The 72,089-nt window shown below is 40.8% G+C and overlaps 4 protein-coding genes across 5 annotated transcripts in view; 1 reads left to right on the top strand and 3 right to left on the bottom strand.

Annotated features, from left to right (window-relative positions):
• The window catches only part of znf395b (zinc finger protein 395b), a 14,804-nt gene extending 12,355 nt beyond the window's left edge, over positions 1 to 2,449 (bottom strand). For both annotated transcript variants that reach the window (XM_084000149.1, XM_084000150.1), the window contains exon 1: positions 2,325 to 2,449. The gene's annotated coding sequence lies outside the window, so the exon portion shown is untranslated. The remainder of the gene's footprint in view (positions 1 to 2,324) is intronic.
• A 16,154-nt stretch (positions 2,450 to 18,603) lies between these two features.
• Positions 18,604 to 19,668, bottom strand: paqr8 (progestin and adipoQ receptor family member VIII; the record flags this gene model as incomplete). The annotated part of the gene is made up of 1 exon (XM_084000889.1): positions 18,604 to 19,668. The coding sequence occupies one exon, from the start codon at positions 19,666 to 19,668 to the stop codon at positions 18,604 to 18,606; it is 1,065 nt and encodes a 354-aa protein (XP_083857015.1).
• Positions 19,669 to 24,120: 4,452 nt separating this feature from the next.
• mcm3 (minichromosome maintenance complex component 3) lies at positions 24,121 to 36,716 on the top strand (the record flags this gene model as incomplete). Its single annotated transcript, XM_084001157.1, has 17 exons — positions 24,121 to 24,263; positions 24,567 to 24,679; positions 25,366 to 25,574; positions 25,809 to 25,939; positions 28,264 to 28,502; positions 29,322 to 29,430; positions 29,521 to 29,674; positions 29,799 to 29,930; positions 30,965 to 31,173; positions 31,799 to 31,973; positions 32,638 to 32,764; positions 32,848 to 32,998; positions 33,097 to 33,237; positions 34,047 to 34,156; positions 34,293 to 34,366; positions 35,217 to 35,316; positions 36,518 to 36,716. The coding sequence occupies exons 1-17, from the start codon at positions 24,189 to 24,191 to the stop codon at positions 36,714 to 36,716; spliced, it is 2,448 nt and encodes an 815-aa protein (XP_083857283.1). The 5' UTR covers positions 24,121 to 24,188.
• A 4,497-nt stretch (positions 36,717 to 41,213) lies between these two features.
• On the bottom strand, positions 41,214 to 56,855 carry stmn4 (stathmin-like 4; the record flags this gene model as incomplete). The annotated part of the gene is made up of 7 exons (XM_084000799.1): positions 41,214 to 41,245; positions 42,301 to 42,366; positions 52,815 to 52,863; positions 54,514 to 54,705; positions 55,747 to 55,952; positions 56,427 to 56,522; positions 56,843 to 56,855. 7 exons carry the CDS (start codon positions 56,853 to 56,855, stop codon positions 41,214 to 41,216), a joined length of 654 nt encoding a protein of 217 aa, XP_083856925.1.
• Between the last annotated feature and the right edge of the window lie 15,234 nt (positions 56,856 to 72,089).

Raw genomic sequence — 72,089 nt, 5'->3', positions numbered from 1 at the left:
AGGTACCCATCGTTAGGATAAAAAAAAAACCCAGATGACATCATCAGGGTTTTTTTTTTCAGACTTGATAAAGCTTCCCCAGAATGACAGGACAAGTATACAACTGTTTTCACTGTTTCCTCCTAATGATGAGTTCTGTGTTAAATTGATGGGGTGCCCCTTTAAACTGAGAGTTTGCTATAGTCTTATATAATATTCCCCAACTGTCCTACAGTAAGTTTCATTTTCATGTTTGCACAGCTTCCTTCCTAAAAGCATGAAGCTATGAAAGTAGAGGGTTACTTGAATGTCCCATGGCAGCAAATGATAAATATCAGGCTTCCAATGATGAATGAATGTGTCAATCTAAGGTGAAAGCAACTTGGCCAATGAGTAAGCGTTGACACACACACCATGCACTCACACTCCATCGTGCATCTGTGCCTGATAGTGCAGAGGAAACACATCACAGGGGATTTGAAATTATAGCTGGAATTTGAAGCTAACACACAGACTTGTGTGGATTTAGATTCTGTCCGAAACGAAATCTTGCTGTGGTTTTATTATCAACTCTGTTAACGCTGATAACACGTTCCGCAGACATAATCTGACGTTTGGGTGCATTCACTGTGGCCTGTAGCCCATAGAAGTAAAATGGGGGCAATGTTGCATTCATGACACACAGGAAAAACCCTGATTAAAAAGTCGAGCAGCTCAAAGCAGTGGCTTTTTAGTGTTAATCATCTTTAACTGACCGTATTTCAAGTTGTAATATAATCTTTTACTGTTTAACTACATGTTTGGTGTTTCCTGAAGAATCTTGTTGGCTCTGATCCGCTTTTGGATGGACTGCAAATAAGTCAGCTACTCACATGAGTGCATTTGAGGTACCACTGCAGAAAATATTAATTATTTAAATATATTCTATCAATTTAGTAAAACAAAAATACCAATTATATTGTATTTTTAGATTTTCAGATATGGGGATTTACTGCTTTTCCCATTTTAACGTTGTTGAGCACTGAATATCTTTACATTCTAGAGATAGGCTAGGTCTAGGGACAGTTTTCACTATTTTCTGAAAAACATGGTTGACCAAAACTTTATTTAACAGATTCATTGATAATGAAAATAACTGTTTGGTGCTGCCTATAATAATAATAATAATAATAATAATAATAATAATAATAATAATAATAATAATAATAATAATAATAATATTATTCAGAAAATGTATTAAAAAATAATGTATAAGGAAAATTGAATATACAAACTGTCAAAAGGTAGGCTGACAGTTACCAGGACTTAAACTGATTTACATTGTTTATAATAAGGCTATTTCAGGAAGAAAATTGGGCTTACCTTAGTGGCTGTAATTGTTACAATTATAATTCACCTTTATGACAGAAATGTAGCCTACTGTTAAAATGAATGAAGTGCGGGCCCAGTCCTTCAAATCCTTGAAAGCCTTCTTCACCTAACGTTATTTTCAACAACGAAGCTATAATCTCCCAACTCTCTCCCTTGGACACGAACGCAGCACAAAGCCCGATTTTCCCCACCTTTCCGCCAATCACCGCCGAGCTTCGGTAGTAAACAAGCGGCACAGTGTGGGCGGGTCGCCGCCGCTGATTGGCGGAGCTCTTATTTTCAGTCACACACCTCCTTTCTGACAACGTGTTGAGACACGAGTTTGTCCGGGAGGGTCTGAGCTCTGGTCGAGGGACTATCGCTGAAAATAACACCATTTTTTGGACACAGAGTGGAAGTAAAAAAGCACTTGAAAGTGAAATGACACACCGTGCAGGGATTAACAGGAAGATATGCCTGCAGTGTGAATGATCGGTAATAACAACACAAATGCCGACAATAATAATCACGTCATCCACCCACTGATGTAGTGGACGTAAATGCAGCTGAAATCATATTTATAAATGCGCATATGAGTCGCTGACGTGTAGGCTACCGAAAATCGCGCATTTCAATAGAGGCCAGTTAGTATAAAATATTGAGTGTTGTTGTTTCCTTGTGGATGGTTTAACTGCACAATTGATCCAAGTTACAGACGAAGACTGAGATTCACGGGAAGCGGGTCACACTTTCACTATTTCATACAATTTACAGTGTTTCTGGTGGCGGCTGTGGTGCGTTTGAGGATATGAACTGAGCAAGAAGTCACAGTTTATCCTGCCTCAACTACATCACTGATCTCCACCCGGCAACGGAGATTGAGATCGGGAGAAACCCCCCTCCTCTCCCTCTTTCCCTCCCCCCAGATAGCCTACCATCGCTGCAAAACAGACACATCGACCCTAACTAAAAGAAGATGTATTTAATGGACTCACTCGGTCGCTGGAGACTGGAGACCTCAGGTCCTGTCTGTCCCGTCGGAGCTGCTGCAGCGGGGCCGGGGCCGGGGTCGGGTCTAGCTGCCTGGCTGTCCCGCCGCTCGCCGGCTCTTCTCAGTCTGCCGGCCGGGGGGGAAAAAAGGGGGTTGGTCGGTCGGTCGGTTACGCGCCTACGTGTGTCTGCTTGGTGGACCAATGCCGGGGGTGACAGCTGGGCAGAGCGCAGAGATATCAGCCTGCAGCGCCGTGCACAAGAGGATGATCTAGGTGAGGGGTTACCAGAGCAGCAGCGGCAGCAGCAGCATCCTACTCTGTCTGTCTGACTGACTGTCTGTCTGACATACACACACACTAATCTGCACCATTATTGTGATGTATCACAGTCACATGAGCAGCAGAAATGGTGTCTATGTTTTGGTGTCTTCCCTTTGTAAATAAAGACATGACATAAACATGATTATTTAACAGTCATTTTACATATTTTATTTGGCATAAAATTATTAGTGCACACAAGCTATAATATGAAATATAGGCATGTTAAAGAGATAAAATATAGCTATTAAACTGTAGGCTGTTTAAATATTATGCAGACACTGATCTGTCTTGGTTTTTTTTTTTTTTTTAAGAAATAGCACAAACGCAGATCAGTGATTGGACACCTTCAAGCACCATTAATTGTTTTTAATCAAATGCAAATAGGTCAGGCCTAATAAAAACCGATGACTCCATGGTGGGCCTATAATACAGCATGTCAACCCCCAACTGCATATGATAAATTGCCCTCATGGAGATCAAACAGGACTTTTTATGGGTGTCTCTGTGCCCACGCCTCAGTGTGTGTGTTTGAGAGACCGGATTAGTGTTGGCTGTCTGCAACCTTCCCACCAGACATCTAGTCAGCAGGGATTTGGGGGTCTGAGCACTGACACAGTCTAGAGAGAGAGAGTAACCCAATCCTAGTCCCAATCTGATTCCTAGACCAGACTGAATTCCTTACCTTCATATTTCATTTCGTGATGACACCAACCTTGGCAGGCTTCTGGTAGTTGCTCTGACTGGTCGGACTGGTTGATGTTGATGATAATATCATTAACAGCCGAGCAGCCCTGAATGATTTTAACTAGACATTAACTGCTTTTGACCAGTGGGTACATGCTGGAGTTAGTTAATAGATTATAGTGTTTTTCTTACAGTTTGGGTGGAAAAATTGGAGTCACAATTTGGACAAATGAAGTTGAAAATTTAAATCATGTCAATTTTAAGTCACAAAATGAGTTATCCTCTATTTCAAACAATACCACCCTATCTTAAATGAGTAAAAAGGCTATAATGGAAAATGACCATGCTAAAATGCTGATGTTTTGTGGATCTAATACCTTATATTCATCATTTTACAGTAGCTTATAACACACTTACATTTGCCAATTCAATTAATTGTGTGTGATATGACTTTCTAAACCAAAGTTTATTATAGTTCACGCAATAGTTGTCAAGATATTTTATTCAAAACCACAAGTGTATGTGTCATAGTGGAACATGGGAAACGGTCAGGAGATCCCCAAATCACAGTTCACCATTACAGAACCATGGATGTTTAACCTGCAGGTGGGGCTACATGTAAAGGTTATGGATCACCCAACTCTGTATAGGATTCATCTTCTGTACCAAATTTCACAACGATCTGTTCAATTGTTTGTTCAAATGTTTATTCATCCATTCAGAAAAGGAACATGGAGGGATAGACACATTTATAGTCATCCAATAGTTGTTCAGTCTGGATCACAGTGGTGGCCCAGTTGAGAGAATCCATGAGGTTAGGGCAGAACAATTAACTGAAATAGCCTCAAGCTCAATATGGCTAAGTGCAAATATCCAAACTGCAGGAGTGTCAGGATATAAAAAATATTGTGGCGTTACAAAGATGATCCAGCGTACAGCCATATTCCCCAGATGCACCTGTGTACAGAGGGAGAGAGATGTAGTAAAGAGCCCTGCTGTAGTAAAGACTGAGCCTAAATGTTATGAGCTCTACCAGGTGAGGAATCATCATTCAATCATCTGATCCTGCCACATAAATTATGATTCATATAAAAAAAATCCCAATAATATTTGTATAATATTCAGCTCTGCTTAGAATGCCCTAAATACTAACTACTGACTGACTGACTGACTGACTGACTGACTGACTGACTGACTTAAGCATTTCTTTATAAAATCAAGTAGGATTTAATTAGTAGCTATTCACGTTGAAGGAGACATGGGGTTAAACAGGGTTTTATGGGTATTTATTCGGATTCATCTGCTCTATCAGGACTGTGTGGGTGCTGGTTTTGTCAGATTTGACTGACAGTGGCCAAACAGTCATGCAATTTATATTCAAGTGTTGATAAACTGGGAGTGGTGCCAGCCCAAGTACATAACATAACTTTCTCCTGCTGAGCCCCACCCAAGTCAGTGAGATTCAGAGAAAGACAAACACAGGAATCCCTCATGTAAAATAGTTCAAATGGTTGAATTTTAAGCAGGTACCTCATGGTCACAGCCGACAACATTAGTCATAGTCAGTGGGTTTTAGGGCCATAGTCATTATCACTGACATCATGTTGTCTCAGTTGGGTGTGTTTATTTGGACATTTTAGCAGATTAATACAACAACGCATGGCAGGAGAACTGGCATTACAAGAATGACAACCCCACCCTGTTTCGAGGTCTTACAACCTTTGCTCTGCTTTGGTCCCAGCAGACTGAGGTGCCACTCCCGTCTCATCACCACCTGCCTGGCCCTTTTAACTATCTTTGTTTCCAGAACAAACAGACCCACAAGTAGCATGAAATGTCATGCATGCATGTTTACAATTAAAGCAAGAGACTTTATCTATACCTGATGACCTGATCAGGAACTGTTCGGACTGATAAACTCTAGACCAAACAGAAAGAAACACAAAAGAACAAATAGGAAGTTGATCCCTTCATTGATAATGAAAATACAAAGGCTGGGAATATCCCCTCTCACCACCAATATCACACTGTCAATAAATGCAACACATAACCAGAAATCCCATCCAAGCTAATGGAAACATCATAGGTAAACAGTATGAGTAACTTTCTTAACCCTATAGATTCATAATTTAAACCATATAACAATGATATTGATTTAATTTAGACTCCCAGTGAGAGAGCCACTGAGCACATCACTAAATATGCCAAACAGAGAAGGAAGTAAACACAATCTGTTGTAAACCAGATGAAAGCTCACTGTTACAGTTCTTCGACTCTTATTTCCCACTGAGAGCTTTGTGAATATTACATAATTTAGTAGCTTTACAGTGAGAAAACAATGAGTGTTACAAATCAATATGACTTTGTGCTGATCAGTGGTAATAAAATAAAACCAAATAAGTCACAAATCAACACTTCAGTTGAGAGCAACACAGATGAAAGTGACAACTTGATTTACTCTTTTTCTTTTAACTGCTGCGTTTTTACAGTTAAAAACATCTAAGTTAAATTAAGTACAAAATAAAAACAGATTCCAAACTCTTCAAAAAATAGTTGAGTCGACGTGTAATGAACAGAGTCTATGGATGAAAAGTTCCTGTCGGGTGAATTCAGAATTGAGGAAGCAGATGATTTTTAAAAGGGTTTCCATCCAGATGAGTGAAGGCCTGATGTGATGAAGTCAAGGTGGAGATGATGGAAGAGGACACTGGCCATCTTTCCATTCTTCCTCTGTCTTTTTCTGTCCATCTGTTAATTTGCGATGACTTCAAGTGTGGAAAAAATTATGTGCTGTTGAGTATGATTTCCTCTTTCCTCCTGTAGAAATGAGCAACTCCTGTTTTCCGTACAGTGTTTGTTATGTGGCTGTGGGGTTAGTGCTCATGTGGTTGTTTCTCTCCAGTGTGCTGGGAGGCATGTCTCTGTGGTCTCTCCACGATGAGTAGGCTGTTTCCGGGTCTGGAAATTTAGATAAGAAAATGTAAGTGAAAGGTAAACATTAGATTGATTTCAATTTTCAATTTCCAACTCACCGTCCGTCCCTGCTGTCTTTGTGGCGACAGCTCCGTTGGCGACCCCCGCTCCCTCATTCTGTGATGGAGAAAGACAGAGAGGATTAGAAGGATGTAGCATGTTTGTAGTATGAAGCTGCAGCTAGCAGGTGATTAACCAGCTCAGCACTAACCATTAAAGGTACATTATGAAGGAATTACTCCCATCTAACGTTGCGGTTGTATATGGCAAGCAGCTCAGTCGTATTTTTCATGCTGCATTCACATGAAATTGGGCAGACGGCAGACGGACGACAGCCGCTGCACGTAACGGCATAAACAAGCCTCTATGTAAACAAGTGGTCCATCAGCACGAGGCAAAACAATACACGTGACAATATGTTGTCATGGCGATGTGGTATTGTTTACCTGACCCACGTTTTACCGGCTTTCTCTGGACTTCTGTGACTAAAATGACATCTGGTTTGTTAGCGACGGCCGTCTGCCCGACTGCAGGTGAATGCAGCATCAGTGTAACGCTCCATTCCTCCTCACTGCGTTACCGCGGTGACTTTTCACAGACGCCACCTCGACCTGAGCCGACAGCTCCGGTGTCTCCACTGAGTTTCCGTGGTTTCCTACCGTCACGCTGAACGTAAAAACATGGAGACACCACATGGCAGCCAGCACCGAGCTTACCCGCTCCATGGAGATATGAATGATATGAACGGCTCATTCAGAGCTGAAAGGAACACTTCACTTTGTTGATGGGGGTAATTATTGATGAATGAAAAGCGTACTTTAAAAAAAAAATCAATTTTCGTGAATAGATAATAGGAGAAGTTACACAATGTCCCTTTAAACCCACCCACCAGCATTGCACGAGGCAGTGGTTTATGGGCCAGAGTTTGTCCGACACTCTTTACTTCCAGATCCTGCTGAGATTTCTGTGTGTGCAGCACGATTGGTCCAGATGTGGCAATAGCATCTAGTCATTTTGCTGTGGGCCAGATTCAGACCATACACAGCACTGTAACTGGTTGTATAAAGGGCCAAAAGAAAATAAGTGTGGCTTTTTGTTGTCATGTCATGTTGTCAATAATTCATTATTGATTGATATCAATTATGCAACTTATGTAACAGCTCCAGTGATAGCTTTAGTTTTTGGTCCACTCCTCTGAGTTTTTGATTGACTAAAGATAAACAATTTCTGATTCTTTCATAGTACAAAGAAGTGTGTAACTGTTTAAGTACACAAGTATATGTATGAAGTGCCTGTAGTTCAATCAATCAATTGAAAATAATAGCAATTTTATCGCAATATTGAACGTACTACAGTTAGATATTTTCCTCAGATTGTTCTGCTTACAACTGAATATAACTAGTAAAATGAAAAAAACATCAGTTGTTTTACTGACTGAGCTCAACTTATTATTTCACATTAGGTTCATTCCGTGGTTTTGCACATTTTCTATATTTTTTAGACCCTCTGACTGAGAGCCTGAGTGAGGACCCTTAAGCTTAAAACAAAATGCCCATCAAATTGTTGAACAGTGTCAGACTCTGGATCCATCTTGTGTGTGAGTTTGGTTCAGGCTATGTCCAACAAGAAACTTTTCAATCAGACTCCCTGGTTTTGTATTGATCATAGTGACTTAAAGGTGCCATATGTAAGAATGTGGCCAAAAACGGTGCAGTCAAACTCAAAACACAGCGATCTCATTTTTTCTCCCAGTCGTAGCGGCGGCTCAGTGGACCAGACCGAAGGCTGAAATGCCACTGACGCCGCTGTGACTAGGAGAGAGGGCTAGGTGGCGCAACATGTAAACACGTAAATTCAAAACATAAACATGATTTGCAGACAGTCTGCAAAAAAAGATTTTTAATGCGAATACTCTGGCTGTACTATTGTTGTTGGTGAATTCATCATGTTATATGAACATTATTCCTGAGTCTCTGTGACATATTAGGAGGATTTTACGGCCAGTTGCTTTAGATTTCTTACATACTGTACCTTTAAGTCATCCATTGACTGTGATGACAATGTTATGATAAGATTCAGTTTCCTTAAAGCACAGTGAGGCCTTTGTCCTCTGTGTTGCTAATTGTATTGCGGATATGTAACATTTAAAAAAGCTTGTCAAGAATACCTAACTTGCTTTTTGCTTGGTACTGTATGCGGTAACACTGAGCAAACTGAAAACTGAAAAAACGGAGGTTCTTGACAGCCTAGAAGTCAAGGGGAACAAAACAGTTTTTCCCCACCAGTCTTTAACACATTGTCTTGGCTGTGATGACATGTTTCCTCATTCCACGCCTGTGTTTGTATCACACACCCTTGTTAACTTCAATGAGCACTGATTTGTTGATGATTTCCCTTGACTTCCCTTGCTTATGAGTCCTTCTGTACTCAACTACATCAACTCAGTCAGTTAATTCATAATCACGTATGAACCCCCACTTGCACTTAATCACTTCCTAATGGTTTTGGATAAGGGTCAGTTATAATCCACCAAGACCCCTGGAGAGCAATAGGGGTCAATACCAGGTCCTGTCCTCGTCTTACTGCTATTTCTTTTTGACAGCCATGCAGGCTTCTGTCTTGGCTGTCAAAATAACCGACAACCTTGTATGGAGTTCATGAGGGCAGTGTAGTTGTGTTAACTTTGTCCTTTACTGTTTCTTATTTATGTAAATGACCTACACATGACATCAACTAAAGCATATGTTATTCTGTTTGCAGACGACTCCAATATTTTTTTATCTGGTAAGAATGGACCTAAATTAATATCAGAAATGAACACAGAATTGTGTAAAGTTGACTTATGGTTTCAGGCAAACAAATTGTCACTTACGGTAGTATAAAGAAAAGCTTGTATAGCCTATGCTATTTACTCTGGGAAGTCAACAAAAACTCAAGTCAACAAACTCTCTTCCTAATGTTTATATTGACAACAACATCTTGGAAAGGGTCACTGTAACAAAATTCTTAGGTATTTTAATTGATGAAAATCTCACTTGGAAAAGTCATATTCTGTCTATTTCAAACTAGTTATCAGAAGAATACGTCATCTACTGCCTGGTAAAATCTTGATTAATTTATATTATACTATGATCTGTCCTTTCCTTTCATATTGTAATATTATTTGGGCAAGTACTTTCAAGAGCTCCTTCAACTGTATTCTCACTTTACAAAAACGATTCATCAAAATGACAACATTTTCTAACAGACTCACTAGATCCACACCCCTGTTTCAATCCCTGAGTATTCTTCCTATTTTTGCTGTTTTAAAATATTTCTGTTTATCAATCTATTCACAAGTTACTTCCAATCTGTTTCCAAACTGTATTTCAGTTCAATTCCCAGATTCATAATTTCAACACTAGGTCAGCAAATAATCTTCATCCCACTTTTTTCAAGTCTACTTTCTCTCAGTTCTCAATTAGATTCAGAGATCCGCACTTTTGGAATTCATTACCAATTCACCTTAGAAACTACACAAGCATAAAGGTTTCTCCTGCACATTTGCTTTATCTACTGTACTTTGTATGTTTTTTTGTTGTTGTTATTGTTCCACTTTTTAATATGCTGTTTTGTATATCTTTAATGTGCTAATAAAACACAATACAATATTTGAAATCCAATCACTTAATCTTTTGCTGATTTTTCAAGGTAATGTAGGCCTTTCACCAATTTTTAGGGCTGAGCTTGATATATATAATTTTTACCCACCCCAATTACCCACTGGTTGTGTTATATTTTATTTTTATTTCATATATTTTTTCCTTTACATATGTGATGGATCATGTAATATGTTAAAACATTTTTTTATTATTATGTGTTTTATTACGCATGATAATTATTAAATATCAACTCGTATTAATGACTTTGTACTTCATACCCAAAGGTTTGTCATTCCAGCTGCTATTAATCATATTAAAAAAACATAATGGCCATGATGCACTCATAATGTCCTGACAAATGATTCCTAAAACGTCACAAATTGAGACATTTTTATTGATGGCCTGATCTATTTTCATTTCTCTTGGGTTTTAATAGTTTGAATCTAATGAGGCCAGTAGCAGCTACAGAATCACAGCCTCGGCCGTCCTCCTGCTGATTGCTGATAATCAACTACTTATCTCTCCTAATTGGCAGCTAATGAACTGCAATAGATACCGCATGCTAGATTTGGATACTGAATGTTCTGCTAATGGAGAGAGGAAAGAGAGAAGTAGAAACAGAGAGAGGGAAAGAGGAAACACGGAGGCAGTTCATACCTTTGTCCCGTTCATCTCATATGAATTGCTTGACTTCCTGTGGATGACAACACATAAAGGTTATAAAGCGTTGATGGAATGGTGATGGTATGTCATATCTGTGTATGCTCAGGGTGTTGACAAGTCCTATTTACAAAGTTTGAATTATAGCCTAGTTCAAGATTTTTAGAACTCTCTCTGTCTGACACATGTGTTGTCTTTGGCTCTTTTCCAAGTTCATATCCGTGTTGCTTTTATCACGCTGGCTTGGTTTCAGGTGCACTAAGCTTTCTGGTCACAGTCCCCTGTCCTTTAAAATGGTCTTTGTGTCCAAAGAGGTCTTAATCCTACCCTCAGTGCTCTACATTGCTGCCTCACTCATTCAATAATCAATTAGTTAAACCTACATTTAGCTGGACTTGGTCACTTCTACTTGTCCTGAACTTGCTTCAGTAAGACTTAAGGTTTGCTTTGTCCAGACTGAGACATGACTTGGGACATGCTTTGATAAGATTGGAGACAATTAGTTAGACTAGCTATGACAAGATTTGAAACTACACATGGACCTGGATTTATGATGGCTATACCTTACTTTAATAATGAGAGTGAGACTATTGAGATGAGACTTGGACATACACTTGGGGCTTGTTTTCACAAGACTTGAGGTTGAAGTTGGACTTGCATTGACAAAACTTCTCCATAATTTGCTTTGTTAAAATTTGAGACTATGATTTGGTGAATTTCCAAGGAAACACCACATTAATTAAAGGGATAGTTAATCATTTTGGCAAATTGGCTCATTGCCATAATCCCTAGGAGTAGGTTCTTTACCTTGAATTGTTGGTGCAAGCTATTTTTAGAACAGCAGAGCAAAGCTGCGAGCTGAGACGGAGTTGTTTTCTAGGTAAATTCATGCAAAACCGCTGATGCGCGTTCCTGTCAGGGACAGTTTTTCATCAAGCAGTGAACTCCGTCTCGTAACGTCCTGTTATTATCTCATAGCGTGGTGAATGTGCAGGTCACAACTTGTCCATGAGAGTGTTTTGGAGTTGTTGGATTGTGTAATTCGATGAGTTTGATGAGGGAAACCAAGAAATCCCATTAGCCTCTGTAGCGTAGCTCTGAGCAGCTCTGTTCCACCATTCTAAAAATAGCTTGCACCGACAATTGAAGGTAACGAACCTACTCCTAAGACATTATGGCAATGGGCCAATTTGCCAAAATGTTGAACTATCCCTTTAACAATGGCTTAATACATTCATAATTAGGAATTTCCCTCAGCAACTGCAGATATGATACACAACACTCCCATCCTGTCAGCTGAACTTGATCAGATATTAGACAGTAGCCTCATATTCTTCCTTGTCTTCTTTGATGCAACCAAATCCATTATTTGTTTTCCATCAACACATACTGGCTCCGATTTGGCTCCATTAAACAATCTTTAGGGTTATCATACAGTTGTGATACCTATCAATCATTATAAACCCATTCTTCTTCCATTCCTCAGAGTGACAGACCAGCCCTGGAATGTACTGACACAGACTGTAGGAGATAAGGCCGTGGCTCTCCCTCACACTTTTTTCTGTCACTGTCACTGACTCACTGGTATGTTTGGCATGACATGGCATGGGCGTTTAAACAAACACACGCAGGGATGTGCATGAAACCGTCCACATACACATGCAAAGGCACCTACACACAGTATGCAGAGCTCACTGAGACCATAACCCGAGCCCAGCCCATTTGGTTCCATCAACCTTGACATTAAAATGATATTTCCATGCACTTCTCTATACCCCCTCTTCAAACAGGAAACACCCATCATCAAAAAACACCTGTCAAGTTGAACAAGTCTCTGCTCTGTGCTGCTGGAAGTGATGAATAAGATTAAAACCTCACAGAGCCAGGGGACAAAAACATGAGTCAGGAGGTGTATTGTCAACAGCCATTCCTGACAGGAACAGACTTGTTATACTGGGTGAAAGCAATCACCATTTTTCACACATTAGGTGACATTAGTCTTAATCCAATCATTTCCGTTTAGGGGTAATTTTGTGTACAGTGCAAAAGCAACTTTTATATTACACTGTACTGGAGAAAACCAGAACAATCATGAATATACTTAGTTTGATATCAGATGATGACGTTTCCCTCACCTGTTACACTTGGCACAGAGGGCAAGGAGCGTCGCACTGAGCACGAGGAAGACAACGAGTGAGATGATGCCCACCTCCGGGGATGAAAACCAACCCAACATATCAACCGTCCCTATTGGAGCCATCGTCCTGGCGCTGCTGCTGTAAAAGCCTGGCAAACCCAGCAACAAAGTTTACACACTGTCATGGCAAAATTTGTGAGATCTATCATCAATGTTTTCATTACATACATTTTCTATGAAACCTTTCATTTGAACAAATTAAACAAAAAAACAAACAATGATAACGGTATATGAAGAGGTTTATGACTTACTCTGATGATGATGCTTGACCTATTGTAGCTCTGCCACCAACTGCTGTCTGTCATTCAACTGCCGATGCTTTATGCGGCTCACGCAGCAAGCAGGAAACTTAGGGAGGGACTCTGCCCAGTCTCTTCTGAGGGAGGTGCTGACATAAGCTCATAACGACCCATTGTGATTTTCTGTCGACACTAAATTATATACACACCTGTCAGCTCGGCACCTGACACGCAAAAGTTACTGTCAGGAATGCTGGAAAGTGTGTGTCGGCCAAAAAGACTGTGGCGTAATGACCTGCGAAGATGTTGGATGATCAACAGGAAAGGTTATCAATACGAGGGATTCAGCAAAATGACGAGGAGTGTTCGTAGTAAAGTATGTTATCTCATGAAAGCACTGCTGCTGACTGTCAGGGAAGAACTAATCACACACCCACACACATTCAAAGAACACGTGCCTCTAGCAGGAGTTTACATGACCAGACATTTTGATAATTGTCACTGTTTACATCGCCCATAATCCAACTTTACAATAAGCTCTCATCTCTATTGTGTTCTATTTATCATATTCTCTCAAACATACTTTTTGATTATGATATTGCTTCTGTTGCCTCATGTGACCATTTATATTTATATTTGAATAAAGTGCTAATAATAAAATGTTAATACCATGAAAAAGACCTCATACGGTATGAGTTTCTCCGACTTGGACAGCGTACTGAGAGCTGATTGGTTGGAACTGGTGAAAATCATACTCACAAGGGAGGTATTACCGAGAAAAGGGATCATTGTTCTGATGCAGAGCAGCGTTTGCATGCAGACTAGGATGAGTGTGATTTGATTACCGTGCTTCAGAGGTGCCGGTTTTGAGTTGTGCACATGGAAGTGAAGACATTTTAACCTGAAAAGGTCAGGGGTCATGTCCAGAAACTCAAGGACACTGGAAATGACCAAATATGCCGCTGCAGTGATTCAGCTCTCAAGTCTATTGAAAAAAAAGTATATGGCATGCATTTGGCATCTGAGGAGGCAGGAAGGTAAAGACAGCATGTTTTCAAGCCTCTCCAGCACAATATCTCTAAGAGCACTTCTTCTTTCTTCTTTTGTCTTTTTTGGCTGCTTGGTATGTGGAAATAGCCCTTCAAGCAGCAAGGCAGCAGACCAGAAAAATAATTCTGCATTCATGCTGTACTAAAATAATTAAACACATGTCTCATATACTTCCCTGTGGCTGTTTACCCCTCAAAGAAATATGGCTCTTACATTTACCATTGAGTGTTTACAATTACATTTAACTGATTTGTGTTGGGTTTTAGTTTGTTATTGTTTGTTAAACTTCATGCTTTGCCCATGAGAATATTTGTACCACTCTCACTACAATGTGTTCAATGTAAAGATATGGGCAGATGTTTAGCTTAGCTACAACTAACCTGACTCTTTCTGGTGGTACTAAGTAAATCCACCCATCAGCACTTCTAGACTAGGCTACTAACGTACTAGTTTGTGGAACCTGTATAAAAAAAACTGTTGCTATGAAATGAAGGTGCAGCTGCTGTGACATACAGAAAGGTACAGCTGAGGAAGAATTACACTGATTTACCCCATAGTGCAGGGGTTCTCAACTAGTCTCACTCTGGGCTCCACATTTTCCCATGGTCATTAAGTCGCGACCCACTGTTATAGAATTCAAACCAAGATTTTTTTTTTAAGCCTTTAAAAACTCATTTTGCTCTTTATTGAGCAAAGTGCATTTCAGAGCACATGAATGAAACTGAGGAGGACCATGACAACTGCATGTACGGAAGTGAATAAAAAAATATCAAACTGCACAAAATGGAGACCAACAAAATGATATATTTGACTTCTAATGCATCTCTGCATTCAGAGCATATTCACAAAAGTGAATAAATATCAAATTGCACAAAATAAAGACCCACAAAACAAGGTATTTTCACTGCATTCAGGCCACATTAATAAGAAACTGATATATTTGCATTCAGAGCAAATAATAAGAAACTGAGGAGGACCATTACAACTGCATGTGTTCACGTGTGCCTTTCAAAATAAGTTATTATTCAAAATAAAAGACATGTCCAACATCAGATGTGCATTAAATATTATTTACTTTTTTGACCAGCTGTCCGCGACCCATCCAGAACGGGTCCACGACCCACTTTTGGGTCCCGACCCACCAGTTGAGAACCACTGCCATAGTGTACACTTCCCCTCACACACACATCACTGCAGCAGTGACACCGACACACCCAGATCCATTACTAGTTAAACAGACCCATTCTGTCAGAATCATCTTCTGAGGCCTTGCGGAGCAGGAGATCCGTGGCTCTCAGCAATTCTCTCTGACAATGGAGCTTTCAGATTCAGTTTGCGACACAAAGCAAAATCAATAGTCACTCTTCCACCGCAGCGTCTCATTTCAAATATTTGTAACCTGATGATGAAGGCACAGTTTGCTCAGAGTGAACTTTGCTAACAATAACATCTTTCTGTTGGCAAATTAAAAAAGGCAGTCACCTCTCTGATGCCAGCAGAGTGAAACCCTGCAGATGAAAGTGGGCTTGCCCGTCTCAGATGTTTTTAGCTCATCTGATATTTCATGATGTTTTTTTTTTTTTTTAATCCTCAAAAATCAAAATGAAGTTAAAGGACATATAACCTTGACATGGGGAAATGTATTTGTTTGCACAGCGGGCGAGGAAAACACAGCACAAAGACTAGAAGCTGTGGGAAACAGCTCTTGCGTCTTTGTCCACAGGTTAAACAAAGAATATTCGGCCATTAAAAAGACATAAATGTAGGTGTGGTTTTATTGTATGAATTCAATGGAAAGACTTGTGTGGACAAAAGAAGACAAAGGGGCTCTGTGGTCAGAGATCTTGTTGGTTACCTCACAGCTAATACAGTTGCATTCAGTGTTTGGGATGAATAAATACAGACTGACACACAGAAAGTTAACTCGCTAATAAACACAATACGACTGCAGGCTGTCACAGGGCCTGGCCAAGAAATAGTCCTACACATGACCCTGAGTAAAAACCACATTTACATTCCCACAATTTTTCCTGGAGATTAAGAAAAACATCATGCTTTAAAGGGATAGTTCAACATTTTTGGCAAATTGGCCCATTGCCATAATCCCTATAGTATTCCCTATAGTATTAGGTGTAGGTTCGTTACCTTTATTGTCGGTGCAAGCTATTTTTAGAACAGCGTAACATAGCCATGAGCTGCTCAGAGCTACGCTACGGAGGCTCATGGGATTTCTTGGTTTCCCTCATCAAATACACAATCCAACATCTCCAAAACACTCTGGTGGACAAGTTGTGACCTGCACATTCACCACGCTATGAGATAGTAACACAACGTTACCAGACAGAGTTGTTTTAGAGGTAAATTCAGAGACTGCTTGCTGAAAAACTGTCCCTGATGGGAACGCATCAGCGGTTTTGCATGGATTCACCTCAAAAACAACTCTGTCTGGTAACGTTGTGTTATTATCTCATAGCGTGGTGAATGTGCAGGTCACAACTTGTCCACCAGAGCGTTTTGGAGTTGTTGGTTTGTGTATTTGATGAGTTTGATGAGGGAAACCAAGAAATCCCATGATCCTCCGTAGCTTAGCTCTGAGCAGCTCACAGCTCTGCTCTGCCTTTCTAAAAATAGCTTGCACTGACAATTAAAGGTAACGAACCTACTCCTAAAACTATAGGGATTATGGCAATAGGCCAATTAGCCAACATGTTGAACAATCCCTTTTTATTAGTGAATTTAAGTGATGCTGCATTCCTTTAAAATGGGGCATGAGCTCTGACTCACTTAGTGAGATTATACAGTAGGCCATCCTGAAATTATAAACCTAAACATTAGAAGAAATAGAGGGCGGGGCTACTGGCTAATCACTGGTTTAACAAAGGTAAACAGAAGCACCTTTCCTTCTGGACCAATGATCACCGGGACATATCTGTATTCAACACCTTTGATTTATTTTATAGCCCCTTCTAAATGTTCTCTAAGCATTTGCAGCTCTGTCCAATATCCTCTAGATTCGTTGATGTTTTCTGCTGTTTTTTGTGCCAACTTGTTGTTGCTGTGCTGGGTAACTGGGATGAACTTGTCTTTCATTTGCTCCCACATCTGCCAATCAAAATCCTTTAAATCAGGGACAATAAGGAGACGGAGATTTCATCAATTTTTGTATAAATTATTAAAAACAGACAAGGGGGCAATGAATGAGCCGTCCAATCACAACTTGTACATCGATAGTTCAGAAAGTGAAATAACAAAAACCATGCAGTTGTTGTCTTTTGCCCCTGCAGGGCAGTGTTGTGTCCTGTTGTCTCCCAACCCACCCCCACACACACACACACACACACCCTTCACTGTAACTGGATCTGCTGTGGGACTTTACCCACTCGGAGGATGGTTCTGCCAGCTTGTTTCCATGCAGTTTATCCCCCTGCCTCAGCATTAAACTGGGCTCTTTGTTCACCTAAATCCCACTATTTGGCTCGTCCACCTCAGTGAACACCGTAATCCAGAGTTGCACTTTCGCTCCGTCTTTCAGCGCTGACACTGCTGCTCACCTCCGACAGCAGGGAGCAAACAAGAATGTCAAAATAGTGTTTGGCTTGAAAAACAGGTTTTAATGTAAGGTCATGTTCAAAAATGCACTGCAAAAAACAAAACAATTCCTTTTTGCAAGAGACTGCATTATCTCCACATATTTCAGAACATTGGGGACAGATACACAGTTATATGTTGTTTTTATATGGCTACTCCTGATATGTCTCGGATTAAAGGTTATAGCTACAACTTTTTCATCAAAAGGATTAATTTTTCAAAAATAATGCATCCACAGAATGCCTAGAGGGGTGCAGAATAAAAGGATTAATTTTAATGAATTTAAAAAAAAATAGTATATAAATAATTGTTTAATAAATTTTGGCGGGTCCGAAATATATAAATATTTACATCTGGTTACATTGGCAACGTCGACATGGAATGATCTCTGTGGCAACAGCATTAAAACGTTGATGTCATGTGTCTACTGCTGTAACTGGCAACCAGTAAAACAGAAGGTTGGAGCGAGAGCAGTGTGAGTTCTACACCTACTGGCCAGGAGGAATTAAACTTGTAGCTATCACCTTTAACATCCTTGATCAACATTCTCCTAAGAACGGACTGTGTCATTAGCAGCAATTAAATGGGAGGATGCTGTGCTGTGGAGGACTTTAATGATACAATCTGTTGTGCCAACTATTTCTCCTATGACACAAATGAATCCCTATGTAAAAATGCAGGAACTGTTCATTGGACCAGAGAGGAAGCTTTTGGATGGTTTTTATTATGCAAATACTTTAAATGTCACATTTTTCACTAATTACATTTTTTACAATCTGATTGTTTATCAAAAAACATGTAAAGATGTTTTAATCTGATCATTATCCTTGTTAGGTATATTTAAGCCCAACTCATTGGTTTGCTCGCTCTTTCTGTCTTTTCTCACACACACACACACTCGTATAATCACATGCTAACACAAACACGTGTCACTTGTCTTTCTCTTCTCCACCCTTCAGTTGCTTGTTCATGTGCCTCATTGTGACGAGCGCCGTCAGGACGCAGCACAGAAACAGGGCGGGGAAGGAGACGCAACTCAGCCAAAGCTGCCTCTCTCCGAACACCTCCACCACCGAATCCCTCCGCCCGGCGTAGTCCCGGAACAGAGCCTCCAGCTGGAACACGGTGCACAGGGACAGAAACAGGTGGAAGATCTGGTGACCTTGGCCCACAAAGTCACAGCGACCCGGGAAGAAGCGCTCGGGGATGGGACAGGAGAAGAAGAGGGCCGACAGCAGGAAGCAGGCGATCTGGAGCGCGTGGAAGGGCAGCGAGGGCTCTTGTGCCCACGGGACGGTGAACAGGCGGTGGGCTACGGGGCTGATGTCCAGCGCGTACGCTAGGGTGGTAGGGATGAGCTGGCAGATTTTACGGCGTGGTGGATATGGCCGCCTGTATCTGGACTTAGCGAAGCAGCAGCCGGCACAGGAGAGCCACCCAAAGAGGGCAGCGCCGGGTAGAAACAACGCCCCGATGAAGCTTTCCCTCCACGCCGGCTCTGACGAATAGAAATAATGTCCGAGAGAACAACCATACTGATACACAGCTACGCCCACGTAGTCCATGAAGAAGAAGAAGTAGTGTGCGCGTTCAGAGTGCGACTGCAGGAGGTGAGCTGTCACGCTGCAGAACAGGTAGGTGAAAGAAGACACAAAAAAGAGGCTCAGAGGTAGAGATGCTGCGTCCAAGGTGTACCCCAGGGCGCCTACGTTGGCCCACCAGCGATACAGCAGAAAAGGAGCCGCAAGCAGATGAGTCCATACGTTCAGGGATTCGTTGTGTCTCTGGAAGAGGCTGAGGAGGTAGCAGCGCCAGTCCTGCTGGACGGGACGGTAGCCTGACAGGATGTAGGGTTCCCTGAACAGGCCGGGGACCTGGGAGGCGCTGACGGTGGGGCTGGGGGACGGAACCAGGTCCGACAGGCTGGGCAGGCGGTCGAGGTGCTTGATGTTTAAGGTGAAGGTGCTGAAACGTTGCACAATATCGCCAGACATAGCTGAGTGGTGGATGCAGGAGGGGGCTCCTGGAGACAAAAACAAAAAGAAGAGAGTGAGTTAATACAGGAGAGACGGCTTCATGGATTTCACCTTAATAACCACATGGGTATTTAGCTGTTAACCTTCGTCTTGTGTTAGCTTTCTGCTACCATCTATGGTGTTCAGGTCAGTTTTGACCCGTATTTTAAATCAGCTGTAAAATACACTAAAAACATTTTTTTAATCCAATTTGTTTTTCTTCTCTTGGTTACATCGTTAGACTTCCTTATCCATGAAAATATTGGTTTCAATATTTTTTGGTGTGGGTCTCTGGGCCTTTTTTCTCAGTATGACCCTTACAGTAGCTTCAATGGAACCTTCCTCTGGTCAGCTTTCTGCTACCATCTATGGTGTTAGAGTCAGTTTTGACCCGAGTCTTAAATCAGCTGTAAAACACACTAAAACATTTTTTATCATCCCATTTGTTTCTCATCTCTTGGTTACATTGTTAGGCTTCTTTATCCATGAAAAGGTTTGTTTTGCACTTATGATTTCAGTTTGAACTCTTATTATTGTTCTTCGTTATAACCGGGTCAAAATTGACCCCAACACAACAAATGTCATAATTTTAACCAGAGCGTTTTAGAAGTTTTTTGGTTTTTTGTTCCTGACAAAGTCAAAAAGCCTTGACTTTAAACAAAGTCAAAGTCAAGCCTATAAACAAATCTATGTGGTAGCCCTACTTTTATGCATTTAAAACTTGAAAACGTGTGACCTGAACACAAGAGAAGGGTTAAGAAAGACCTTGTAATGGCTCATAACCTGTGCTGGGCTTTGATGTGATGCCAACATGTTATCTAAGACACTTTCAAGAATGCAACAATCTTGCACAGAGGTATGAGGGTGGAGTGAAGTCTAAGCTTAATTCCAGCAGGGGGGATTAAAATTGGGGGAAAATAAAGTTAATAAAACTCTAGACAAAGCAGCCGGAAACATGCTGGGAGATTTCTATAGACAGATTAATAATACAAAGGACTGTAGCAGCAGTTCTCCTAGTTCTTAACACGTCTGAAACAACAACAACGCTGCATTGGTTCAGGCTGAATCATTTCTGAGATCAGTTTCGTCTCCATCTCCACCTCAAAAACCTATGGGCCACTGTCTACACAGTGATGCCCTGGATACACTTAACAGGACAGTGTGCATTACAAGCATTACAATGGGCAGACATTCTTCTCTGCCTGAGTCAGGTGCTGAGAAGAAGGTATGTAGTCTGACCAGTAACCATCACCCTCACACACACACCTGCACGTACTGTATACACACACACACACATACACACACACACAAGAATGTTAAACATGGTTGTCTCCTAGACAAATGAGTAGCTATGGCGGCAACAAGACAAACACACACCTTTTCAACAGCTACTGTATGCCCCCCCCCCCCCCCCCCCCTCCTTTTGTTGCTGCCACAAAAACACTTCATCTCTGACACCATGCATCTAATGCATCTGTTTAAATCCTCCAGGTCATAAGGGAGTTTTGAACTAAGCTTAAATCTTTGACCATCATACAAATTTTGTCTTTGAAAACTAGCAACATGTCCATATTCAGACTATAAGCAGGCAATAACATGAAAAAACAAACAACTGATCCCCTTAATTTATCTTGATTTAGCAACAGAGGCTGCAGTCTATGTACACATTTAAGTTAACTTTTTTTTTCATCTATCAACAGAACGCCTCAAGTCATTTTCTAAAATAGCACAGATTATCTAAATGCTTCCGTGATCTAAACAAACACACGTTAGTGTGATGTGCGCTATAGTGTAACATATAGAAACATCAGCTCACCTGCTGGTATCGATACAACACCTGTTGACTCTATGGAGTCGCACGTCTCTGCAGGGAGAGAGAGGAGGGGAGGCTCGTCTTGCCTTACAGGGTTTCCTTCATTGCAACTTGTGCATCAAGTGTTGCATGTTGAGGTAGAGCGGGATTTCGGAAGCTGCGAGGAACAGAACAGGCTATAAACACAGCTGACCCGACAGCCCTGAACCCTCCGGCTGGAGGTGTGGGCGGGGTCAGAGGAGCAGAAACGCCCCGTGGCGCCGCGCAGCCAGCCGCTGTCAGCTCCAGGCTCCTAATGATTCTTAGAAAGACACTTTCTGGTGTTTTTCAGTGGAATTCAGAGTGAAGTCTGTGTTATAGCTGTAGTGAATCAGGTAAAAATGAAATGTGTCATTGTTTATAGCCTATAGCCTAAGGCTACACAGGGCCGTTGCTAGGAATTTTGGGCGCCCTGGAAGAATACTAAAGTGGGCCCCTGCCCCCTGACTTTTCCAGTTTTTTTCTTAGACTACGTATGTATTATCTTTTTTTTTTATTTAACCTACTTTGTTTCGATGCTAATGCAACATTACTATGAGTATTAGTCAGGGTCTAATGCAGAATCATTCAGTCATACAGGAGGGTAAGACACACAACATATTTTTTTTAAATATGTTTATTGATTTTCAATGAAGAGAAAAATGAAAAAAGAAAATACATATAAAAAAGGAAAAAGAGAAGAGGGAAAAAGAAAAAGAAAAAAAAGTAAAGAACACAGCACATCAAGCACAGCGATATTTCATGGTCATAAAATGAGTAGGCTACTATAGATAGAATATAAAAGTAGAAAAATAAACAAATAATAGTAAAATAAATAGGTCAGTGGACATACATCATCATACATTTGTTTGCACTGCGAGGTATACACGTTTGATTTTGCATGTGTGTCTCCATCTACAGTCTGGTATTATACAGTGCATTCATGTTAAGCTAAAGGGTTTCCCCTGTCACATGGAAAAAATGCAAAATGAGTTGATTCTTTTGTAAGATATTCAAACTAAGGAAATGACTAAATGTAAAAGCCAGCCAACCCTAAATCAGAGTACAATACACTGAAACCTTGTTATTCCAGATGAGTCATTTTGAACCTGAAGCAAAATAGGCCCCTAAATTAATTTATGGAAATGTTTGCAGTTATTATTTCTGTATGGAAATTGTGATTAAATTTGGTTTATTCATTTATGAACAGAAATGATGCAAAGGTGGTCTTTTCTTCTCTGGATGCTTAAAATGTGAAAGTGTCATTTTACAATAAAGACTTCCTTTCAACCTGCAGAGAAGCATGTGATATTGCCTTTTTGCTTTTTAAGTAAATATTCCTTTGGTCCCAAAATTAATTAGATGGTAGGCCTAATTAAAATATTCAATCAATCAATTCAATCGTCATATGGTGGTCTTACATTAGTTGTAGGAAAACATCAGAACATTGCGGGGCTTCTATTTTCTCAAACCTTATTTCATTGACTAACTAATGTCTCAGCTATTTCCATGTGCACAAACACCTCTGAAACCGATTTATGTAGTCCTGTAGGCTATGTAGCCTAGCCCTAGTTTATGTAGTCCTAGTCTGTGTACAGCAGCGGCATGCAAAAGTTTGCGCACCCCTCAAAATATCAACAATTAAGCAAGTAAAAGATTGAATGATCTCCAAAAGGTTAAACGTGAAAAATAACGTGCAATATTTTAAAGCGATATCAGTGTATTTTTTGTTCTCTACAATTTTTAGAGTGAAAAAGATAAAGCAGCAGCCTGCAAAAGAATAGGAAACCCAGGAGACTTGAGCTCTCAGATAACTTTGACCATCAGACAAGCTATTTACTATTTACATGCTGTAGTTTCCAAGGGGGGGGGGGGGGGGGGGGGGGTAGCCTATACCTACTTTTACTGTAGGCCCTTTACTGTAGGCCCTTTTAATTTTCTGTCATTTTAAAAATGTAAAAGATGGCAGTTGGAATTTGTGAATCTGTAACTATGCCTTTTAGAGATCACTTCCACTTGCTTAACTGTTCACATTAACAGAAATTTTGACCAGGGGTGCCCAAACTTTTGCATGCCACTGCATGTATGCAATGCACACTCATTATCTTTATAGTGACGTCATGTGTTTCTATTATTGTGTCCAGTGTATTCAGTGAGGTAGTCTGTGCAGGAGCTCTGTTCAAGTTATTTCTAGAACGGTTTTTTCATCATAGGGATTTCCTACTCAGTTATATTTGTATTCATTTGTTGTTTTATTCACTTTTAGGCGTGTGACCGTTAAGAGGTTTTGTCAGGTAACGGACACAGCATCGTTAACTTGCACTGTGTGTCTGTCTTGTCTCCTCCATGTCGCCATCTCCTGGTCAAACAGAGAAACGCTCCTTCTTCAGTCTCTTCCTCCTTCGTGACGCTCCGCCTCTTCCTGCTCTGTTTTCGCGGGAGTTCTCGAGGAGGGCGGGGCCAGCCGCGACACCGTACATCCCATTGGACAGCGGCGCGTTTACCCGCCGAGTTCGACCAATCGCGTGTTACGCTCTACTCGCACCCGGCACGTTGTGGCGCGAAACCTCGTCAGTCGTGTGGTTTGACGGCAGCGGAGCAACACAGCGCAGCGAGTCCTCGGAGATACACACAACTAGTTTTCAGCGATAATCAATAATCACACAGAATGGCAACGGACGTGGTGGACGACCAGGAGATGAGGGAGGCCCAGAGGGACTACCTGGACTTTCTGGACGATGACGTGAGTGAGACTTTATCCCGGGTTAACACGCTGTTGTGGGGCAGTGAATGAGGAGCCATGCGGCCACAACAATAGAAGTCTGCTCCACTGGAGGAAATGTGTGAGAAATGACTTCAGTCTGTGCAACTACACGTTACTGTGGGGTTTGGTAATAAAGTTAGTCTGAGTTGTACTAGTTAACCTGAAGTTGAGGCGTCTGGGGTCAGTGAAATAATCATCATCATCATCGTCGTCATCATCATCTCGGTTAAATGTGCAAAAATCAACCTGATGGTTTTTTCTTTTATGTCGCTTCACCTGCAGCAAGACCAGGGGGTCTATCAGAGCAAAGTCCGGGACATGATTAGCGAGAACAAAGCTCGACTCGTCGTCAACATCAACGACCTGAGGAGACGCAACGAGGCCAGGGCTGCGAAGTAAGAAGCTCTGTCTGTCTGTCTGTCTGTCTGTAACCTGCACAAAGAGCAGATCTCAGTGGATGAGGCTCCACAGCGTCAGTAGTCTGCTCTACTGACCGACTTCAGTGTAATGCAGAGTAACAGATAGAACACACTGTGAAGGATGCAGCCCCACCTTTGTCCCTCTACAGATTTAAAGTGACAGTCTCTTACTTGGCATATGGCACCGATTTAGATTTGTAGCTGAACTGAAGTCAGTTCAACTGTGTGAATCCTCCACTTGTTCTGCAGCTCCTCTACGTTTCACCGTTTTATCTCTCAAGTTAGTTTCCTTTTTTGTGATCAAATGTTTATTTAACAAGAATACAAGTTACAACCAAGAAACATGACTCATTAATTGACAATAGAGACAGTACAAAACAAAGTTGACTGTAACAACTAAATTGCAAAATAATAATAGTAATAGTGTTAACTTTGCACTTCAATAAGGTGCAAGAAAAACCAAAACAAATGTTCTCAAGTTAGTTTCTAAGTCTAACCAGTTACAATCTAGTGGGTGCTTGAGTGTTTAACATGTAAACTACTATGTTTCAGAGTACAGACAGTAGATCTAGCTCTGTGTGTGGAACCAGCTAAATGTGACTTGCTGTATTATTCATCTGTATGAAAACAACTGTGGTCTAAACGTGTGCTGCTCCTGCCAGACTGATGAGCAATGCCTTCTCGGAGCTGCTGGCCTTCCAGCGGGCGCTGAAGGACATGGTGGCCACGGTGGACGCCACCTACGCCAAACAGTACGAGGAGTTCTTCGTGGCCCTGGAGGGCAGCTTCGGCTCCAAGCACGTCACCCCTCGCACCCTGACCTCCAGACTGCTGAGCAGCATGGTGTGTGTGGAGGGCATCATCACCAAGTGTAAGTTTATGATCATTTTATTTGTAGAGCACCTTTAAAAACAAGGTTGCAAGATGCTTAAGAATAAGAATCATTAGTGCAAATAAAATACATAACAATAAAATAACATTAAAATACAGGAATACAGAATAAAAGAGTCACAACAACAAGAATCAGTTTAAAAACATCTCCATCTCTTGATGCTGCTTTAACTGTTTGACTCTGGGACTGATTTCCTCCTTTCTTGTTCTTCAGGTTCTCTGGTGCGTCCCAAAGTGGTGCGCAGCGTCCACTACTGTCCCACCACCAAGAAGACCATGGAGAGGAAGTACACGGACATGACCTCGCTGGACGCTTTCCCTTCCAGCGCCATCTACCCCACCAAGGTAACTGCATCCACATGGTATTAGTCAGAGGCAGTGTTGGGTGTGTTACTTTAAAAATAGTAATTAGTTATAATAAACAGTTACTTTCCCCCAAAAGTAACTGAGTTAGTAACTGAATTACGACATTATGAAAGTAAAATTACCAAAATTACCAGGAAAAGTAACTGTTGCGTTGCTCCGCGACACAGCCGAGCCTCCCTGTGTGGATGAATACTGAGTGAGTTGGTTAGTTCCAGATAAACGTCTTTTTTCCAATTAGTTGATGGACAGAAAAAATAAGTGTATATAACGCACACTTCAACAGCGTTACAACGGGTGGAAACAGAGACTTTTTTGATTATTCGTTACTAGGGCTGTCAAAATGAACTTCGCTATTCGAATAGAAGTCAAAAAAAAAAAAAAAAAAAGAAGATTCGAGTGTAGAAACTGACATTTGAACTTGTGCGCAACGACGCAAATCAGTCCAAAACAGACCTTTGCCACCTTTGGCGACCGTGACTGTCCTCCACTGGTCTCTGCCTCCTCCTGCACTATATCTACATGTAGGCTATACATTGTTTACATTGTGTGTGAAATTTGGTGCGCGCTTGTGTCCTTTCTATAGCTCGCATTTGAAAAAAAAAAACAATAAGAGAAAAAAAAATAGAAGGGTGGCGGCATAAGTCAGGAAATGGAAACATTATAACTAGGGCCGGGACTTTAACGCATTAATTACGATTAATTAACTACACAAAAATTAACGCGTTAAAAAAATTTACGCATTTTAATCACACTTATAAAAAAAAAAAAAAATTTTTTTTTTTCAATTTTTTTTTTTTTCTCACGTGTGTCTACGTGCGGTGCGCCCACACGCGAGAGAGGCGGCAGTTTGAGAGGCTGACTGGCAGAGATGAGAGCTGGTGAAACGCTAGCATGGTTATTTAAAACACCATCTCTGATCTCTGCCTGCACATAGATACACAGACACGGCCGCACGCTAAATGCTCTATATAGCGCTAATTGCTCAGCTGCAGCGCTATAGACCCTTTCAGCGAGTATAAACAAAGACAGGTGTGGCTCATTAGAAAACGCTCTGGTACACTAAATGGAATGGAGCCTTAATTAGTATCCTTGGTAACACCTGTATTTGTTTATACTCTCTGAAACGGTCTATATCTATGACCTGTCACTGTCACAGGTGCATCTCATCTCATTATGATAGGACTTCACCCTCAGAGCTGTCTGTCTTCAGACTGTCCTGACCTGTCCCTGAACATCACACAGGGACATCATGGAGCTGCCTGTGTGATTGGTTACTGAGTTTTATTAATGTTTACATCAGGCTGAGTTCAACAAATCAGTTTATGCTACTGTGATTTAAGTAGCCTAGTTAAATACTACAGTAATCATCATAGTGTATTGGAAGGAAAGACCATTTAATCTGTATGTATCAAATATCGATTAATGAATTAATCGATAATTTGCATCCCTAGTCTGTTGGTCTTGGTTAAGTACCACCTTGAATGCTTAAGCTTATGTATTCAGTCATTCAATGGTATACTAAAATCCATGTGAAAAAAAATGCTTCTCACTGTTCTCAGGTCAAATATTTATATGCGATTAATTGCGATTAATTAATTACAAAGCCTCTGATTGATTCGATTCCTTTTTTTAATCGAGTCCCAGCCCTAATTATAACCTGTGACCACAGCTGGCCACACTGGTCTATAGCAGCTGCAATGTGACCGCTATGGCGGTCTGAAAAATAAATGATTAGAAATCAACTGTGTTTCATTTTGATAAGTTAAAGCTTCAGAAGCTTCAAACACACACAACACATTTGATTGACAGAGGAGGTCCAGGATCCAATCGGTGAGGTGACACAAGTTAAGCACTTTATATCTTATCTATTTATATATATTTATTATACATCTCTGGCCATATCTATATATGTGTATCGGGCCTTATAACATTTCGATTTCCTTTCATGAAGTTTTGTATTGATTTGGTAAAACTTGTTGCAAATGTTACATAACAGATTTGGTTGGAGTGCCCTCAAGTGGACGTGGTATGTAGCCTAATAATACGCTGGTATCAGTGTATATAATGATATAATTAAACAAAAAAAAAAAAACATTAAAACATTTGAACATTTTACATAAGAAGCATTAGAAATTCAAATATGATTTGAGGGGAGGATTGACAGTCCTATTCGTTACTGAGAAAGGTAGCGTCGTTAGTAACGCTGTTGTTTTATAACGCTGTTATTCCCATCAGTGATCAGAGATAACGGTTAACACCACATCATATCAGCAGAACCTCCCTGACTTTGTCTGTCCCGTCAGGACGAGGAGAACAACCCCCTGGAGACGGAGTTCGGCCTGTCCGTCTACAAGGACCACCAGACCATCACGGTGCAGGAGATGCCGGAGAAAGCTCCGGCCGGCCAGCTCCCCCGGTCCGTGGACATCATCCTGGACAACGACCTGGTGGACGTGGTCAAACCAGGAGACAGGGTGCAGGTGGTGGGGACGTACCGCTGTCTGCCCGGAAAGAAGGGCGGCTTCACGTCCGGCACGTTCAGGTAAGAGAGAGAGAGCTGGAGTCTTAAAGGGATAGTTCACCCAAAATTGAAATTTCACTCTTTATCTACTCCCCCTCATGTGGACTAAGGGCTGGGAGAAGTTTCAGAGTCCTCCGTGGCTTCTCTGAGTTACAGGGGGTCTCGGCGTAGCACTGCATGTCCATATAACGGTTGCAAATGGATACCAACTGTCTTCGTAACAAAAAGACACACCAAAAAACATCCAAATACCTCCATGCTGCTCGTATGTAATGTCCGTCTTGTATTGAAGCCCCGAAATGCGAAACTGTCCCAAAAAAGTCTATATTTCAAGCTTGTTTTGAAATATAGACTTAGTTGTTTTGTAGCGGAAGCTTCTCGAAACTCCTCTTCGGTTCGTCAAATTTGGACGAACTGGGAAGAGGACAGACCCTGGTTTGTCCAAATTTGACAAACCGGGAAGAGGAGATTCTGCTACAAACAAGCTTGAAATATAGACTTATTTAATTTTTTTCTGGACAGTTTTGCATTTCGGGGCTTCAATACAAGACGGACATTACATACGAGCAGCATGGAGGTATTTAGATGTTTTTTGGTGTGTCTTTTTGTTACAAAGACAGTTGTCATCTATTTGCAACTGTTATATGGACATGCACTGCTACGCCGAGACCCCCTGTAACTCAGAGAAGCCACGGAGGACTCTGAAACTTCTCCCAGCCCTTAGTCCACATGAGGGTGAGTAGATAATGAGTGAAATTTGAATTTTGGGTGAACTATCCCTTTAAAGCAGCTGAATTCATCCTCCTGCTTTTGTTAATCCTTCCATCACTTCCCCCTCAGGACCATCATGATCGCCTGTCACGTCAAACAGATGAGCAAAGAGGTGTCGCCCTCCTTCTCTACCGACGACGTGGCCAAAATCAGAAACTTCAGCCGCATTCGCTCCAAAGTGAGTTTCACACACTGCTGCCCGTCTGCTCCCAGCTCCTCTTATTTTATTAAGCCAGTAAAAACTGAAATCTCTTCCGTTTGCGCTCAGGATGTGTTCGACCAGCTGGCTCGCTCCCTCGCTCCCAGCATCCACGGACACGAGTACATCAAGAAGGCCATCCTGTGCATGCTGCTGGGCGGCGTGGAGAAGGTGCTGGAGAACGGCTCGCGCATCAGAGGAGACATCAACATCCTGCTCATCGGTACCTCACTGTTTCCTCTTCTGTGCTTTCCACTTCTCTACTTTTAATATCAGGCCAGTGTTTTATTTTTTATATATATATATATATATATATATTTTTTTTTTTCTTTTTTCCCTATCTGCAGGTGATCCTTCAGTGGCCAAGTCCCAGCTGCTGCGCTACGTGCTCCACACGGCGCCCAGAGCCATCCCCACCACCGGCCGAGGCTCCTCCGGTGTGGGTCTGACGGCCGCCGTCACCACCGACCAGGAGACAGGTAGGACGCCCGTCGCCCGCTCATCACATGACTCTTGTATTCAGACCTGTGGCTCTTTGTTTTGTTCCGATTCAAGGGGCTAAACCGATACAATTGTTGCATTTTTCTTTTGGGTCGTTTGTGTTCACATGTTAACAGTCCCAATTAGTGATGTCACAATTATACATTTTCTTGGTACGATTACTGTCAGAGATAATCACGGTATTACCATTATCACTAGGCTATAAATATACATGAATTAATTTTACAACACTATGAATGTGTAAAATCAAATCAAAATAGTAAAAAAAAGAAAAAATTACATTACTAAATATTTACACAAAATTATTTAGTTAATATTAAAATCATTAATTGTCATCTATACCAAATGTTTAAGTTTATTTTAATAGTTTTCTTTTTTATTACAAATGACACGCTAACATTTAAATTCCTACCAATCCAGTGTTACATTAAGAAAATGTACTTAATTTAAACCATTGACCTTTATTTTGGTGCGTATCTGCCGATATGGTTCCGACATAATCTTTTTTGGAAAGTGACGGTATTTAGGAATCATGACGATTAATTAATTGTGGCGTTTAATACTGTGGTTAATTGAGAAAACAAATTATCGTGACATCCCTAGTCCCAATTGGTCCAAAGTTGTAAACAAATGTTATGCTCGAACCAACTGTTCTCTCATTGGTCAGAGATCTTACCCGGAAGGAGGAGGTGGTCACCCGGGAAAAACAAAAAACATGGAATAGAGGTCTCAACAGGCCTGAAAATGTAGACTGCAGTTGAAGCTCGGACCCGACCCGATCTGAGTCTTGTGTGTATATTTTTATCGGTCGCTTGTTGAGTTGATTATGTTCTCGCTGCAAACGAACTGTGTTCATATATGAACCAAACCAACTGATCTTTGTGGTCAAACGCTTCCTGTTTCAGAACAACCTCTCCAAACGAGGCCAGGTCTGAATGCACCTTTAAATGATGATCTTCACACTTATTTTTCAGTGAACTCATCCTTTTCTTTTTAAAAACTTCTTCCTCAGGTGAGCGGCGGCTGGAGGCGGGCGCCATGGTGCTGGCCGACCGCGGCGTCGTGTGCATCGACGAGTTCGACAAGATGTCCGACATGGACCGCACGGCCATCCACGAGGTGATGGAGCAGGGCCGCGTCACCATCGCCAAGGCGGGGATCCACGCCCGCCTCAACGCCCGCTGCTCCGTGCTGGCCGCCGCCAACCCCGTCTACGGCAGAGTGAGTAACTCTACACACACATCACATCATTAACTTCTAGCTTCGCCCCATGTTTACTCAGTATACTAATTGTAAATTGTACATATGTGAATTATTATATTTATTTTGTCTTATTTCATTATATTCCTATTCTGCTTTTTGTTTTAGTAATATTTATTTACAGGTGCATCTCAATACATTATAATATTCAACTCAAAAAGAGAAACTAATACATTATATAGATCTATTACACAGAATGAAACATTTCATGTCATATTTATTTAATTTATTTTAATTGTCATGATTATGGCTTACATTTAATGAAGACCTAAAATTCAGTATCTCATCAAATTTGAATATTACAAAAGAACTAAAAAAAAGCATTTTTAGCATGAAAATGTTGGCTTTCTGAAAAGTATGTCCATCTATATACACTCAATACTTGGTTTGGGCTATTTGACTTGAACTACTGGAAATTAACTTCTTGATGATATTCTAATTTAGTGAGATGCACCTGTATGTTGACTGCTTTTCTTGATATTCAGGATTTTAGTTTGCAACAAAGAAAGACTTCCCTCCGGGGATGGATCAATAAAGTCATTCTGATTCCGATCTGGATCTAAAACTCCTACCGTGTCCTTTGCAGTACGACCAGTATAAAACCCCCATGGAGAACATCGGCCTGCAGGACTCGCTGCTGTCCCGTTTCGACCTCCTCTTCATCATGCTGGACCAGATGGACCCCGAGCAGGACCGGGAGATCTCAGACCACGTGCTGAGGATGCACCGCTACCGCGACCCCCGCGAGCAGGAGGGAGCAGGTACTGTGACTCGGAGAGGTTTCAAAACATTTAAAGGGATAGTTCAACATTTTGGCAAATTGGCCCATTGCCATAATCCCTATAGTTTTAGCAGTAGTTACCTTTAATTGTTGGTGCAAGCTATTTTTAGAACGGCGGAGCAGAGCCGCGAGCTGCTCAGAGCTACGCTACGGAGGCTAATGGAATTTCTTGGTTTCCCTCAACAAACTCATGAAATACACAATCCAACAACTCCACAACGCTCTGGTGGACAAGTTGTGACCTGCACATTCACCACGCTGAGATAATAACAGTTGTTTTAGAGGTAAATTCCTGTTCCAGGGCAGTTTTTCTGCAAGCAGTCTCTGTATTTGCCTCGAAAACAACTCTGTCTCATAACGAGAGCGTTGTGGAGTTGTTGGATTGTGTATTTGATGAGTTTGATGAGGGAAACCAAGAAATCCCATGAACCTCCGTAGCGTAGCTCTGAGCAGCTCGCGGCTCTGCTCCGCCATTCTAAAAATAGCTTGCACCGACAATTAAAGGTAACGAACCTATTCCTAAAACTATAGGGATTATGGCAATGGGCCAATTAGCCAAAATGTTGAACTATCCCTTTAAAGGTAAAAAGATTGTTGAATTTAAAAATTGCTGAAATGACTCACTTATGGTCTGTGCCACTCAGCCATGGCTCTGGGCGGGACGGTGGACGTCCTGACGACGGAGGACCCGGACGCGGTGGGGGACGAACAGGAGGAGCTGCAGATCTACGAGAAGCACAACAACCTGCTGCACGGCAGCAAGAGGAAGAAGTACGAGCATGTCAACGAGGAGAACACACACACACATCTGAGCTCCGGGTGCAGGAGGTTAACGTTCTGCCTTTTTGTTTCAGGGACAAGATCGTGAGTAAGGAGTTCATGAGGAAGTACATCCACATCGCCAAGATAGTGACCCCCGTGCTGACGGAGGAGGCGGCCAATCACATCGCAGAGGAGTACTCGAGGCTGAGGGGCCAGGAGCAGCTGGCCGCCGACATCGCCAGGGTGAGCAGAGCCTCAGAACTCACTGACCAGACCACACACACACACACACACACACACACTCTGTGGCTGTGTGTGAACGTGGTGTTTCTCGTCCTCAGACGTCCCCGGTGACGGCCCGGACACTGGAGACCCTGATCCGTCTGTCCACGGCGCACGCCAAGGCCCGCATGAGCAAAACGGTGGAGCTGGAGGACTCGGAGGTTGCCGTGGAGCTCGTCCAGTTCGCCTACTTTAAAAAGGTGCCACTCTTTTTTTTTTTTTTCTCTTTTCTCTTATTTCTGTTCTTTCTTCCTCACTAAATCCATGTGTATATACTGTGGTTATAATATATTTTCTGTTTTTAATGTGCCTTTTTTTTCTTTTCCCTTCTTTCTTTTTATCTTATGAAAATGTAAAAATGTATACTGCCCTACAAAGGCAAAGTGCAGTATCTGTAAAAATGCCAAACTGAACTGAGAAAAACAGCTTCTTGTGTTTTTCATTGTCAGGTTTAAGCATCAAATTATGAATAACTACCAAGTCTATAATTAATTAGATAAAGGTGGACTGAATTACATGTATTTTGTAGTTTGTCTTTCTGACCAATTTTGACACTTTTATAGCAGATACTGCACTTTGCCTTGGTTTTGGTGCAGATACTGCACTTTGGCTTGGTATTAGCTGCAGATACGACACTTTACCTTGGTTTTACTCCAGTGGAATCATAGAGTAAAGTGTACAATGTAGGGAATACAGTACTTTTTGCAGATACTGCACTTTGCTTTGGTTTTACATTGCTTTTTTGGATGGACAGCAAAATAAAAAGCCCAATAACTCTGGAAATTTTAGCAGTACCAATATCAAATACAACCAGATTGAAGGGAATATGCCACACTTTTGATTGGTCAAAAAAAAGAAAAAATTGAAAAAATGCAGATACTGCACTTTGCCTTTGATGGCAGTACAAGTAACTTTGTGGCTAACTTGATTCTGTCACATCAAGTCTGTATCTCTCTCTGGCTGCTAATAAAAACAAAATAGACACATCATACATGCATTTTGTGTTCAGGTTCTGGAGAAGGAGAAGAAGCGTTCGAGAAAGGAGCGGGACTCTGGCTCGGAGGAGGACGAGGACGAGGAGACGTCCACTCAGCAGTCACAGAAGACTCAGAAGAAGAGGTAAACACTCGCTCTCAGTAGATGTTACTGCAGCAGTCAGTCATCATGTCGTCAGTCATCATGTCATCAGTCAGTCATCATGTCATCAGTCAGTCATCATGTCATCAGTCAGTGATCTGTCCTGTGTGTCCTCTAGGGGGCGCCGTGGCTCTCAGGGCAGCGAGCCCTACAGCCCGTACGACTTCAGCGAGAACCAGGACGTCCCTGAGAGTAAGCATCACTTTACCCACAATGCAGCAGTCTGCTTTCCACACTCAGTTCACATATTATATATCTTACCACACATGCAGATTTGCGAGATTGATATTTTAAAGTTTTTTAGTCATGTATTTAAATTACCCAAGTTTGTGACAATGAACTCCATGTCAGTTATAATGTGCTCTAGATGTTTTTTTTCATTAATTGGTCAACATCATGATGTTAAATAACCAGCAGACAAAACATTAAACTTGACTCAGTAAAGTCACACTAAACAGACCGTATTAAATAAAGATTTAAAGGATAAGGAAACGAAAACAGTGGAAAACTAAATTAAATTCTGCATTACATAATACATACAAAAAAAAGACTTTCTCTAGAATTTTACCAAACAACTTGGTAACACTTTATAAGTACACACTATTAAGCATTAATTAAGCATTAATATATACTGAATACTCTTCATTTATAATGCATGAATTATTAGAATTAGTATGTAGTTTATAAATACAGTTAGTGCTGATCAATGATGAGTAAAACATTTGTAACTGTTTATAAACTACATAACTAATGCTACCAACAACTTTAAGGCCACTCTTGAATACAAGTAATTGATGTACATTTGTACGTAAGTAAAGGATCTGAGCACTTCTGTTTACTGAAAATGTAAATATAAGACCTCCTATTATAGAACATGTAGTAACAAAACCAAAAAGGTTTAAGGTTGAAGTTGTAATATGATGTGTTTTATGTTTCCTCGTGAAAACCTGCAGATTGTAAGTGTCAGGGGACCTCGTGTCCTGGACTTCACTGTTTGACTGCTCAGTGTCTGTGAGTTCTCACATTGGTCTCTGCTCTGCAGTTCAGGCTGGCACCCCCAAACCAGCCAAGCCACAGCGCCAGGAGGAGGAACCCATGGAGGCCACATCACAGGCCGGAGCTGCACAGCTGTCTGCTGACAGGTGGGTGACTCAGCTGCACTGTGCAACGACACAACAGCCCTGTTGTCTTGTCTGTAACAACATCTATGTCACGTCTGTCCGTCCTGGGTGAGGGATCCCTCCTCTGTTGCTCACCCTGAGGTTTTGCCAATTTTTCTCTGTTAAAAGGGTTTTTCATGGAGTTTTTCCTCAGTGGATGTGAGGGTCTAAGGACAGAGGATGTTGCTATGATGGCATGTGAAGCCCTTTGAGACAAACTGTTTGTAAAAACGGGCTATACAAATAAAATTGCCTTGCCTTGCCCAGTGTCTTAAAGGGATAGTTCACCCAAAATTGAAATTGCACTCATTATCAACTCACCCTCATGTGGACTAAGGGCTGGGAGAAGTTTCAGAGTCCTCTGTGGCTTCTCTGAGTTACAGGGGGTCTCGGCGTAGCAGTGCATGTCCATATAACGGTTGCAAATGGATACCAACTGTCTTTGTAACAAAAAGACACACCAAAAAACATCTAAATACCTCCATGCTGCTCGTGTGTAATGTCCGTCTTGTATTGAAGCCCCGAAATGCGAAATTGTCCCAAAAAAAATCAAATAAGTCTATATTTCGAGAAGCTTCCGCTACAAACAAGCTTGAAATATAGACTTATTTGATTTTTTTTCGGAACAATTTCTCATGTCGGGGCTTCAATAAAAGAGGGACATTACAGACGAGCACTATGGAGGTATTTGGATGTTTTTTGGTGTGTCTTTTTGGACGAAGAAAAGTGAAGCCCATTTGCAACCGTTACATGGACATGCACTGCTGCACGGAGCCCCGCTGTAACTCAGAGAAGCCACGGAGGACTCTGAAACTTCTCCCAGCCCTTAGTCCACATGAGGGTGAGTAGATAATGAGAATGAAAATTTCAATTTTGGGTGAACTATCCCTTTAAGAGTAAATGAATTACAAGAGCTGAAACTATAATAACCTTAGTATCCTCTTTAAGTCTCTTTTTAAAATTCACTTTTATCCTTTGTTTGCTTGTTTTTATATGTAATAATCCTGTGTATTATATGTAAAGCACTTGATAGTTTTAATTTCGATAAGTTCTATAGAAATAAAGTTATTATCAAGGGGAGTGTGTAGATTTAGAGCGCTCCATCAGTGTGGGGCAGATGCCAACCTGTTTAAACCTGTTAGTGCTGTGAAGTCTGATCCAACTAAACGTCTTCTCTCTGCAGACTGAAAGAGTTCAAGTCGTCGCTGTTCGCCGTGTTCCAGTCGGCTCACGCTCAGTCGGTGAAGATGAAGATGCTGATGGACGACATCAACAAGGAGCGGGAGAAGAGGTTCACGGAGCCCGAGGTGCGCGCCGCTCTGGCTCGCATGCAGGACGACAACCAGGTCATGGTGGCCGACGACATCGTCTTCCTCATCTAGAGGAGGAGGAGGAGGAGGAGGAGGAAGAGGAGGAGGGAGACTGTTTCTGAAATCAACAACATGGACTTTGACAGAAACAGTGATTTCTATCTATATGTCTCATTGTCTGTGAAAGCAGATCACCAAGGAAGTTTATTCTGATGACGTATAAAGTACAGGTTGATCTAGTACAAATATATCTCATTCATATGTACGCACTTGTTTCTAGGTATCAGTACTTCATGAGGTCTTTACCACCATGTGTCACTAACAGATGGATGTTGGAACATGTCAGTCAGACATGTCTGGGCTGTTCAGAGCACCCACAGTCTTCATCTAACAGGGACATTATCTAGTATTGTTACCAACACTTCTGTTGTCTGGGTTTGTATATAGTTGAAGACAAGTTTTGAAATGAACTGTAGTTGTGTATTAAAAAAAATAAATAAAAAGAATGTCATGTTTTTGGAAAAGGTTTTGGTTTCTGAATGAAATGACAGAACTATGCTGCAGCAGCTCGTTGCTCGGTGTTTATTGAACGGTTTCCATGAGAGCTCAACACACTGCCACTTCAAACACGCAACAGAGGAGAAGTATGAGGGGCCGTACAAGTTATAATTCATTCTTTCACTCTCACATACATTCTCCTTACACATACACATAGGAAGGAAGAAGAAAGTAATTTATCCCTCAACTCAGGGATAAATTACCATCTTCTTCCTCTTCCTTCGGGTTGCAACCATTGCTTATTAGGTGTATACCGCCACCTACTGTACCGGAGTATGTAGACGATAAATGCTGCCTTCCGTTTCCACTATACTTTCACTCACATATACATACATTCTCCTTTCACATACATATATTTTCACTCTCACATACATACATTTTCGTTTTACATACATAGATTACTTCTAGTATGAAAATGTATAAATATGAGAGTGAAAATATATGTATGTGTGAGTGAAAATGTATGTATGCGTGTGAGAGTGAAAATATATGTATGTGTAAGGAGAATGTATGTGTGAGAGTGAAAGAATGAATTATGGCTTGTACGGCCCCTCATAGAGAAGCACGACTTCACAACAACATCTGCCTTAATTTTACAACACCTGCAAAAAAAGCAAAGAAGACTGATGCCTTAAACATTCCTTGTTTCTAAAGCAACAGTAGCCAGGTTTTCTTGCTGTTTTGCATGAAGAAGAAGAAATTGCTTAGAAATATGACATTATGAATGGTCTGTTTTCACAGAGGGGTGTTGTGCAAATGAGCTGGGGTCAATTAAACATGACAGTGGATTTCCAGTCGGCTACATCTGGCTGCCTACAGTCTGATAAAGAGGCAGCATGTCTTCTTGAATTAAGAAAGAATATTTTTCCATTTCATTTTTGTGATACGTTGCTTTGTTTTATAGTCTGAAAAACCACCAAACAACTGTCTCAGTACGTTGTTACTCAATTTGGCACATTTTCAATTGCAAACTGCATTAAGCAGGTCAATGGAAACACCTGTAGAGAGAGACTGGAGGTGATGTGCAGTGAAGGACCACAGCTTGAACCACTGTGGTTGGTCCTAGTGTTGGACTGGAGTAGGGGAGACCACATTTTCAGAGTTTTGGTCTTGTGTCTGAATCAGCTTTTACTCAGTCCAGCTGGATTCTGGATTTTTTTCTGAAGAGTAGTCAAGACCACAGCTGCAGTGAAATGTTTTAACAGCAGAGAGACATCACTCACTCACTTTGGTAATGAATTCAATAACTTAAAGATAATTAAAAATGTTTTACAAAGGACTATGCTTGTGTAACCATCTGAAAAACTTGGTTGCACAAGTGTCACCAGCGGGAGGAGACTTTAGCAGGTTCTGTGCTGTGTTTTCCATTTAGGCCAAACTTTGTTTCAATTAAATATGGTACAGATTTCATAAAGGTTATGGTTGTAAAGGTCACTGAGTTGAGCAGGCCCCCATATACAGAGGCTGCAGCCCCCCCTGCTGTGCCCTCTGCTGCAGGGCGTTCCCCCTCTCTCTGCCTCTACTATCAATTAAAAGCAAAAAGCCTAGAAAAATACAAAAAAATGACCATTTCTTTTTAGCTGCGGAATAATGTAAATATCAAACCATGTGATTATTATGAGTACTGGCACTGAATACAGTAATGGTCTTGGAAATGGTCTCGCGTTGGTTTGGTCTCTGTCTTGGATTTGGACTTGGTCCTGCGACCCCCGCCCCTCCTTGGTCTTGGTCTTGACTCAGTCTTGACCGGGTCTCAGGTTAGGTGGTCTTGACCACAACACTCCTACACCTACTACACCTTCATGGTATGCACTCATTCACTCATTGTGTTACATATTTGCATTTGTGTTTCCAATTTGATGACAATATTTCCTTAAGATGTCTTGTTGTGTGTATTTGCATGTGTTTTTGGTCTCCATGTAATGGTAATATGAAAGTAGTCAGACACTGACAGTAAGTTGCACAGTTTGTTTGTTTCACTACGCACAGGAAATCACTGCACCCACTCTCAGTAAATGTGTCCTGTGGTCTCGTTGATTTTGCAGGGCGCCAGCCCCCACTGTGTGTATTGTTATTGGTTTTTTCAATCTTTTTGTGAGTGTAAATTTGTCTGGGAAATGCTGTAAACTGGGAACGATTAATCCCTTGGACATATTTCATCTGGAACCATAATAGTCCATGTAATTAGGCTATAAGCCAAAATGGGGGTCAACCTTGAACAAATTGCAACAGAAGCAAACTCAACTGATTTTGTATCCTCAACATGTCCTTAGTGAGGGAAAAAAGTCCAGAAGAATCCCATAAGGGGAAAGTTTCCAAAAAGACCAAAAATATAACCCGTTCATACGCCTATTAATTATTTTTCTCATGTGATAGGGTCAAATTTTTAACCTTTCGATATCTTACATTAAGACAAATAAAAAATGTATTACAAGTTTTTTGAAATTGTTTGTTAACATGAGCAAATTTGCATAAATCAGCATAAATTCCACCGTTGTGACAGCACAGGTATAAATAAAGGTGCTGTGGTGGTACCAACATGAAAATTGGGATGAGTTGACTCACTCAACAAGAAACCACTTGAAATTCCGAGATGGCTGCAATTTTTCAAGATGGCCGCGGCCGCCAGGTATAACATACTCTTTTCTTAAGGAGGTGAAGCTGCTGAGATCAGGGAGCTCCAGCAGAAGGACACTTGTCTTCTGGTGGTTGTTTTGATCGAACAGTTCTTTAATAAAATATTCTTGGCACTTTTGCCTTCAATGATAGAGAGATATACGGACCCAGCCCCAAATCCCATCTCTGCAATAATAATTAATAAAGACTGGTTTAAAGTTCCTTCTTCCTCCCTGTCTCTATGTATTACTGCTCATGGGTATGGTCATATTAAGTTTTTTACAATAATATGTCAACAGGATTGAACAAGACATTTTCACCTGCTATACCCAGTGTTTAGATCAGGTGTTGTATGTACGCAAATTAGCCATAGGCTACGTAATTAGATTATGCCCTGTTTGCTCATGTTGACAAAGACTTTCAAAAAACTTGTTATACATTTTTTGTTTGTCTTAATAATCAACTGGGTAATTTTCATGGAGATATCTAAAGGTTAAAAATTTGACCCTATTCACATGAGAAAAATATTTAATAGGCGTATAAATGGGCTATATTTTGGCCTTTTTCAAAGCTTTCCCTAATGGGATTCTTTGGTTTTTTTTTCCCTCACTCAGGACATGTTGAGGATACAAAATCAGTTGAGTTTGCTTCTGTTGCAATTTGTTCAACCTTTTTTCATAAAATGATTGATTGGACTATAAATGAATTCTTGCTTCACTTTAGTGTGGGAGTCAAGTCCCACACAGTCACAGACACTTACTGACCTTCAGAGTGAGGACACCACGGCTCTCAGCCAGGTTTACCATCAGCCAGTCACACATATGAGGTGGTTGGGGGAACGCGGCATCTTCGTACCCACACGCGGCATCTTGGCTCCATTGTGTGACTTGACTGGCTCTGATCAGTCTGCAGATAAGACCCACCACTCGGGTCTGGTACCAACCCCCCTGACAAGCTCGAAACCACCACCGCTATCCAGGACACGAGGCCACAAACTCTACACCCACGGCTGACTCATATCAGTTGTATTGAGCTTGTGCAGCTTGTCTCTGCATCGTATCTTTTGTTTCAGCAAAAGGCATGTTTAGTTTTAGTTTTTCTTTACTAGCGAGGTGTTTCGCAGCAACTGTTTGGAATACAGTAAACAAAATGCTGACGTGTGTGACTGTGAGAAGTAGAGCATACTGGAAAGCATCAGGACTAGTGGCTGCTGTCACCTGTTTTGGTATCAAACCTTAAGAAAAAGCTTATGATAATTGGATTGTTGTCAGAGAAGTTGTTTTTATTCTATGATGCACTAAAACTAATATTTTTTTCCAGTGGGAATTTCCAAAGTTCACAAATTAACACTGGTATTTCACATATTTATAAAGTAAAATCATAATATTGTAGTCATTATCTCTTAATAGGAAGGTCATAAAACACAGCTTAAAGAGAAAGGTTCAGGTTAAGAAAACACATAGAAACAGACTTCACCTCTGTAACACGCACATAAGTCTTACAGCGCAGTGAGTCATCATTTCCTTATCCTTTGAACCACAGCGCAAAACGTCAGTAATATTTAATCTGTGATCAATAATCACAAGATCACATTAGAAGAAAGTCACAGCATAGTGATTTGTTGTTGAGGTTGAGGCAGATAATCTAGTGTGGCCCTGATCCTCCCATGTGTCTCCCACAACTGAAACTTCATAATAAATTTGATTTGGTTGATTTGTCCTTTAATGTCAGATGCAAAACACCAAATGAGGCAAACGGAAGAAGGTGGGACAAAATGCTGCAATGACTCAGAAATTGAGTTGCTGGTCATAAGCATAGACTGTAAAAAGAATGGACGTAGCGTCCGTGACGTCACCCATTGGTTTTGGGGAGTCGTTTTTGTGACTCAAATATGGCGGCCTGAACAGCGCCATGTTGGATTGGCCGGCCGAGAACCCGCCCACTGGCCGCAAAGCAGCTGTCCATGGAGCTGCTCTGACCTGTCACTCAACGTTTCCGTGCCCTAATTGGCCAGAGTTTTAACCTAATATCAATCAATCAATCAATCAATACAACTTTATTGTCCCTGCAGGGAAATTTGTCATGGACAGTCATGTGCCGCAAGTAACTGCATTACATAAGTACACAAAACAGATAAAAAACCAGTACATTTGACATTCTTTGCACAGTTCTCACATAAACACAACTCTCCCATTCACACAGATACATATAAATATGGTAGATAAAAAGTACTGATGAGAACTATTAAAAACTCAAATAAAGTGCAGGAGTGTCAGGAGCATTAAAAAGATATAATAAAATTAAAAATTTAAAAAAAATTTAAAAAGCCGAGGGGATTGCAGTTTTTTGAACGTGGAAGTGAGCTTCACTTCTCAGACCGACAACTGCCCCCTTGGGAATAAGTAGGAACAGAGGAACATGGGAACAGTATGAAGAGAGAAGTTTAGTTATTTTTTAATTAGGGGCAGGCAGCATAAGATACCTTCTTCTTCTTCTTCTTCTTCTTCTTCTTCTTCTTCTTCTTCTTCTTCTTCTTCTTCTTCTTCTTCTTCACAATAAGCATTTCAATTTTTAAAATTCTTACCAAACCAACCACACGTGCTACAGTTTTGCAGTTTTCACCAAAATGTATCCCCAGTAGAAACGTTTGTACACTTAAACTCTGTGCAAATGATGGAGTCCATCACTCTATTTTTTTTCAAAAACTGTAAAACGTATTGAACCTTTCTTGTCCCACAATTTTTGCTCAGTTGACACCAAATTTGCTACCTTGCATCTTCAGACCTTAACAAACTAAACAAAACCTGTCCACCAGCACATCGACAGCACGTGAATTCAATACAAAAACCGGGCAAAATGTGCTCTCTCTTTTGGACTATGGCCTTTTTTGGAGTGCAGTCATTTCATGAGTTACCTTTTGATGTGAGGCTAAGCTTAGCAGCTAAAATGTTGAACTATTCCTTTAAATCCAGACAAACCTTAACATTGCAGGTGCATAACTGAATAGCAGAAGTACAGTTACTCATTTAAAAGAATTTTTAATAAATTTGAATATCAATTTATTAATTGTTTACAAAAATGTAGTGAGTTATTGGTAATGACTTGTTTCAGTGTTGAATGGCTTGTTAGGGTTAGGGTTATTATCATAAGCTGCTTGTGCTTATAATCATTATGACAGCCAAGTTTCCATGATGCAGGTTGCAGGACTGCAATGTTGTAGTGTTTATTTTCCAGAGAAGCTGCTCATGTTTTATTATTACAAACTTTAAGTGGAGACTTTTCACAGTCTGCAAGCAATGCATACATACAACATTTCTACATCATAATCAGTTATCTGGTTCAGTCACAATTGGTCATTTTTCCATCGATTTGCTTGTTTCTGTTTTGTGGGACATTTTGTGTGTTGCATGGTGTTAGTGTCAAACAGCATTCAGTTCTCTAACCATCTCTCTGTACTACACATCCAGTACAGCTGTGCTCCAGTTCGTGAGCTCCTTACTCATATGATGCATAAGGAGAAAAGATGTTATCACATGCTGATTTATTACCAGAACTCCCGTCAGCATTTCCTTGACCTACATTGTTTAGAGTGCGTTGGCATCAAGACAAAGCAGTCACTTGAAATGGTTTTCATGTGACTCAGATGAAGAAAGAAACAAAGTGTGTGTTAAGGCCAAATTATATGTAAATGTGAAGGTTTGTCTTAGTTGAACTGCATTTGACAAAATAACATCAACAACCTCTCATTACTTATTGTTTGAGGGTTATCTCTTCTTTGAGGCCACATTTGTGCTTTCAGTCGTAGATTTAACTTTTTAAGTGAGATCCAATTCCTATTTGGAGAGGATACCATATATAGTGACCTGTTTAACTTGGGTTTGGTTTAACAAAAGCTCGTCGGGTTTTATTTGGAGTTTCCAGCCTAAGTTGCAGGTTTTCACATCAGCGTTTTTTTCATAACCTTGTTTCTTTTTCCCATAAAAATAAGTAGTGCAGTGTTTTCACAGCCACGTCTAGAAGATCTAAGGTGATGGAACGCTTTCACACGTTTTCACAAGTTGCAACAGGTCAGACAAACCTCACACGGAAATTTTGTTTTTTCAATACTGTGACTTGATTATGAAAGGTCAGGTAAGGTGTGAGTGAAAAGAACCTCAGAGATGCTGAACATTAAAGAGAAAGTAAAAGTTACTTGAATAAAAATGTAAGAAGTAGGTTAGTTAACCACAGTACAACAGACACAAAGACAATAAGACAGATACATTACATGCATGTGTAGAGAGAACTGATATTAGATGGACAGGAAGGAAGACACCGATGGCCGAGCTCAGAGGCATTGCATTTATCTTGTTTAACGATCAAACTTGTGTATCTTTAAAATCAGCGACAGTCATAGCGGAAATGCACTCCTGCGAATCTTGTCAGTACACATCAGCACAGTCTGCCTGTATATAAACACAGACACAACGAGACAGCCGAGTGAAGATCCACAGCCAAAGTTGGGCTCTGAAGTTGGCCATGCTGCTGGTGAGTTGGACTGCTCAGCTTTTCTTCATCTCATATCAACCATCCCACCATTAGTTTATTTGACACAGTGTGAACTGGGTGAAATTACACGAAAACTGAAAGTTTCATCCTTGAGGATTTAACATTGAGTAAAAACCAGAGAGCTGTTTGAAACTTTACTATTGTATTATTCAGTTCAAAAACCAACAATACCATGTGCATTCAAATATTGACTTATAATACTTAGAATTGAAGTAGGCCAATGAAAAACTACTGAAGAAAACTGAAGTTTTGCATGGAATGTGTGAATTATAATCAATCATCATTCTGTCAGTAATTGAATTAAAAATGTCCATGCATGGAACAAATAAAAATGAAATTACTTAATATTTTCAATTACTAAATTAATTAATTGCTATTTACTTGAAAATCCACCCTTTTCCTCCTTTAATTGAGCTGTTTAAGCTGGTTGTTTTTCACAGCTCTGAACTGATGAAACGTTTAAATCCCCTGATGTGCTCTACTGTGTTGTGGTCTAGTTCTTGAGAGCTGTGTTGGTGCTGGGCCTGGTCACATTGGTACACAGCACCAGGAAAGGACAGTCTGTCACGGCCAAGTCGAAGAGGGTAAAGGGCAAGATGGTGAGACTGGTCATGCATCCTTCCATGGTACCTCAGATCACCAGCATGTCTCCCTCATCCATCGCCAACATGTCTCTGTCTCCGTGGACATACAGGTGTGGTAGCAGTGCCTATACTCTGAGAGCCCTCAATGGCCTTTTTCATTCATGGCTTTGCATGTGTTAAAAGAAAAAGTCAGCAGTCTGAGTTGTTTTTCTCTTTCCACGCCTCTTCAGAGAAACCTATGTGGCATCTCGGTTGCCCCAGAGGATCTCCCATGCTCAGTGCCAGACCTCTGGCTGTCTGAGCCTGCAGGGAGATGGTGAGGATATTTCACTGGAGGCTAAACCCATCTACTACCAAGTCCTGGTCCTGCACAGGTGAGGCCCTGGAAGTCCAGCTGCCGATGCTTTCATTTTTGTTTGTGTTTTTTTTTTATATATATATGTTTCTGATTTTGTTTCTTGTGCTAAAGTTATTCTTGCGTGCATGCTGAGTTGGGCCTAAATTAAAGACAGTTAGATGCAATTATAGAGCAGTTTTCTGTCTTAATTTGAAACATTTCCTGTGGGTAAAAAAGCTGCTCAGGAAGGACAAAAACAGAGCTGGCATCAATCACAAATGTATACCATGCATGCACATAAACAGTCCGAGAATGATTAAAATGTTATTCATAAAGCATGAGGAAGTGAGCATTATAGCATGTAAAACTGACATATTCACTGGCAAAATCATTTTTATTGTGGCTTGAAGCAGTGATATGGAATTTAGCTGGTGTTGCATTCACTGTACTAAATGAATGGAAAGGTCATTTTGACATATTGAATGACTTCATTCCATTTCCTTTGGTTTCATCCCAGTCCATGGTCATGACCTGCACTGTCAAATTCAACAAAATGTGATACTGTTGTTTTTAATAATCTGACGATGACACCATCCATGTATATTCAGCTGTGAATTATTTTCCCATCTCACTGCAGAGACCGGAGTCAAAAGCGAAATAACAGAGGAGAGAAGAGAGGAAGGAAGAAGTACAGCTTCAGACTGGCTACGGAGATGGTCGCAGTGGGCTGCACCTGTGTGCGGCCCAGTGTCGTACCACATCAGTAACACACAGGAGCTCTGACGGTAGCTGGTCTGCTGGTGTGATGTCATTGTTTATTTCAACCCAGCAAAACGCACAGTTTAATAAGTTATCACTGGTACACAGCACCAGAAAAGGACAGTCTGCCTAAAAAAAACCCTCTTTCATACCACAAAGTCTTAAATAAATGACTGTGTGGTATAAAAAATATTTTCTGTGTGTTTTGGCACTAGCCTGTTCCTGGTTTGTTGTTCATGTTAGCTTTCCAGCTGCAGCAGACATGTATTTTATTAAGGTGAATATCACTTGTGCCACTGATCACAATGATCCTGTGTTTCTTTCCGCCCCCTTGAGGTGAAAAATGACACAATGCAGTTTTAATCCAGTAAATGCATTGTTTTTGTTCTCAGTATTATTCTTATCATTTTTCTCCATCACTGTAATCTCTGAAGTCAACCTGCTCCTTTGCTTTACTGGTCATGTGCTTTGAAAATGTTCAGTTTTCCAGACACACAATCAAACATAATCCCAACATGAACTGGTCTTGGGTCTTTCATTCATCACTGGTCTGGATCATGCAGACCCTGCTGAGATACAGTTATCAAAATACTGTCATTTTGTTCATCAGTTTATAAATTGTAAAATTTTAAACCAATTTTACACAAACATCATAGGTCAAAATTGGTTGATGCTATTGTACCGAGTCATGGTGTACCTGCAGATCTCAAGGCCTTGTATTATTATGGTCTTGGGACATTCTGCCTCTAGGGGGCACTACTACAACTGCAAAAAGTTTGTATCTCAGAATTGACTTCATGGATTTGTACAAACTTTGGTCTATGTGTTCTGACTGGGACTCAATCTACATTCCAAAGACAGTGTGCACCTACAATTTTCAGAGAGCAACTAAAAGGAGCCAGGCAGTAGGAAAAAAGGCTGATATGTGGAAAACATGTACCATGAAAGTGATTTGGAATACTTTTGAAAGAATCTAAGTTATTTGTTTATACTCTTCTGTGACACAACTTCTACATACAATAAATATCCGGTGTAACAACAAAATTGGCTCAGTGTGTCTCTTGGTCTTGAGGTCATGGTGCAAAACAAAACACTGTCAGATTATAAAATAACATCAGCTCTGTTGGTTCAAAATGAAAGAAACAACAACACAGTAATTCAGATTTCAGATCAGTGATAATATATTATATCAAGATGCTGGACGATCTGAATTTCCCTCCTAGGGATTAATAAAGTATTTTCTATTCTATTCTATTCTATTCTATTATATTCTATAGGCTACTCTCATTAGGAAGAAACCTTTTTTTCTCTCGAGTGCATGGAGGATTTAAAAACGTTGTCTTTGGCTTCACTATGACACATCTCTATAATGAACACCCAACACATCGTCAGTTACTATAAAATACATTCATCCCACTCTGAGTGGCTGCTGACCTCAGTACAAACTGACCAATGGTGTGACTGGATCACTACCTGTGTCCCAGCTGGAGGCTGCATGCATTTGAAGACTTCATCTCCCAAGTTTAAAGGCTCCAGCTGTTGGCTGCTTCATGTTCCAACGTATCCCACAATGCATTTCAATCCCGTTGGATTATTGTACTGAGATTGCAGCAGTGGCTACATTGAAATAAACAAACATGTTCTACCTCCATGTCCCAGAGAATTCCCAGGGAGTAATCAGCTGAACCGGCTACAGCTGGTAAGGTTGCTAGGCAATGGGAGCCGCACTTTGGGGAGGCCTGGGAACGCCACAGACGTCTCCAGTGTAGACTGTCTCATCACCAGTGCTGTGTTCCAGTACCAGCTCAGCCATGTTGGACAGGATGTAGACCAGAAGTAAAACCCAAAACCCTTTGGTTGGTGGATGTTTGAAGGACAGAGGTGACTGGCCACTGTGGTGGTCCAGCCCTTTGCTCTGCCCCCCCTCCTCCAGCAGACCTGCTGGCTCCACTGCTTTACCATTACAGTAAGATCAACACATCTGTGTTGCTCGGTTGTTGTAGCTTATTCTGCTATGTTCAAAATGACCAGATGAGACTCTGCTTTAAAACTGATACAGTCTGAACTGAATATAAAGGTAAGGCCCACATCTCTTCAGCAGCAACAACTCACTAACTTCCAAACAACTATAGCTGTTTCCGACCCACAGCTTTATGGGTAGTGGAGTTTATTTAACCTCATGTAATTATTATCTGTACGTCACAAATCTTGTAACTGTACAACCTTATTATCATTCAGTGTGTCACATTAATTCTTATTCTCATCAACAAACATTAGTTAAAATCAAATACAGATACAACAGCAATCAGTGCTGGTGATGTCATCCTCTCAAAGTGCTTTACATGTTGTGCCAGGGAGAATAAATTACAGATAGTGAGTCCTCAATCTTACTGTAATTTGTTCTGTGTGCACAACATTTTCTTTTTGTGTCAGTGTTGAATTCAAAGTCACCAAAAGATTTGATCCTACTCCTGAAGCCAGTCCAATGATATGTGTGTGTTTTCAGGACACCACTTTGACTGTTTTGACCATTTTAAGGTCAGTTCATACACGATACCTGTGAACTGCATGAACTCTGATAATTACCACCACAATAAATTGATAAAACTTGCTGTCTTGATCTCATATTCAGACCAGCTCCATTTCAATCAGCTATACTGCATCAAAAGGCAGTGTGTGCATGTCAGTACATCACAAGGAATAATCTAATAAGAAAAGACATTTGATACTCCACTGTGGTTCAGTAGATGGAAGTGAATAAAATATAGGGTGACTGTTAATTCCTGCAGGAAACCAGGTCATTCCAATGGCTTCACATGCCTTTTCCTGCTGCTACTGTTAACTTAAATTCACTATTGTCATGGTTCATGTTAATACACTGTAGTGCATTCAGAGAGCTGTGTGTGTACATTGTGTATGTGTGTGTATTGTGTGTACAATGTGGACCTGGTTGGATCGGAAACATGACTCAGCGTGTTCCCTCGTTATTTACGTTTTTTCTTTACCTGTCAGCTGATACAGAGACTGACACAATGTAACTTTAGTTTTAGCTTTGAGTTTTACCAATCAGATAAGGTAAGTAGTTGTTTGACTTTGAGAAGACAGACTGTACTGGCACCATACTGAGAAAAATACAACACAGGTTTTCTTAGTTTTGGTGCAGTCATGGTTCATGTCATCATTTTCCTCTTGGTGTTCATCAAGACAACTTTAAACTTTGTACATTTGCCACATTCAAAGTGTCTTCCCAAGCCGGGTAACCTTAATAATGTAATATCAAGTAGCCTATAATGGAATAATATCTTTGTGCTTTTATAACTGTTAGTGAGACATTGATGCCTTGGTTGTTCCTCAAATCTGACCTGAAAGGTTTCTGTGGAGATATCCATGTTCACCAGGGGATGATGTGAAAATGTTTTCTTTATTTTCAGTAGTCAGTGTCCAGGACATCTTCATGCCTTAGAAGATGGCTCCCTTTGGGTAGATTTTCCAGGGACATTTTGATGCCTTGGAGAAAGACTTCTCCAGAGAAATCTCCAGGAAGATATGCACAGGAAAACTCTGCATATCTTTCTCCAACCTGGCAGCATAAAGATGTAAAATCCTGGACATGAATACGTTGAGGTAAGGATTATGTGAATGGTTACTGTGTTGGTTGGATGGTGTAAAAACATTATCTTTATTTTCCGATGGTCAGTGTCCTGGACATCTTCATGCCTTGGAAGTTGGCTACCTTTGGATAGGCTGTATTTTCCAAGGGATTTCTTCGATCTGACCTGAACAGTTTCTGTGGAGATATCCATGTTCATGGGAGGATGATGTCAAACTTTTTTCTTTATTTTCGTATATTATCATTAAGACCATCATCACTGTTTTGTGTTTTTTTTTTTTTTTTGTGTAGTTGTTAGGATCATAATTTTCCTTCCTCAGCTTGAACAATTCCATTTTCATGTTTTTCCATATTCCATGTTGTAAACGTTTTTCTTGTCTGTAACAACATCTATATACTGTATGTCTGTCCGTCCTGGGTGAGGGATCCCTTCTCTGTTGCTCATCCTGAGGTTTCTCCTGGTTTTCCCTGTTAAAAGGGTTTTCTATGGAGTTTCTCCAGTGGATGTGAGGGTCTAAGGACAGAGGATGTTGTTATGATGCCATGTAAAGCCCTTTGAGACAAACTGTTTGTAAAAACGGGCTATACAAATAAAGTTGCCTTGCCTTGCCCTCAACCTGACCTGAAAGTTTTTTGAGATTCACCAGAGGTATCTACTCAACTACTGTTTATTTTTGTTTAGTCATCGTTAAAATTACCATTTTCCTTTTTGTTGTCATGGAAATACGGAGATATGACTGTTCCCCAGACGTCGTAGTTATCTACATATTTTATCTCTTTTCTTTTCGTGTAGTCATTGTTCATTTTCCGTGCATTATCATTTTCAGATAAATCCATCCCTTGGTTCTGCTGTTTTCCACCTACTGCAGGAGGATACCCATGATGCACTGAGGGAACTCTTTCTCTTTCCCTCTATTTTGTTGCATCATTCCATGTCACTGACGCTGCTTTTTTCTGTCCAGTAGTTTTGTGCTCGTCCCCTCTCTGTCCTCATTCTGCAGGTGTCTCCGCCTTGAGCAGCAGGATCCAGATCTGCCACAGATCACCATGATCAGCAGTGTTAACCTTTTACTGTAATGTATTAACAATCATCAGTATTGCTGTGCATGCTCTCTCTCTCTCTCTCTCTCTCTCTCTCTCTCTCTCGCCAAGTTCTTGTTCTTTGTCAGAATTGTTGGGTTTCTCTCTATGATAAAGTAGAGTCTTTACCTTACTCTGAAAAAGTGACTTGCAATAAAATTGATCATCTAATCATCCATATCTCCACAAATCTTCATTCAAATGCTGCCACATTTGCTGCTTGTCATGTCATGTCTTGGTCTACAGGTCATGTCTATTACATTTCTGGTATGAAATGCAAAGAAAATTCACTATAATTAATCATTATACTTTGTTGTCAATTTGCCTCTTCCACTATACCTTAACTGCCTCGGATCACATTTCATTTGTCATTTTGCGTCCAAACATGCAATTGAATTCTCTTTATTAGTAAAGCTCTAGTGTTTATTTATGAATCTGCAGTTTTTTGTACTTTATTGTTGGCTTCATTTCTCAAGGTTGAGGCATTGTGCGTGTACAGGTGTGTGCGGAAAATCATATAATCAATATGGAAATGACGAGAACAAGAGCAGAGTGCAAGTTCAGTCAAGCTGTTTTTACTGACCATGCCAAATAGATACAATCAACCCAGCCTCGAAGATATACAGCGACACACAGTTACAGCAAGTACAAACCCCGAGTTACAACTCCCCTGTTACAGTGCAAACACTTTTAGACACTTCAATCAAGTCAGTATGACTCAACAACTCGAGCAAATTTCATCTTTCTCTTTACTCTTTTCGGTTTTAATTCCCTTGAAAATCAAAAACTGACAATCAGCGCGCACAGTGACACATGCCAAAGCAAACAGAGACTACTGGTTATCCAGAGAAGCCCCAAACTCATACTGCCAAAACCAAATGTGTACCAATCCTCCACGTCTGTAGCTCAATACCTTGCCTCCTTGTGATGTTATTGTTGTTGTACTGTATATATACCCACTGTTGTTCTTGTATGCATGTGCTTTTGAGTTGTGCTTAATGAAATAAGAGTGCAATCAGTGCCCTAATCTAAGAGACTCAAATGCATGTAACTGATCTACAACTACACTACAGTTAAAAGTTTCACAAAAAGCCTGAAAATACAGCAGTGCCTCCTCACTTTTCAAGCTTTTTTTTCTTCTTCTTCATTTTTTCATTTTTAGATTTTACTCCCTTCGAGCACCATAGAAAGAAACAGAAGCCTGATTCTTATTCTAATCATAAGCCATTAAGTGTAAGTTTAGCACACAGATGTCCCCAGACAGACCCAACAATCCCAGAAATCGCGCAGCAGAGAATTAGCGTGAGAGCAGTGGACCTATAGGGAAAACCAATTTTATTGTATTTTTTAATTCAGATGCTTTTGTGTTTTGTGAATTGACTGGTGAGTCCTCTGTAAATTAAAGCCTCGGTTTGGATTGACTATAGTCCAAACTCTGGAACTACATCTGTGTGTCCAATGTAACTCAAACACATCATACTGGTTTTCATCTTGTACTGGGTAATTATTTAGATTTCAGCTCCTTCCTTCATACAAACAGTCTAATTATAAAGGAACTGTGTTGCTGTAGCGTTCACTGCCCAACAGTCAGGGAAACACAGCTCAGATATTACACAGGCAACTAAAGCAATTCCTTACTTTGTGACATGAGAGAGCTGTAATTTAATCTTTTTTCTTTTTTTCTTTTTCTTTTTACCTCCCCTGCTGTGATGCAGCTTTCATTCCTCACCAAACAACAGCAGCTCCTCTTTTAAATGTTTGTTTTGATGCCACCCCACCTCCCTCCCACTTTCATTTTTAGAAAAAAAAGGCAAACGATTTATTTTTGAGTGTCAACATCAAGAGTTGGTTCAACTTTGTACAACTTGTTCAGAATCGTTTCAGCATACATCAAATATTAAAACTTCTCTTTTTCTCTTTGTTCGAGTTGTTTTTCAGTTCTTTTTTTCTTTCCTGCACTGTTTTGAATTTCGTTTTTTTTACTGACTCAAAAAAACTCCCAGTCCTGCTCCCTCTTTCTCTTTCTTTCTTTCTCTCTCTTTCTCTTGACTCCCTGGCTCCTGTCATCTACCGGCAGGCTTCCTCCTTCAGCTCCTTGTTCTTCCTCACTTCTTCTGCGTGTTTGTCCTGCCAGACAAACACAGACACAGCAACATCACAGTCATTAGTATTCGTGAATGTGTTAGCATTAATCAGGCAGATGCCAGCAGAACGAGGGAGCGGCTCGGCGACTCTTGATAAAGACTTGAACGGGGGAATGCGGGAAGAACGCAAAACTCTCTCTCAACTCATATAATATTCATGATTACTGATCAAGCTTGTGAGCGATGTTAAAATAGAACAAGAAGCCTGGTTTAGAGCTGAAGGCTCGACTGCACTCAAAGAAACATTCAAACACACAGTTTACAGCCTGGTAATAAGCTGGTATAAAAACTGTGAAATGAATAACTAGACAATCTTTTTATAAGATCAGTACAACTTTCATGTGTGTATGAAACTACACACAGGAGCCAATCAGCTCCTTTTTCCATATAATATGCTCTTAATGAACAGCAGCAGCAGCAGCAGCAGCCGTGGACGTTGTGATCATGGTGTCTCAAAGGGAAACAACACAAACAAGTGTACACATTTCTGCTCATGAAGAAACAGGCTCGTGACAGACTGATGTGTCTGCTTGCTTATTCAGGATTGTATGAATGACAGGCTAATCTGGGTTCAACGATCTTCGTTTGTTCAGCCAAATGCTAGTTGGTAGAAGACTTTGTTACTGGGAATCTACACTTAAAACAACGTCATATTCAATGATGACAAAACTGTATAGAGGAATATTGAAACTAACCTACTTTAAGTAAGTACATTTATATTTATTTGTATAGCATTTCTCACAGAGAAAACTCACAAAGTGCTTTATACTGTAGGATTAAAATACAAACCATGAATACAGACATTCATACAATGACACAAAGACACAGAACTAAATCATTGAAGACTGTCAAAGAGCTGTCTTCACTTTAAAGGGTTAATTATCATTATTTTTATTTTTTCAAAACCAGCTTATCCGGATGTTAATGGCATGAATATTTATGAAGGGTATAATGTGATCCATTCCATTCCATGATCATAATTTTTACTTGATTGATATCATTGTATAAACCGAGAAAATCGCTCTCCAGCTCTGATTTCATACTAAACTGGCTGTTTCGATAGTGTCCCCTGCAATGTATTACAGAGCAGGTTTGGGTCCAGCAGGAAATAGATTGCTTTCTGCAGTAAAAGGGCTGCGTGATACTGTTGAACTCAGGTTCAGGACCATGATGTAAGCATTTCTCCAAAACAAGAGCCGCATAAATAAGTTTGTCCCCCCCAGGGAACAAGTATGAGGACTCGTATACACTGGACGCATTTGGAAAGAACATAAGGAATATTAATCTACTGCTGGTGGAAAACTTGATATGACTGTTTCTGCCATGATGAATTTCTTCCACATGTTCTGTGGTAAGTGCAGACAGCCCCACTGCTCCCTGAGAGACTATTTTCAAAACCTGACCTTTTAGAAATCTGATCTTTTTCTATTTTAAAATCCATTGTCATTTGTTCAGTGATTCACAAGAGCAAAAAATACAACACAATGAACAATGGAAATAAGATCAATTTCCAATAACAGTTTAATCTGTTCAGACTTTGTTTCTTCAAATATCAGACCCTGGGTCTGAGGACACTGTAGCCATATGGCTCTATAACAAGCTGAGAGATAATCATATGAAGAGTGTACTGTACCTTCTCCTGCAGCCTCTCCAGCATGGCAGCCAGCAGGGCCTCCCTATTCTCCTTGTTGGCCTCCATCTTCTGCTCCAGTTTCTCCTTTGCGTTCTTGATGAAGTTGTTGTTCTCCTCGAAGGCCTTCTGGATGACCTCGCGCTCGTGCTCCCTCTTCTCAGCCAGGTGCTTCAGCAGCTCAGCCTCCTGGCACTGGGAGGGGATTGAAAGTATAAAGGGTGGACATTCAACAAGTGAATTTCACCTTTACAAAACACTCAAACTACAAATGGTAGCCTATGCCTGAACCTAGAGGATGGAGCCTTTGGAATCTGCAGCTTGCAGAGATCCAACAAAACACACCCACGCGGACACACTCCAAAAATAACAGAGGGTTGTGTGTTATAGTGGAGTCTAAAGACTTGAACTCCAGGTTGCAGACTCTTTAGAGATGAAAACTTAAGGTCAAATGCATGTTGGCGTGTAAAGGATATCCACAGGAGATGCTGTATGTGCCTATCGTTGTTTACTTTTCCACAAGGTTCAAGGTTATTATTATTGTCAGTTCAACCATATATACCAGACATACAGATGAATCCAAAAACTGTTTCTCACTGTCCCACGCTGACAGAATAAAATACAATACACAAGACAGGACATTACCTAACGCTAAAATAGAAATGTGATGACGTTTTACATCATCTGTGAGCACTGCCGCATGAAATAAAAAGTCATTTACACTACTAATGACTATAATTTGAGTGTGCTTCTATGTAAAGCAAAGAAAACTGCTAAATTTAGTCTCCATGGATGCGTTAGATGTTGCAGGTGTCCTCTGACTATTCTTTTGCAGAGCTCGTTCCCCAAACTCAGCTATATTTCCTCCCCCTTCACCTCTCCCCTCTCTCCCTCTTCCCCTGATGAATATGAGCCATTGTGTGTTTGTCCTTGCGTGATTGCCCTTCTACTTTCATGTCCCTCTTTTCATCTTCCCACCCTCCCTCTGCTCATGTTTCCTCCCTCCCTTTTCCATCCACTCCGTCACTCCCTCTTTCCTTTTATCCATTTCCACCCTATTTCACCCCCAGTTGATAAATCATGCCTCACACAAACAGAGCTGACAGACGTTTGACAATTGTTAAATGAGCCACAAATAGCTAAGGTTACAGATAAGGGTCAGGGCACGTCTAGTTGGGTCATGATGCTCAAACTCAGGTTGAGAGAAGCACCTTCCACTCCCCCCCCCCCCCTCACCTTTCGCCTCTCCTCAGCCGCCTCCAGTTTCTTCTGGATTTCCTCCAGGGATGGGTCGCGGCGCTGCGGCATGGAGGTGTTGAGCTCTGGCACGCCATCAAAGGACGGGGGCTTGAGGATGACCTCGAAGGCTTGGCCCGATGCCCGCTTGTTCAGCTCAATCACCTCCACGTCTTTGATGACGCACCAGCCCAGGTCCACTGCATCTGTTGGTGTTGGATGTTTAGGTTTACACACTTTGGAATGTTTTATGTTAATCACAGGCAAACACATATATTGTGTTTGGTGTATCATGTGGTTTGTGGTTCTTCTTTGCTTTGTATGTGTCTCTGTTTTAGTTTAACAAATTCCGGCATTTCCCAGAAAGACTTACAGTAACCCTTCTCTGGTGTTCGGGTCACAGGTTTTAAATGCATAAAAGTAGGGCTACCACATAGATTTGTTTATAGCATCAAGGCTTTTTGACTTTGTCAGGAACCTCTATTTAAACAAAATAAAACCAAACAAAATTCTAAAATGCTCTGTCAATTTTGACCCGGTTATAACGATAAGAACAATAGAGTTAAAACTGAAATAATAAGTGCAAAACCAAACTTTTCATAGATAAGGAAGTCTAACAACGTAACCAAGAGATGAGAAACAAGGATAAACAGATTACCAGAAAAAAACAAAAAAATTACCTTCTGCCTTGTACGTAGGTTTTTCTACTGTCTGTGGATTCCAGCAGGAGCAGAACAGAGACACCAGGGGGAGCTCTCTGACCTTCTCTTTGTAGGCTGAGGACACACATACACACACACATGCACATACACACACACAAACACACACACACACGCACACACAATATCATGCTTGACATTGTGTTTACTAAAACTGAATGATGAACCAGCGCTCAAGGACTGATGATGTAATTCTCCTCCTCAGTGACAGTGACTAGTCATCCTCATTGTAACAGGCACAGTAATAACACGATACATGATTCAGATAATAATAAACCTGCAGAGCTGTAACCATCCCAGCTGTTAGCAGAACATATACAGTGAAGCAGGAAAGTGCTGCTGTGAGGTGAACGGGTTTGTGCTGTGGTTGCATTTACCTGCCAGAGTCATCTTCTCACTGCGTAGGCTATGTGTGACTGTCCGGGGATGCTGAAGATCCTTCTCTCTCTGTCACAGACGGACATGCAGAGACACAGACACAGGGGAAGGAGTGAATGAAGCGGCTTCAAAGGTCACATAATGAATCTGAGTAGCAGAGAGAATTAACAAGACCAGAAAACTGCAGCACACTTGTATTAGCTCCTCCCATTAAGGTTTAATTCAACCAATAAGGGACCAGAGCTGGATCAAATGATAAATGTGGGTTAAAATAGAGAATCATTCTTCTCAGGGATACTGTGCCAGTTTGAATATCTTAGGGAGATGATCAAGTTGGGCAAGTGAACAAGAATGAATAATGAACCACTTTGATCCAAGGTCCTCCTCATCATCCTGTTCCCATGTCAACAGAAATCCCTCATCCCTCCTTTAATAGGAGATTTCAAACCCATACAGAACATACACAGAACAATGCTTATTATAAACACTGATGTATATCAATGATGTGTGTTCATTCTCACATTTTATTTATTTCTAATGTTTCCGCATATGGTAGCCTACTGGACATTTGCCAGAGAGCAGACTTCAACAATGTGTGCCTGATTTGTTTTTCCACAAAAAGCATTCCAGCATTCAAGTCATAAACATATTAAAAGTATATCCATTCTTTATGTCTTGCAAATATGTAAATAACATTAATAATTCCAAGATATCTTCTTCAGCAGCTGTGTAACAGAATTGATAGAAATCTAGGCTACATGTTTCCACCTGTTTCATTCAAGATGAACAGTTGCTTACACTAATTCTCCAGTCTCCTGCCATTACTGTAATGGAATACGCCATTTTTTTCTTGTCCATGACAAGCAGATAGACACAATCCTTTGGACCGTGCGTGCAGTAACAAGGGAGATACGGGCAGAGCTGGTGCACCGCTAATTATCTTAGCTCAAACGCTGGAAGTGTAGAGTTAGCCTGCCTCCATGGCATCTTGAGCGGTCAAATGCCGGTAACGGGACGAGATCGGTCAAAACGGAGGGTTCAAGCAAAGACGGTTTATTTTGGTTCAAGCTAGCTACATCGAGGGTAGGTTAGCTTCCTATTTCACAGTAAAAGCACAAATTCTATCGTCATGGTTTTCTGTATGTAAAGGGCAAAACGGGTGTTTTATTTTGTGAAAGTAACCGGAAAAAAACGGCCTAAAAATGTTTGAAATGTCGATAAAGTGATATATTTACAGAGTTTAGCTTCTGACTGCTGATTTCGGCTCGGGTAGGAGGCAGGCTAACACTACCCATACAGTATGCACTTCCAGCGTTAGAGCTAAACTAATTAGCGGTGCGCCAGCTCTGCCCGTATCTCCCTTGTTACTGCACGCACAGTCCAAAGGATGGTGTCTATCTGCTGGTCATGGACTCGGGAGTGAGGCAAGACACGAAAAAAAAAAGTTGGCGTATCCCTTTAAGGCATGAAGAAGAATGGTGTCATTAAAAGAGCATCAGTCCAACCTCAAACCATGCATGTGGAAATCGTTGTGCGAATGTGTCATTTATGTTGCTTATTTTCATACTACTAAGTGGAAAATGTGTACAAACTTACAGATGGAGATGCACATACTGAAGCTTGTTCTCATATCATGTTTGTCTAGAGCCCACAGTGCACCATAGTAGGGGACTAAACTAGCTGTAGCCTAATATTGTGAAATCTGACTTGAATTGACTCTAAACTCAGATTTAAAGTAAGCTGTCAACAGAAGAATGTGAAAACATCCTCCTGGTGACAAACGCTGCACACACATGGCCCAAAGTGCTTCAGCAATAAGTAAAACATGTTTCTAAGCAGAGGGGAGTCTTTAAAATTTTAGTTGTTTTTTTTGTTTGGTTTTTTTTCACCCGGTCCTGTGTGTTGCAGTAGATCACAGCTGTGACACATGTGGGAGAAGCAGTTGTAAATCCCTGAGATGCAAGATGCAAGACAGGAAGGGAAGGTATAAATAACAAAGCGAGGCACCAACAACAGCCTGTTCCACCACCTGCTGAAAATGTACCTCAAACCTTTAAACAGCTCTGCAGTGTGTTGGATTAGAGCAGAGACGCTGCTTGACACAGACTAACAGTTCAGCAAATGTTGTATTAGGTTTGGAATTAATTCAAATGCTGAACTGAAATGCTCCTCTGCTGATTCTGAGATAGCACCAGACCTCTGCACCACCTGCCATCACTCTGCCTGTCTGTCTGTCTGTCTGTCTGTCTGTCTGTCCGTCCGTCCCCCGTCAGATGGTGTCATCAACACTGAATTGATGGACCTCTGAAAGATGCGATAAACTTGTCACTCTCATGCTACGTAGACCTTTCTATACTGCTTATCTGTGCAGGGTCATGGCTGGAGCCAATCCCAGCTGACACAGGGAACAGAGATGGGGTAGCCTACACCCTGGACAGAACTGTAGAGTTTTAAACCATGATATCAAGGTTTGCTATTGAAAAATTGAACCGCAGGAAACATTTTTTTCAATGCATAAATCTATAAAGAACAAAAAGAAGATCATGGAAGGAGCTTCCCTACATCGATGGTCGCTGCAGTTAATCCAATCAACAAATACTCAAAGGTCTTTAATACTCAAACACTTGGTGTCAGCTAAATGGATAAATTCATTATGTGAGAATCCAAAAGTGCTCTGCTCACTGTTGACCTCTTCACAGCTCAGTGCACACTCTAATTAGGTTTGCTTTAATTCTCCATACTCATACTTGTGGACACCCACTAGGGTGAGGCTTACAGTGTTGAAGAAAACAGCAAAGGAAGACACCAATTTCTTAAAAAAAAAAAAAAAAAATCACCACAGGCTGAGAAGAGCCAGTGGTTCATTCTTTGGGTCTGTGATGGGATGTGTCTACCACAATGTCCACATGTCCCACCTGCTCCCAGCCAGCTCCCTGTCACCTTAATGAGCCTGGCATGCAGGTCATCATCCTTATCAGCTTTTTTTTCTATCTATCTATCTATCTATCTATCTATCTATCTATCTATCTATCTATCTATCTATCTATCTATCTATCTATCTATCTATCTATCTATCTATCTATCTATCTATCTATCTATCTATCTATCTATCTATCTATCTATCTATCTATATATCTATCTATCTATCTATCTATCTATATATCTATCTATCTATCTATCTATCTATCTATCTATTTTAAGTAGGCTACTTTACCACGTCAGTGTGTGATATGCCTAAAGAGCAGCGGGCTCCAGAGAGAGTGATATACTAATGAGCCAACCTCTGTCACAGACTAGGAGCCTGTCTCATTAAAGTGTAGAGCACATGCTCACCTGAGTGCTGTGACATGGTGCCCACAGAGACACACACACACACAAGGAGCCACACGATGTGCACGTACATAGATGCAACATATGTGCACAGATACCTCAAAACACAGACACACACACACTCACACACACAGCTGCTTCTCATCTGATGAAACCACCCAGGTTGCAGATCAATGCACTGCTTCCTGCAGGAGCAGCAGCGCTCCATTTCTTGTTTGTCAATAAAGAAGAGAGTGGCTTGTGAAGGTCTCATACTCTCAGGGAACATCTGGGTCATGTTGACAGGAAACTTTGCTGACAGTCACTTCAGTTCAGTCTTTCATGTCTGCTCAAGGTAATATTTCTCCTGTGAGCTCTCTGGAAATCAAGTTAATTCAAAACAACATGAGCTTTTCAAGGATTGCCCAAGTTACAATAAAAAGCAAAGCCAAACAATGATCCATTCATTCATGACTTGTTGTAAATGTGCATATTCACTTTCCTGATGAGCGCATAAGAGGACAGCCATGTATTTATTTTTTATTTTATTGCCATTTTCTCATGATAACTAGTCCTACTTATTATTTCCTTATCTTGATATAACAAAATCTGTTTTTCTTGTGATAACACATTAGTTCAGGGCCGCCAAATTTAACCCGGCAATAACAAGTTAATGCAAATATAATGCAAGTGATTAATGTCAAACTGTACTACATCCATGGGAGTGACGCATCAGTAATGTGTGGATGGCAAGTAGAAACAAACCTCAAAAACTGACAAAGTAACTGGTCTTTTGAACGCCAAGTTCAGCTTCAAAATCCTGCCAGATGATTCTGTCAACAGGACCAAAGTTATTTGCATTTACTATCAATGTGTGTTTTCAGTGTTTAGGTCAGCCCAGTTGAGCTTTGGGCCTGTGTGATGTGTTGGGGTCAGTGTTAACAACATGGATCTATGATAATATAATACATCCATGGTTAACAAACCATCTTCGGTGTTAACCAAGGGGGGTGTTGTGGGTTCTACAAGTGAAGACCACTTCCGCGTTCAAAAAGCTGCAGTGCCCCAGTGGCCTCCGGGGGCTGGTGCCAGAAGTGAGCAACTCTCCATTGACCGCCATGTTAAAATAGCCGACTTTACAGCTTAAAAATACATATTTACAGGTGAATTATTTTTTATTTTTTTACCACAACCATTTTAGTGTTGTTTAGGCTTCATAAATGGGGGGGTGGTTACGTTGAGTGACAGGTTCGCAGACAGTTACCGGCCGTTAATTGGTTGCTTCGAGTTCAGTGGGCGGGTTCTCGGCCGGCAAACCGCCGCACCTCTCCAAATATGTAAAGTAGACTCCCACTAAAATCCAAGATGGCGCAGTTCAAATGCCCGTAGTAGGAGCCCAAGCAGACTCCCCCAAACCAATGGGTGACGTCACGGGTGCTACGTCCATTCTTTTTACAGTCTATGGTGTTAACACAGTCACCCTTGGGTGCGGCTTCTGGTGCAAACCAAGCTCATGAACACAGCTAGATACGTCGGTGCAGGAAAGGTGGCATCCAAAAGGTGGCATCCAAAAGGTGTCTGGTGGTTCAAGATCTACCATAACGTTAACATAAAGTTAGATTGGGTTTCTGTGTTCATGAACTTTACTTGAGCTGCAATAAATTAATTATTATTGGAGTGGATAAACTCAATGAGTAGGCTACGGCCATGCTCAAACTGAACAGTACCAGAGCCAATATTAGAAATTCTCTGACAGTACACATTAGCTACTGTACATCGGTACAGCCGTACACATGTGACTTCCTGTGTTTACAAACCAACAAAATGTTTGTCGAGATAATGAAATATATGAATGTGTTATCACGAGAAAACTGGCTTTGTTATCTCGAGATAATTAAATAATAAGTAGCCTAGTTATCATGAGAAAAAGGCAATAAAATAATCAATACATGGTGAGTCTCAGCTTCTGTAGATGAGAGTTTAGATTGGTAACACCTTATATGATAAATAGGCTATGTGGCTGCATTTAGCAACTAGTTAGCTTAGCTTGCTATAATAATAAGTAAATATGGCCCAGTCTGTCCACAGGTAGTTAAAGAACCTACCAGTGTCTCCAACACTCACTAATCAACACTATTTCATTTTCCGATTAATCTGCACAAAAATCAGCATCTGAAAAAGCTGTTTTCTGTGGGTTTATTTACTGGACTAATTCCTGGCTGAGGCTAGTTGCCAGGCGACAAGCTGAGACTTCAGGAAGTTGGTGGTTGGGGCCAAGAAATAGGCTGAGTCTGGAAACACTCCCTGTTTACCGATGCAGTACTGTACATTTACTGCAGGCCTCGTTGTTTAGTGTTTCCCTCTGTACATGTTTCTACTAAAATTAAATGACAATGAGCAGTACAAAGTAAATCTCAATTCACTGCTCACTAGAATCACTATGGTGTTTGATTTTTGTAGCTATGTCCATTTTTCTTTGAATTGCTATAAATGAATGTAGGTAGGTATTTATGGCTGTGTCTCTGTTGGACAGAACTAACTGTTTCTCCTTTTCCAGTGTTTGCGCTAAGCCGTACCAACTATAGCCTGATTTGAACTTTTTTTTTTTTTTTTTTTGGAAATCTCTCCAATTTCATTTTATGCTCTAAAAAATATTTGCACAGTCAGCTCAAGTCTCATAGACCCACAGGTAAAACTTTAAAGCAGAAGTGAGTGATCCGGTCGTTTTCGCTAATGCTGCGTTCCAGGCAGGCTTTTGAAATCGTAAATTACAGCTTCAAGTCACAACGACTTTGTAGCGTTCCAGGCAACCCACTCGTGTTTTTCCGACCTGTTTTACCTGTGAAAGTCACTATAACGGCCACTCGTAACTTCCGACCCGTGAACTCGTACCAGATCAAACTGATACAACTTCACAGGACGGAAAAACACGAGTCTACGAGTTTCCTTGAACGCACCATAACAGTCCTCGTCCCTACGTCACCGCATTCACGGCGTCCCTTGGCTGCACACACAGCCCTGCATGCCGTTCTCTCTCCTCATTGGATAAAAACTGTAGGATACGATAAATGTTTTCTCCTGGGCTCAGAGCAGAGCAGAGTGACTGACAGACCCGTGTTTCGGTCCAAACACTCTATGTAAGTGATTGCTGTCGGAAGATATAACTATTTAAGACTTATATTAACACAAATATATCACTTACTTCTGCTTTAATATTGTTCCACAGTCCCAGTAGTTTTGCTCTCAGCAGTGGCAGCAGCCATTTTGCTCAAGCAGATATCACATTTTCTGAAAGTCTCATTTTCATTCAATACAGAGCAATGATAGGTTCAATGTCCTCAGTCAACCCTATATTCCCAAGAGGCCAATGTTTCTTCCAACTAAATTAATGGATGCAGTGTTTAATGTACCATATGCATTTTTTCTTCTTCTTTATCCCTCCTAATGAAATACAAATGAAACACTATTAACATTAACACATATTTACATTAACTGATTTAACTGATTTTTGTTTGTAATATTCAGATTTTTCATTTGAGAGCTGGTTTTAATACACTATAACAAAGGTTCCTCTTCCTTTTCTGACCTATAGCCTACCTGAGTTTAAAAAACACACACATAGGCCTAATAATAAATCTGTAACGTAACAGCTCTCCTTCCCTCTCCTCTTCTCTCCTCTCTTCTGATATTGTTAAAATGACCCTGTGCTGGTTCAAAACTAAACAAAAATACATTAAACAGGAACTTTCTTAAACTATTAATGACATGTATCAAATTTTCATTTTCAAATTTGTTTCTCTTCCTTTCTTCCTGTCTCTCTCTCTCTCTCTCACACACACACACACACACACACACACACACACACACACACACACACCTTTTTTCCACAAACACACACAAACACTAACCGTCCTCTCCCTCTCCCTCCCCCTCCCCAAAGATCGAGCGTAGCAGTCAACTTGTGCAGACACAAAGCTGCATCTGCACATATGGAGGATCAATAATGAATGACACCACATTACACATCCTACACCGTTTGTGGGTACACCGAGTTCTCTCCCTCTTTTCCTCCTTCTCCTGTCAGCAGGAACCACCGCATCATCACCATCCTCACCCTCGCCCCATTACATTACACCCTGCTCACACACTCCCAAACACACACACACACATACACACACACACATGCAAGCATCACTCAGTTGCACAATGAATCTTAACCTTCAGATTCCTAAGTGACACAAGGGAACTCCAGATGTGTGCAGCTGTGTGTTTTGCAGACTTACCCCCCTCTGTCCCTTCTCTGGTGCTGATGGTGGACCGGTGGCTACGGTTACCCCCGTCTGGCTGCACGGATACAGGCGCCGGGCAACAGCATCAGCAACAGCATCAACGCTGCCTCCATGACATCACCTTGAAGACGTCTTATTGGTCTGAGGCACTGCCAGCATCCAAGCCTCCCAGCCAATGGGAGTGGAGAGGGAGGATGGGGGGAGGGTTGTCAGCTCTTTGTGTAGTACTGCAGGGTGGGTGGTGGAATCACTGTTTTATTATATGCTGCAGGAGTGTGTTACCGTGTATGTGTGTGTGTGTGTGTGTGTGTGTGTGTATATACGTATATATATATTATACATAGAAGAGAGTTGAGTGAAGTAGTGTGAGAAATTGCTAAGGATTGGTTTGTCTGTGTGTGTGTGTGTGTGTGTGTGTGTGTGTGTGTGTGTGTGTGTGTGTGTGTGTGTGTGTGTGTGTGTGTGTGTGTGTGTGTGTGTGTGTGTGTGTCTCAGCAGGGGGCCCTGCCAGGAAGCACGCAAGATGCTAAATTATTTAGATCCAAACTGTAAATATGTGAAGTATGAACCTTTTCCAGTGTCAAGCACGTGTGTTTTATTTGACCAAATATTTGTCAGTGTCTCTATTGTTGGAGCTCCAAACACAGACTCCTCTACTGCTGAACTTCTTCAGTTTACTAGAAACTATTACAGCAATTAAAACCATTTCCTGAATCTTAAATCTGTGTTTTTGCTGAACATCAGGTTTATGTCCAACCGCAGGTCAGATGTGCTTTTTCTGATCTATTTATGATTAATAATTGATTCACGTCATTTATTCATGTTTAAAGAAAAAAGGGGTGGAGCCTCCTCTGTTTCCTGTTTCTCAAATATGATTATTTCTCACTTGTCTGTATTACATCCCTGGGTTTTGAACAGTTGGTTGGACAGAAAACATACAAACACATATAGACTAGAAAATTAAAAATCATTAGTTAGTTGAAAAATAACTGGAAAATCAATCAGTTGAACATTTCATTTTTATGCTACATATGCTTTTTTGTCACTTACTTTTTGTCTTACAGTCACAGCAGCATGTTTGTTCATTATGTTCTTATTAATGATGAGGATTTAATTCAATGTTACTAACATTTTCATTAAAACACATTTAGCCTACTTCATTTACATCTATAGCAGTCTAATATCAGATGCGTCACTATGTTGGTGGCAGTTTGTTGAGCATTTCACAAAGTGATCAGTCCCATACATACATATCACTGAAAAACATTTTAGCCTATTTTACAATTTACAGAATGAGAAGAGTAATAATCATTACTTTATTTTTGTTACTCAACACTTCTCCACATTGTCACATGGAAGTATCTAATGTAGGAATAGAAAAAGAAACTTGAATTGATTAATGTGGTTTGTTTTAGAGGTTGGTGTTAAACAGGCTGCAACACAAACAAACCCTGTTCATTCCTGAGTATAGGTTCACTATAGGTGAGTTGGTGAGGAAGCCAATGCTACACATCATGAAGCCATCTACTTCACAGATCTGCTGGCTGAAGGATCAGATAACAGAAGTAGCACAGCCTGTGTAGTCATACCTAATTCTGATTTAGGTTTGAATGGATGCTTATGTGTTGCGTTTGAGTGTCAGAGGACCACTTCATTTAGCAGACAGTTGTTCAGCCCAGCTGTTCTGACTGCAAAACTCAAAATACCCAACCAGAAAATGACTTTTCCCTGATGCACGACTTCCATGACTCTGTTATTACCCTGAGGTCACAGCAGAGGGACTCTGCTGCATCTGGTCTAATGAAACCCAGATCCCAATCCTGCACATGCAATAGGGTCTTTGTCTCTTTGAGAGCAAAAAACAAAACAGAAGCAGTGGAAATATAACTGTAACCCTTCTTCAAACTGCTGTTAAAACATCAAATTATGAATATGAAAAAACACACAAACACAGCTGGAGGATGGAGGACAAACAGTGAAGAAAAGCGGGTGAAGTGATGTAGCCTATTTGTTGTTGCCGCCCTTTGATCATGTATTCAGCTCACACAGTGAGCATGATGTCACTACGCTGTCCACAAGCACCAGATGAAAGAGCTACAACACCGGAGGAGAGAGAGAGATATGCATGAGGTCACATTAGGGTGTGTCCTGTTGTCGCTCCTCTCCTCTCCTCTCCTCTCCTCTCCTCTCCTCTCCTCTCCTCTCCTCTCCTCTCCTCTCCTCTCCTCTCCTCTCCTCTCCTCTCCCTTTCCGCCATCCCTGACGGTAAATGCATGTGTGACATTAGACATTGCACACATCCTGGAAATGAGATCACCGAAGAGAGACAAGAAAGAAGAAGAGAGGAGAGTGAGAGGAGGAGGAGGAGGAGGAGGAGGAGGAGGAGGAGGAGGAGGAGGAGGAGGAGGAGGAGGAGGAGGAGGAGAGAGTGAGGAAGAGAAGGGAGGAGGAAAATAAGATCAAACAGATTATTTCAGTGACTCTGGGAGAACAAAGATAAGAGGGAGACCAGAGCGATGGAAAATAAGGAGGGAAGACCAAATGAAACAGTTGAGCATACCGAGATCACTCATGGGAGAAATTGGGAGGGAGAGGATTGGTGAAAAATAAAATAAAAATAAAAAAAGCACTAGGGATGCAGGATGAGGAATCACACACTTTACAGAACATGAAAGCAGCTGAACATTGGGACAGGGAAGAGAAATGAGCAAATCAAGCCCTGAAGTCTCTGCAGGCAAAAGAGATTTAGATTTGAATCAATTTAGGGAAAAACAAGATGAAGATCTGCTGATGAAGTGGTTAGACTGTCCAGATATCGTTTGAAGCACCAGCACACACACACACACACACATACACACACAGGCACATGGCCACTCCCGCGCTGCAAACCCTCGTGGCCTGTAAAAACATAAACAGTTACAGTAGCAGCAGCAGCAGCAGCAGCAGCAGCACGAGAGTCCTGATCTGAAGTCTGACATCATCTCTGAGTGTCTCAGGATGAGATCATCCCAACTCACTCCTGGTCTTACTCATTGCGCTGAGTGTGTGTGTGTGTGTGTGTGCATGTGTGTTTAGGCTACAGAATTTTGAAGAAGTTTTATGAATATACAAAGAGAGTGTGTGCTTGTGCAGGTGTCCACGGTACGACAATTAGATTACTGGTAAAATACTGACCAGAGTGATCTAATTGAAGCTGAAGGGCTTTTACAAGCATTGATTTTGACAGGCAGCGCCCTGGTATCAAGGGGAAACAAAGCGCGTCCACCCACCTCCACACAAAGTGAAGTTTAATCCATTTTCTCGTGCGCCAAAAAAGACTTTGGCTTAAATAGTGTGTAGCTCAGCTGAAACTGGGATAAAAGGTTTAGATGTCTTTAGAAAAGCTTCAAAATGCAGTTATAAAACCTTAAAAAAAATCACGCTTTAAGTTCAACACATAATCATGTTAAGTTCATGTGGATTTAATAGAATTTCATCATAATCCACAGGAAGAATACACTTTTTTTTTCTTTTTTTTTGCCAATGCAACAGTGATGTAAAGTTGTCCTGACCTCCTTTACTGTAGCCTACAGACTTCAGTTTCTCCACGTTACTCCTCTCTCAGGGCTCGAAGCCTGTCTGGAACAGTCTGTTACCATGGGAACAAGGAGCTGACAAGTACAGTGAAAGAAGTGAATGACTGCGTCCACATTAGAGTATGATTTTCTGAAGCATTTCATATATTTACATGAATAAAAAAAAATGTCCTGCAGCAGGAACCTCTCTTCAAGCTGATGTCTGTGTTAGACTCTATACATTCAGCTATAGGCTACACACACTACACACTGCCAACACTCAGCTAGGTAATATGGAGTGGTTCAGTTCTGCTTGTAGCTCACACACTCCTGTCTGCCAATACTTTGCACCCACCTTCAGTTACAGGTTTCTCACAACACAGTTATTGAAACCTTCTGTGCTTTTCTCAAAACTGAAACACAAAACTCAGTAGTTAAGATACTTTCACCAAACCTTGGACTCTTCTTACAAAAACCAAACCCACCTCAAACTGTTTCATCTGTGCTCAAAATCAAACACAGTTTCCAGATCATACACAAGCCAGACAAACTAAAACATCACAGATCGCTCATAGAAAAATGGAAACACAGTGCTCAGAGCCTGTATGGCAAGACTGAGACCAAGAGCAGTAGCCTGGCTAATTCTTAGAGGAAATCTGAGCAGCTATAGACCATGTTCCTGTTTATGACAGTGAGAGGCTACCATACACACCTGTGTTTACGATTCATCAGTGTGTTTTAACAAGTGAAATTGTGTTTACAGTTTTGAGATCTGCAACCGTCCGCTGAAAATTGTTTAAGGTAAAAAAAAAAAGAAAAGGTAAACAACAAGGGTCCCTTAATTAACGTTAAGTTAGTTAGTACATTATTAAGCATTAATTAACTGTTTACAGATACATTAACAATCATTATTATGTATTACTTAGGATTAGGAAACACATTAATGAATGTAGCCTATTAGTAAGCAGTTAATTAATGTTTAGGCTACTACTCAAAGTTATAGTTAATAAATTAAAAGTTGAATAATGTAAAAAGCTACAGTCGTCAACACAGGCGTCCCCGGTTCGAGTCCCGCGTCGGGCAGACCTTTCCTGCATGTCATGCCCCCTCTCTCTGCCTCCCCCTTTCCTGTCCATCTCACTATGAGCTATCTATAATAAAGGCAAAAAAAGCCAAAAAATATACTTAAAAAAAATAAAAAACTGAGGATTTGATTCAGACAATTTTAGCAATTCACAAAAACTTCAGTCAGTGGTCATCAACTTCATATAAAGAGATGCTGATCTACTTTAGTTGAATGCTTCATCTAGGTGACTAACTAGGTTTACAATACCTGAAGTTACATTTTGAAATTAATTCTTAAAGGCCTGTTGTGAAAAACACGATCCCTAAGGGATAATGAAGGTTTCTATAAAAGGTACAAACAACAATCCAACAGCAAAGACCACATACCTCATCAACCATTTTTATTGGTCTGTTGTAAAAACTAAGTCAGTCTTATATTATTCAACCTTTAAGACCTCTTGTTCCAGGAAACAAAGCACTGCTGGTACAACAGGACACTTACTATAAGCTACCTTCAATTTGGAGTCTCACACAAGCCGCTGCTATTCATCTTTAATTACAACAACCAAGCTGTTACAGTTACAAGGTTAAAATGTAAAAACCCTAAAATAAAGTCAGTACTTGTGATGAGTGGTGCAGTTACACTTTAACTGAGGATCAACAGTTGAAAATGTTCCCTTAAAACGATTATAAAAGGACCATAGGGGCTTCAGCTGGAAAATATGACCAATGAGTCATTCATCATGCCAGGACAGAGGGTAGGCCTATATACAACAGTATATAACTTCATCCAGTCACACAGTCTGTTGGTGGCGCCATCTTCTGGACAGTTGCACTAATGTTTCTTTAATATATCCAGTACACATGCTCAGTATATAGCCTCTGTATATAGTCCCTACACTACTGACCTCCCCCTTAGATGTTGCTCTTCTCCCTGCATAGATTAGATATATCAGATACCACTTACTTTTACCAACTGCCCCAAGAATCCTCTGAGGGCCTGAGGTCAACAGTTAGGTGTACCAGGCATCTCTGCTAATACACGTGAAGTTGCTTTGATGGTTTTACTAGGTTCCTAGAGTCTCTTTATGTGGTACAGATGTTAAAGAGAGAAGGGGTATGTGTGCATGAGTATACAATGACCCATGGTCCAAGGTGTAAAAAAAAAAAAAAAAAAGGAGCTTTGCAGCGATGACAGTTATGAGTCTCCTGTGTGATGGACGTGATGTACAGGTCAGTGAGGATGAGGTATTCCTCAAAGATAAAGGTGATTTAATATGGTTTTCTCCAAACATAATGAGCACTTGCCTGTCACTCTCACCGGAGCCTCCTGATGTACTAACTGTGTCCCCTGATAATCCGACCTGATTATTATTAAGAGTCAAAGTCAGTTCTTTTCTTTTTCATTGGATGTAATAAATAAGCTGCCACTCTTACTCCTGTGTCTGCAAACGGTCACTATGTGGAGTGATGTGCTCAGAGAGTGAAGGTTTAACTGTCCGTCACTCTGCAGGACAGTTGGGATGACGTGTGCTGCTTCAGTGGAGAGGAAAAGACATACAGTAGCAGAATAGCAGGGGTGAGGTGAGGTGAGGTGATGTTAAAGCAGAAGTGTTGCGGAATGTTTGTGTTAATATAAGTCTTAAATAGTTCTATCTTCCGAAAACTTTCCTTGTATCCTACAACCTTTATCCAATGAGGAGAGAGAACGGCATAAAGGGGGCGGGGGCTGCTAACTCCATCTGCTGACAGGAAGTTAGCCAAAACGACCGGATCGCTTACTTCTGCTTTAATGTCTAATTACAGTATTATCATCAGGGATATCTACTCTACTTTTATATCACAATATTATTTCATCATATTATGTTCCTTCACATTGGTATTGTATAGAACATCAACGTTACTGATTTCATTAAACTGAGTATTTGACATCATGATCAAATATGTACAGTACATACAATGCCAAATAAATCCATAAAGACATCATGAATTATATAAGAAATAATATTAAAGCAGAAGTAAGCAGAATGTTTGTGTTAATATAAGTCTTAAATAGTTATATCTTCCGACAGCAATCACTTCTATAGAGTGTTTGGTCTGAAACACGGGTCTGTCAGTCACTCTGCTCTGCTGTAAGCCCAGGAGAAAACTTCTTGTATACTTCCTTGTATCCTACAACCTTTATCCAATGAGGAGAGAGAACGGCGGTCCTCTCTGTGTGTGCAGCCAAGGGATGCGCGTGAATGTGGTGACGTAGGGACGAGGACCAATAGATCCATGACGAGGGCGGGGGCTGCTAACTCCATCGGCTGACAAGAAGTTAGCCAAAACCACCGGATCGCTTACTTCTGCTTTAATCAAAAACATCAAAGAAGTGACACTAAGAAAAATCAGCAAGAGAGCTATTAAAAACATTTTATGGTAAAAAGTCTACAAGGAAAGAAACATAAACTCCTGTGAAACTGAAAATAAGAATATTTTTAAATGAACTTTTGTACCTTGTTTCATTTTGTACAGAAGATTTCGACACCAGTTCATTTCGCTTTATCGTACATTTATAAACATTGGCACTGCAGCAGCAGCACTTCACTGCCACATGGGCTCGTGCTGTTCTGTCACCCTCTGCTGCCTGGAAAATGGATGAGTCTGTTTTTTATTGGCCACTGCTTACTTCATTACAGAGGCAATGGTCTGAAGTACCCGACTGCAGCCACAGCAGTAGGCGAGTCATTGTTTCCCACAGTGACAGTGTCATTACACAGATACAGTCATAGACATCCTGAACACAACTTTGTCTCACACATGACTCACTGTTAGAGTAACTACCAGTAGAGCAAGATGCATATAGATATATTTTCTACAAACATTTCCCATGATTATGACTGTCCCTTAATAGTGCATTGATAATTCATTTACTGAAGTTTTACATGACAGTTTCAAATTCCCTGCAAACTGTACAAATCACCAGAATGACTTGTATAACTTGGACTAGCTTGAGTGAAAAGGTAGCAGCTACTGTTTTTGTAGCA

This window comes from Trachurus trachurus (assembly GCF_905171665.1).
Source record: "Trachurus trachurus genome assembly, chromosome: 24".
Lineage (NCBI taxonomy): Eukaryota > Metazoa > Chordata > Actinopteri > Carangiformes > Carangidae > Trachurus > Trachurus trachurus.
The sequence above is the reverse complement of the archived record's forward strand: the minus strand, read 5'-3'. Positions and strand labels throughout refer to the sequence as shown.